Source organism: Nipponia nippon, unplaced genomic scaffold, assembly GCF_047370975.1.
Source record: "Nipponia nippon isolate SJK-2023a ecotype South Korea unplaced genomic scaffold, ASM4737097v1 scaffold_2, whole genome shotgun sequence".
Taxonomy (NCBI): domain Eukaryota; kingdom Metazoa; phylum Chordata; class Aves; order Pelecaniformes; family Threskiornithidae; genus Nipponia; species Nipponia nippon.
The window spans coordinates 96,166,685-96,238,773 of record NW_028262336.1 but is presented as its reverse complement, the minus strand read 5'-3'; positions in this window follow the sequence as shown (position 1 = coordinate 96,238,773).

The window sequence follows — 72,089 nt, the reverse complement described above, 5'->3', positions numbered from 1 at the left end:
CATTTGCTACATTTCTATGAACACTGAAGGTGAAGTGTAAATTAGACCTAAGTTGGTTTGTTTGTTTTTTTTTTTTCTTCTGAGTTTTCTTCTTTATTTTTTAATGGGTGTCTGCACAGTTGCCTTCAGGTTCTGAGACTTCTGCTTAGGGAAAGCCAATACAGAAGAGTTGATCTTTGGCTGAGCAAATTTCAAAAGGTTTAGAGGATTATGACAAAAACCAAAACAAGCAATCCTCTACAGACAAGGAGAAGGAGCAGCTAAAAAAATAGTATTACTCCTATATAAAATTCATTACTTCTTTTTTAACTGTCCTTCATTACTGTCTGAGTTCTGCTTACATCTCTAGGCAGAATGGCAGAAGAGCATAGGTTGTATGTCTTACCTAAGTAAGATATTCTTAGTCTGTGAGTGGGTCTCTATCAAATGGATGAATTCCTCTTGTCATGTAGTTATTTTACATCCCTCCTTTCTACCATATGGAGTCCCATATCAAGTATTTTATTCATATCTAAACTGCTTAACTATCATGTGAAAAGTTTCCAGTAATGCCTATGCCTATGCTGCCATGATGCTCGCAGATCCTACAAAGAGCCCAGAACCAGATGCAGCAGAGGTATAACACTGAGGCTAGGGTGAGATCTTGGATCAAGCAAAATAGTAATTCTATTCTACCTGCAGGAATATGACAATATCTTTGAACAGCATGACACTGTCCCATGAGCAGCAGTGGCTTAGATCAGCATAAAGTTGAGCATTTTTGCAATAAGGTCAGATATATAGGCTTGTGAACGTAACATTAATGTAAAGTCACTGAGGACACTTTCACTTCAGTAACTGCTGACAATCTCATTTTTCTGCTCTTTTTCACTGAGGTTAAGGTCTAGAGTTGTCCCACCTAAGAACTACTCTCTCATGCTGTCTTTTTCTCTCCATTTACTATAGAGGGAGTTAACTACTTTTCTAACTTAGAAACCTCAGGTGAGTCCTTATCAGTGGAAGTCTTATTGCTTTTTAGCAAATTTCAACTTTTTTAGGAAAGTTTTAGTAGAATTGTGCACATATGCACTTGTCTGTGTGTGTATGCACAATGGAGTTTAGAAGTGCAGTATCATACAAAACAATATGGGATAATCATCAACAAGAAAATATTAGAAAGATGAGAGTGTTTACATCTTACATGTTGAAGAAATGGCCATCCTTGTAAAGCTTCTTTTAACTCTATCCTACATGTCCCCTTTCATGTTCAGCTCAAATTACCATTTGCTCAGTGCTGGGACCTTGGTAGTATTCAGGGAAATCCTGCCACCGTGCAGATGCAATATGCTTCCTCTTCATTCCTGCTGGGACTGGTTTAAAAAAGTAAGGAAATAAGACTCAGAAAGATTTTAGAGAGGGTTGTAAATTTCTGGTGGGAATGGATCCCACTTACCCCTAAGTGAAAGTCCCACAGACCCCTTACCCTTTTATCCCTTTTATGTAATTACAGTCCATGTAATACACAGAGTTAAAAGGGAGGGGAAACTTAGTTCGTAGGGCATGAAGCCAGATGTAGACAAATTCAGTCTTCTGCTAGCTACAGTGTCAGATAAAATACACTTCCCAGATCTCTATGCATGCCTAGTATAAAGAAAACAAAAGGCTATTTAGCTGCTTCCCAGACTGCAGAGCTGTCCAATCTGCTGCTAAAAAACATAACCACATCTAAAACAATTAATATTTTTGTTTCCAGTGTGAAAAATTATTTGTTCTGGATGTTAAATGGTTGTCAACAATAACAAGCATTTTTGCAGTTCAGCCAGAAAGCATGCATCTTCTCAAAAGCGATGGCTGATGCAGCTATTGTGCTACAGTCATGACAATGACTGAAGAAGGGCCTTGTGATTCTGGAAGGCAAACAAAAGAGTCTGAAAAATTTCCCAAAAGACCTAATCTCAGAACAAAAATACCTGAGTCAGTCAAGTCTATCCTCAGACTTTTCTGATCCTAGAATATATTTATATTGATATTGATTCTTTGGATCACTTAAACTTCCAAAACTTCAGTTGGAAATGTATAAAAATAATAGTTATCAAAATCTCAGCTGCTTTTGGAACTCCTGTCAGTTGAAGTCCTAGTTCCCCATCTGACTATACAGCAGCAGATGTTTTAGTCTCCATGAAATTCCCGGACCTCATCTGGGATTTCCTGTGTTGCACAGATTCATGTCCTTAGGGTCATTTGTAGAGATTTTCAGAGGAGCATCACAACCAAATCAAGGCCTTTCTCCTCTCTCCCTTCCTCCCTCCCTCCTTTTTCCTTTTCTTTTTCATTTTTTCCTTTTCTTTTACTTCGTTTTTTCCCCTACTTCTTTTTTCTTTTTTTTTTTTTAATTCATTTATTTCTTTATTCTTTCTTTTTCTTTTTCTTTTTTTCTTTTTTTCTTTCTTTCTCCCTCCCTCACACACCACTAGGAAAAAAGGATGCACTCAGGTAAGTGACTGCAGTGTCACTTAGATTCATGTTTATTTTGTCAACTAAATCAACTCACATCAAACCTCAGAAATACTCTTTAAAGCACGCAAAATATTCACCTGTAATGCAGTGTAAGTACTATGCTTACATGATACATCTGGAGCTCATATTGTGGTCATATCACAGATCTATTCTGGTCTATTAATGCCTATAAAACCAGTGTAATGGTACCTTGGAGCTGTTTAGCTGCCAGGGATCCCTCAATGTGCAGCTGCTGCAGTGTGAATCTGAAAAAGCTTCTCTGTTCGCTCTGAGTTTCCTAGTAGCCATATGCTCCTAACTGGGAAAACGTATTGCCCAAATTAATATCCCTGAGCTCCTAGTAGCGTACCTCTATGCTATACCTAGTAGCACATCTCTAGCTTGCTTTAAATACAGGTCATTATTGCTTTCCCCTACAATTCACATGAAGATAAAAATTGTCTTAAAGTCCTTGTAGCATTTGCCAATTGTAACTAAAGCAGTAAGTTTGAACAGAGCCAAGTCTCACCTACAGAAATGCACATTTCTCTTTTAATGCAGTTGATCTGTGACTGTTATTAGCTGAAGGAATAGGGCTTTTTCAGTACACGGAGGAAGCCTTTGTACTGTAACACCAAAGTGAGACTGATGGCCCATGAGAGATACCTTTGCACTTCTCCCAGCTTACCCTCATAAGAGAGAGAGACACACACACACACAAATTCAAAAGTGGGCATACAACATTTTTGATAGCCTATAATTCACTTGCTTTTTATTTTTGGTAGGATTATTTTGTTTGTTTTTTGCACATGACATTTTTCATTTGAAATATATAGTGGATTTTAGTTTATGAAAGCTTATTGAAAATTTAGTGCAATACAGTATTTTGGTACCTCTAATATTCTCAAACAGTCAGCAGGATGTCTGGCTGTCTGGAATATGAATGGTTGAACATTTCTTGTAAAGAATGGAATGCACTACATTGCTGGAATAGCATAAAAAAAGTCTTTAGTGATATGGAAAAAGGCTCTGGGACCTTGGATGTCAGTTCTAGGAGAGATGAATTTATAGGTAGAGCAATCTTTCTCTTAGAACTGACATCCAAGGTCCCAGAGGCTTTCTCTGTAACACTGAGGATTTTCTTTTTTTCATGCATTTCCAACAATATAATCTGTGGTGCATATAGTATTTTGAACAATTTCATACTCATAGCAATAATGACAAACTTGGGCTTAGAAACTGCTCACCCTCACCACCCAATATTACTGAATAACTTCTGATTTTAGCAGTAATTTGCTTAAGAAAGTGGGAAGCAGCTCTTTGCAAAGAAGGGCAAAGCAGATGAGAGTTCAGAATCAAATGGTCACATTTGCTTTTTATTGAAATCTCTTCGATGTGTTCAGAATGGGTAAATGAGCCAGTCTTGAAAACTAAGCTACAAAGTCTCCTTACATCTAAATTAGACCTTTTTTTTTTTTCCATTACATTACTGTTTTTATGTCTCCTTTCCATTTAACTTATTACAGTAGCTCTATTATCATTACCTACACTTCTTGAAGAAATTGACCAAACCTGCATGTTTTTCCTTAGAAAACACTATGAATTTGCTGAGTCCTCTTTCTCAAGCACAACAGTCAATATGAGTCTACAGGAGTTTGCCATTGATTTGAATGGAAACTTGGCTTGGTCTCACTGATTTGCAATAATCTTACTATGTCAGACCAACCAATGCTGATTGTTTCACTTAAACAAAGAGGAAAGTCCACACAACAATCTTTTCTCTTTCCTCCACAGATCCTATGGAACTCTAATATGTAGGGCGTTATACATTTTTCATTGCTGAAGTACATCCCTTAAGGAAGTTTATTATTAGACAATTAGATTCTGAACACATTTGGAGATGGAAAGGCAAAAGTTAATTTTATGTGGAAATTCTCTGAATTTGCAAATAAGTCCAGCCAAGGATCTCAGTTCTTCTAAAATCCTTAACTATGAAAAAGCACTGATGTTGTAAAGTCCTTCTTCAAATGCATACATCTCAAAGATACATATTTCAGTATTATAGCAGAATAATAAAACAGGCGACTCCACAGATTATTTAGAGAATTCACCCTGAGTGACCTCTATAGTAATTTGATTAGTTATTTGAAAATAGAGTTTAAATTATATGAACGTATTTGAACTCAATTAGTATAAACATCAATACATAGGCATCCTATATTTTTCAGATTAACAACAACAACAAAAAAATTCTATTGGCACTGATTTGCCATACATAAACTGGTGTTTTTAAAGGTGCTTTGGTGGTGGAATAAATAACATAAAAAACTCTGCCTTCCATTTGAAGAAAATAATTAACTAGTAAAAAGCTGAGAACAATGATGTGATAAGAAGAGGCCACCTTCCATAGTTTAATCAGCCTGTTTCTTTCTTTTCTTTTGGGTTTTCTTGCCAAGCTGGAATACTGTGTTTATAATATGTAATGTATCAGCCAATGCTTATGATGAATACAGAGACTTTAGAACATCACATGTGGATACATAAAAATGTATTATGAATATATATTAAAATATTCTATTCACCACCATCATTCTGTCTCTGTGCAAATGAATATGTGAATGAACTATTTCGGATCAGTGGTCAAATGAGTGCAAAGAATAATTTCAGGTCGTCATAAAACAGTGCTGCAAGTATTAGTCAAAATTGTATTTTTCTCAGGGAAGTAACTAAAATTAAAAGTTTGTTCCAGGTAGAGAGGCATATTTTTCTAGCCTGAAAATACAAAGATTTTTTTTTTAAATCTTTTTTAAAGCTTTTTGATGCTGTTCATATTGTTATTATTACTTACTTCATTAAAAACAAAAACTTAAATTGTCAAAACATTCAGGCTTTCTTAACATGTAGGGTTTTTTTTGTGGAAGTTGTTCAGAGAATTTTATATGATTTTGGAAATAATTTGAATCCTACATTCCACCCACCCTAATATATATTTATTTTGGGGAAAAAAAGTATTTAGTGAAAAAAACGCTAATAAAGACTTTCTTTCTAATAGTTGAAAGCTGATCACATCTGTCCCTAACAGAGTGGTAGACAGCAGTAAGAGTAAAGCCTCCTTTATATGCATAATGTTGCTGGAGTATCAGTGTAGTTTAAGTTCAAATGCTAAAGTCATCCTTCACATAATGCTTTTGAAGTCACTTAAACCATGATCAGGTTTTAGCCATGGTCGTTACAGAGGCAGTTGTGCTTTGATCTCACAGCTTTTCATTACTTGGAAGTTCACAGTGTTTAGTGTGTCCGTAGCACGGTACGAGATAGAAAGTACCACTCTCCCACATAGCGTACTCAAAAGTTTTGTCTCTTGTACTGGGGCAGCTCTGTTAACTTCAATGAGACTGTCGTAACTGAAGAGAGGAACTAGACTAGGAATCACCCTGTTGCTCATACCTATCCTAGTTGTGTATATTTATCTGTGTCCGTAAAACGCATCACATAAAAACGTACAGCCTGCCAAACAGTGATATATAGCGTCAGTTTAATGCAGTGCTTTGCACTTTGTATTCCTCCCTCTTGGATTCCTATTTAGGTGGCAATCACCAGGCTTGGATTCAAGATAAGAAAGAGATTTTACTGGCAGCGATGCCTGTTTTTCAGCAGACTCCATGAGTAATTGTGTGGGCAGCTTTTGAGTTGCCTGTGGGTCACTGTCATGATTAGACTACTGATGAGAAATCTGAGCTACCTTCTCCCCTTGCATGTCATTTCCTTTTAATTCACTTTGATTCAGGGAATGTATACATTTTTTTTTTAATCTAGCTACGAATAAAAATAAGCTCCTCTAAATTCAGTTACTGAAAATGTACAGAAAAAGGCCTGTTGTAAGACAATACAAGAATATGTGTATAGCACTACAAATGTACAGGTTTAAGGTATGCCCTACTTTTGTCACTCCCCACATTTTTATTTTGATGTGTACAGCAGCGGTAAAGTGGACACACTTTTTCCTTTGATCATACAAAGGCACACATTTATTTTAGATTAATAGAATTTAAATTATTTTCTTTTTGAAAAGGCCTTGCATTATTGTGTAAAAGCTGTAATTTGGAAAGGTCACAATCCTATATCTGGAATCACTGAAATGTTAGTGCATAAAACTCATTTTTCATCCCCGAAGTTTTCATTTGTTGCTCTCAATAATAGTATTCGCATTTCCATTCTGGTGGAAAAAAACTTGTCTCTTTCAGTAAAGCGGACAGAGATAGGAAGCCAGATAATTGCTATGTGCTTGTGCCTGACAAAGAGGGACAATAACAAAATGTAATCTTTTTGAACCAAAACTAAAATTATTTGTGAGGAATAATCTTGTCAGGAGGATAATGCTGGATGATTTCTGTATTTGCTTTTGACACCATCAGTTTTCAGGGCAGAACATGGTGGTGTTTGTAAAAAGGAGCTCACAGGGGTTGTGAGTGAGCTTAGTAGCCCTTGATGAGTGGTTTATAAACAGAAAACTTATTTAAAATAGTGCACCAGTGTCAACACTGCTTTCTGTGGTGTCTCGTGGCGCTGCCAAGGATTCACAGCACATGTTGCAAGGTCCTGATGATCAGGAGTGTAGAGTCTCTGAAGGAAGGCTTGCGTGAAGGCAGGGTAAGGATGGTATGGTTTCTGATTAATTATAAAGAAAATTAAAAGGAAAATGTACATATTCACATTCTACTGTAGAATGTATATGGATAGAGAGGAAGGCACAAACTGTATAGCCGTGAGTCAAACACAGCACCCGTGGGATGAGTAACAGTTTTGCAACTGGCTCCTGTTTGTAGGATTTCACCCCTAATTACAGCCTAAGTTAGAGAAGCGCCTAGGAACACAGAGGTCAGTGTTTCAGTTTTTCTTTTTGAGATTTAAGGTTGTTGCCACCCCCTCTTGGGTGAGCAGAGTCTAGTGTTTCCAAATGACGTAGCTTTTTGGCAGAAATGTTAAAATCTCCCACTTCCTGCATAAACGAGGAAGCCTGACAAAACAGTTGTTTCAGCTCTTTGCCATCAGCTCAGACTCCCTTCATGGTTTTGAACCTCTGCTAGTAATCTGAATTCTAATTTATCTCCAGCTCCCATTATCCTTTAAGCTCTAAATGTTATCAAACTCTAGGACTTTTCTTCAGAGAGCACTTAAAGGCATTCCCTCAAACATTTTTCTGTTGTCTCCTACACTCCTTTCTCACTATAGGGGATGGATTAGCTTCCTTCTGCAGGTGATACTTTTTTATATCTTGTTATATGATACTTGATGCTCAGCCTGAAGCCTAGCCTGATACCTGACAACTGAATGATTAGACATAGCTGAGATTTGAACCCTTAAAGATCCAGTTTGTGCAATTCCTTCTGGGATGAAGGTAGTCATGCAGCAAGGAAATATAAAATCTAAACTGTTCTTGGTTTCAGTTGATCTGGAATAGCAATTGGATTAAATCAGTAAACACCACTAAAAGCATGATCATTTTAGGTGACTGTTCTGTAATAACCCCACTGAGTGAACTGTATGCTTGATATCTGTCTGGTGTGTGCATCTTCAGTAATGAGGTTGTTTTTGTATTGTTTCAGTACTTAAAAATGTAATATTTTATTCATAGGAAATCTGCAATCTGGCAATTGCTCAGGACAGGAGGAACTATTGTTTTATAAGCTTTACAACGTTGCCCAACATATGTTTGAAAATCAGGAAGGGAAAACATATGTCAAGGGATTCTGCATTGCAAAAAGTTTTATGAAAGGGAAAAGATTACAAGGAGACAAGAATGAGAAAGTGTATTAAAATAAAAGGAATCCCATGAATATTCAGTCAATAACTCTTGTCACTACTGATGTGCACTAAGAGTTCCTGAGTACTGAGCAGTATGAGTTAGGTGAGACAAAGGCAGACCATACATCTCTACACCCTTGAGATACTTGGGCACAAAAAGAATACATTAAAACTTAAGAGGACATTGTCAAATACATAGCACATTGGGATCCATGCTTGCCTTCAACTTGTGTTGCATAGGATAGGCATAATGTTACTACAGATCTGAAAATTTAATCAAATAGTTAATTTTTTCAAAGCAGCTTTTAATACTTGCTTTAAAACTCTTTAACAGCTCCTGACAAGAAAGGGCACCATTCTACATCAAATCTACATCTCATGTCAGAGAGAAAAGATCAAAAATATAAGACAGTGTCCACTGACTGGAGTGAAGGTTAAATCGTAGGAGTCCTGGCTATCTGCATCTTAGTCCCTCTACTAAGACCCTGCATTTAAAGATAAGCAGAATTTAGTGGGATCTCTTATTTTCTTATTTTTAAAAAAATAAATATCTATAACACAGAGTTACATTTACTTTCAGTAATATTGTTATATCTTGCAACGTGGCTGTAAAATCGTACGTTACAGCTATTACACCGAATAAATTTTACCTAGCCTAGACAATTAAGTTATTTTAAAAACATTGTTCTTCATACATAAAAATAGAGTGTTAGCTATTTAATGAACCATGTGAGGACGTGAAATTTCTGTTTCTCTAACAATAATGCCTTGCAATTACCTATCTGAAAGACAGGGAAAAAGAGAGTCAAGAGAAAAAGTTAGTGCCTTTGATTGAAATATTCCTAAGAGTAGATACTTCTAAATTTAACTGAGAAGGAAAATAAAATTAAAAAATCAACTGGAGGACAGATAAAGCACATACAAGATACGACTGTGAAATGACAAGTCTTTCACAGATGTCTCTGAATACCAGGGAATACAAGTGCCTACAGTACACTCCAGTACCACAACATAAACACCAGTTTTGGAAGAGCGCAAGTTAACACTGTAGAGTTATTTCATCTTTCGAAAGGCATCTGTAGTAAATATTCCATGAACTTTAGTCTTGGGCTTAACATTTCTGCCCTCACCAATACTTTAACTGAAGGTGTTCCATCTTGTCTCAACATACAAGAGTCTGGTGGGGGCAGTAGGTCCACACACATACATGTTTTATATAATCTTTTTACCTGAAGCAACATGCAAGTGTATTATACAATAAACATACACCATTAGATGTCTCATAATAAAATAAAGTAAAATAAGCATGTAAGTGTAATTTTCAGACAAAAAAACCTCTTTTTTTTCTCTCTGTGATAAACCACTGAAAATGGGGAATGATTCAGTGTATATTCTGAAAAAATTCACAGTGTAATTTTGGATTTATGCAATATGTCTAAAAACATAATCTGAAGCTAAAGCCTTTGTAAAAGACTTAAATAGAATATGTTTGTCCTACGTAGCAATAAACTAAAAATTTGTAGTAAAATACCCCACTTTTTTTCAGAACAAGGTAAATATTCAAGGTGGTAGAATTTATTATGTCAACACACATATTAAACGCTACTTGATCTGAGCTAAACAAATAATACACAACAACACTTGTTTCTGTTCTCCATTATTTGCTGTAGCTTAGTCTGAGCAAAATCTTTAATGTAGTATGACTAGAAATAAATAAAAATGTCTTCTGTAACCTGAAGTTATCAAACACATGAAGTTACAAAGCAAATAAGAAACAAAGAACCCCATGAACTCAGTAAAGTATAGAAATATTACATCAATTATATGTTCATTTTTAACAATTTTGCATTTTCTGTAGACATTGAAAAGTGGAGTTATCATGCTTAATTTACATCTGCCAGGATATCAACGCTGGGTAAGATGCTGGTACTGAAGAGATGATGACTATAAGTGTATGAAATTCAATACTAAATACAATACCAAAAATTATTAATCCCTAATTTTGCTGTCACTTGCTATGCCCTGTATAGCCTCTGGCTTTCCAAACCCATTTGGCAGAGCTGTGTTTCTTTCTTCTCTAGTGCTGTTAAAAGAATGAATTGGGGAAAGCTTCCCGTTCTGTCCCTAGAGCTGTTTTCCTTTCTGCTTTCAAAGCAACAGACCAAAGCATAAGTGTTGTGCCTAAAGTACTAGTGGGATCTGTGCTGGGATATCTCCTTTTGTATCCCAAAAGTTGGCAGGAAAAGGAAAGGGAATTCCAGCACTGACAGGGCCAATGTGTGAGGCAGCCTCTATCATAGGCTGGAGGCCTCCAGCAAGAATGCCACCTTCCCTATAAGACCAGATAACCTGTATAGAAGGAAGTAGCCAGGAAATACAGACCTTCAATCATACTCCTTTCTCATCCGAAATTTTTAATAGTACCACAATATTTGCTAGTATTGAGATAGTTATTCTGATTTTAATAATGTGCAAGACGCAAATGGTGTTGCCCATCACTTATATGTATGTTTTTCCATTGTCAACTAAAAAGTTTACTTACTAATGGACAGATAAGTATATTTATGTATGTTAATTAGTATGTGCTTATGCCTTTGTCTTTTGTTCCACTCACCTAATTACAACAATAGTTGCAGACTCAATGGGTACAAACTATTGAAACACATGAAGATATTACCTATAATATTTACCAGTAATTTCTCAAATACATTCTTGTCTGACTCATCTATATGACATCACATAGCAGGGCATCAGTAATACCTCTGGCCTGAATCCTTAGAGTTGCATAGGTTTTGTACTAGTCAAATCATCACACCAAACCTTAGCTGACTGTTGAAGAAGGCACCACTCAAAATGAGGTAACCGGATTCCCACACAGAGCATGTTGTGTACAGACTACCTGAATCAGGAGTGAAATACGGATAAAAGGATTGTATTTACACACACAATTGCGTATATAAAAAGCTAAAGAGAAAAGCATATACCTGATTACACATTACGTGTCTTCCACATGAAGGATCCTTCAGTATGAACACTGTCTTGGAGCTAGCACATAAGCCCAGTCAATTTCACAGTTACATCATCTTGTGGATGAGTAGACAAAGAATGAAGCCACAACAGTTAAACAGGTTTCTTACTTATTTCTGTTGTTGCTGCTCACTGCAGCACCAGCAATTATACAGTGCTGATCAGTTTCAGCCACTAGGTTCAGCAAACCTCTCTGTCTTCTCAGGTCTGAGTGATTACTGAACACAGGAAAGCAACTCACATGTGTGAATAGGGAACCAGTTGTTTAGAGCCCAAGCAAAGAAATGTGGAGGACAAAGAGAGAAGACTTAATCACACCTTCACTCTGAATTTAGAATTAATGGTATAAGTCAAAAGAGGTCTATCTCAGAAAACTTACTTGCTGGAAGGGACCTATTTCAAATGCTTAGTTTTTTTATGCAGTTTTCCTTTGACTCAAATTATTTACTCAGACTCCCATGAATCCTTTAACTATCCTACAGAAATTTCAGAAGTATGCTACTTCAGACAAAAATGAAACCTGTAAATCACATATCTCTTTTAAAAAATAAGTTAAAAACAGAGAGTTTCACACATGCTCTACAAATGTGTAGCACAAATGCTAGGGAACTGAAGCTTTCTGAAAAATGTACAACTTGCTCTGGAACTAAGTGCTAGGTCTGACACTTCCCTGAAGCATCATTACCCTGTGAATGTGAACTGTGATCACCCAAGAAATCCACAAATCGCAAGTGATTGGTCTGGAATTGGCTACCCTGGTTAATATCAAGCTGGTTACAGGTGAACAAGAAAAGGTGCTGTCAGTGAGCCCCATGACAAATCACAAGTGATGAAGATGAATGAATATAACTCAATATACTAAGCTGTATCCTCAGAAGAACTGGATAAATTAGATATATGATGCATCTGAAAAGAGCAAGAGGGAAAAAAAAATATTCATCATGGAGTTAAAGCTGTTGCAAGTCCTTGGTCTTACTAAGAAGGTGTGCTACTCATTGAAGTAGGAGAGGACTTGAGGAAGCATGTGATGATGTCTCCAGGGGAAATAGAAGCTCTTAATAAAATACAGAAAAGAACAGAAAGTACCCAACAGACCTATGCTTCATGCCCCTGGGAAAGGTTTTCTCACATTTGGGAAGAAGATAAAAGAAAACCTAGATGGGTTCATTGTTTTGGGAGTCGTAGAATGAGCAAAAGGATAAATAGAATACATAAACCCACTAATCGTTGTGGGTAAAAGTAAAAAAAAAAAAAAAAAAAATACTTTATTTTGTATATAACCTCAAAGAATTTACATACCTATATACATATATATACACACTCACACGCACATACATATGAAAAGCAACATTTCTACTATCTTCAAGGATGGAAAACAGAAAAGACGTAGAGGCCAACTGTCCTCCTAAACTTCTTCCAACAAAGAGACTACATGTGCACGACCAGCACTTAAAGTGAATGCCTTAATGAGCAAAACCTGAAATTGTCCAAGTACTAGAAGCTGTGCTGTTTTTCCACCTAATGATGGCCTTTATCTAGCTTAGACAATCATGCAGGGCCACGCCTGCAGTCCCCACCAGAAAAACCTTGCCACCTAAACTCAATATAGGTATTTGTGTGTGTATTGCATGGGTGGGGGCAATGTATATGCATGCAGCAACAGGTTAATTCATGCAGAGCTGGCTTATTGAATGATGAGTAGCTTATATCCTTGAGAACCTGATCCTTCATATCTATTACACAGCTCTAAAAAGTTTTAGTCCTAAAATTCCATTTCCAGGAGGTCATACATGGTACTGTATTAGTAGAGATAACAGTAGTATAGAAATAGAAAACAAATCATACATGCCTCATCTCAACTTGAGGAAAAAATTATGTGGTTAGAGTAAACCAATCTTTTTGGTAAGGGCTTATCTCCCATTAGTATATTTTATGAATGTAAATTTACACACTAATTCCCAAAGCAGAAAATTCCCAAAGTAACATAAAAATTCATCAGAGCCCTCAGATATAGAGCAGAAGGTATAATATCCTGATAAATAAACATCATAAATAAAGTGAAATGAAAATGATAATACCAAGTCAAGGGAGCTTCAGATGATTTACAACAGCTGAAGGTCTTGTTCATACAATTGAAGCATTCACAGTCAGACCTAAGTATATTTTTCTCAGGTGGTATTCAAGCTATTTTTCCTCAAAATCTCTCAACTGCAACATGTCACCTCCAACCACAATTCTACAGAGGTTTTCACCTGAGGATGGCCTTTGTAAAGATATATATTCATACCTGGCAAGCAATTCCAGCTCCTTTCAGAAGGATTCTTAACTTCTGTTTAAATGTCAAAAGAAGCCTACAAAACCAAACTGTTGCCAAACGCAGACTGTCTGTGTGAATGTCACGGTGATGCATGCTATGTACATACTGTTTGCATACTTTTTATGTGTGTTAAATTATATCAGGTTCACCTTAAAGAAATGCTGTATTTTAGAAGCACCTACCTGCAACCTACAGTAAAATAATATTTATACTCTACATGGGTCAGTAGTTACCAGACTTTGCCACCATCAGGATGAATAAAGGCACTTTGCACATCTCTGTTTCCTAAGCTTTAACACATTCCAGTGTTTGCTATCACAAAATGGCCTTATTAACTGTATTTCAGCCACGTTTATCAAAATTACTATTTGCCTTACTTCTACATATGGTTAACATGTGCCTTTGGTATAACAGTAAATGTTTTTGTCATGGAAGGATCTCTTGGCTAGTTAGCCTCAGATCAAATTATTATATCCAATGGCATTGGAGGACTTGCCATACCACTGTTACGTATGAGGTTATAAAAATTGATATATTTCATTCTGTGCCAGCAAATTTTCAGACTGAAACCCATGGATATAACACATATGTCCAAATCTAACAGTCCTATGCCTACATGGAGCGCAATGGAACCACAGCTCCTCAGGGACAAAAAGAGTGTGGGTTGGTGCCCATTTATAATCAAATCACTCTCATGATAATTCAACACAGTGAAATAAAAACATTGTCATAGCTGTGTCTCTCTAGTCAAGATATATTTTTGAATGTGTGTGCCTTTGGCTTTTCCTCCTCTGTTGGGGTTTGTAAATTACTGTCTTAATTTACAGCTCAACTTCAGCTGGCATCAACAGAAAGACAAATCTTCAATCAGGGACATTTTAACTGATTTTTTTTCAACCATTCAGGTTCTTCCAAATTCAGGAAAACATGCTGACTTCAGGGTCAATGTTTGACATGCATCATTTCCAGTTGTACTTTCTCCTTTATTCTGCATATACGACTTCTGAAAATGCTGATTCATTGATGCTCAACTAACTACTGACAGAACTAAGAAATTCTCTTTACAAGAAGAGTTTTTTCATAGCCACAACCACTGAAATAACTGTTCATTTACTGCATTTAGGTTAGACCTAAAACTTAGGGACCATTAATACTCCATAGAACAGTTATAATTAAAAGGATTTTTATCTTTTGTATAAAATGTGTGTTCATGGTATCCACTGCCAACATTATGGAAAGATGACATAACACATGAGAAAATTGTAATGATGTACAATCATTTTATTTTAAGACATGGATGCTTCTGCCCATTGACTTCTAGCTAGTTGTATTTACCTTTATGAGGTGGTGGTTAGCTCTTAGATTTGTAGAAAAGGACCATTTTGTTTCCTCGTTGTGGAAAGTTGCTAAATAGTGCAGCACGAGATATGCTTTCTTTGAACCTTGCCAGACTTAAAAAAATGACTTTTTTTTTTTTGCCTTCCATCAATTATTTTTGAGTCCTAGGAATTAATCTACAAACATGTTACTGGAATGTTTGAGTTAAATGAAAGGTCTAAAATGAGCAACTGTGGCAGTTGTTCTTTTTAATATACATGGACATAAGGTAACCTGTAAGCAAAATCCACAGGAGATTTTATGAAGAAAGTACGTGGTCACCAACAGAACAGCATCTCTGTTATGTTCAAAATCTTGTTTATGGCCAAAAAGGAAGCACATGCTATACATAAGAGAGGCCAGGAATTTATTCTTAATATAGTGGAAATATTTACAGTCTAATTCAGGAATCATCATTAGTCTAGATCTAATTATTACAGGATAAAAAAACGTAGACAGGTACAATACAGAAAAAAGTAGAAAACCAGCAGCAATATAATTAAAATAGTAACACACATACTCCTTAGTTTCTACACTTTCCCTGGTGTTGTGCTCTCCCTTCTACTGTTGCTCTGGGTGCCAGGGTCAGTGGTTTCACCATGGTGTTCATAGTGGTGAGAGAGGTGTTACAGCAAGTTGTCAACATCTGGAGTCCCTTTGCTGGGAGGAATATGGTGCTCATGTTTATGATTTCCTCTTCCACAATGTTTTGTTTTGTTTTTTTTTCATGTAGGGTCTTTTAAAACTTTTTTGTTTCTTCATTGGTCAGCAGCTCCAGGTTACATCCAAGTTTACTCTGTATGGTGCCTTTTACATATGTCAGATACTGTTTCTTCGTTACCCCTAAAACCAGGTTTTTCCAGTTCTAGGTCTGTGTCATTTTTAACTTACAGTTACTGAGCTGTTTATAGCTGTTGAGTCTCCAGTGCCAGGGGAAACTCAGCTGGATCTGGCAGCTCAAAGGAGGTAAGGCTGTCACAGCTCCATGCCCCCAGCTCTACATCCCCAACTCCACCAGTAGTGAGGGTGAGTGGGATCAGCCTGGACATGGTGTTTGTTCCTCAGGAGACTGTAATTTGGGTTTCTGACTCCATTGTGCCCCTGTGCTCCTCTGAGCTTGTGGAGATGGGCTTCTGATGGACTGATGACTGGCATGATAGGTCTGGGAGGAGCTAGGGCAGAATTTGAGCTCTCTCATCTGCTCTTGTCTCTGTCCTCCTTCGTGGGGTGCAGATGAGCTTTCACTACATAACCTAACACCAGCTTATGCCCCCTTCCTTATCACATACTTGCACTGTCTGTGCTTCATCCTGTGTCTCTGACTCTGAAAGCCTCTGCTGCCCTTCCAGGCATGTATCTCTCTACATTCTTATGTTAGAGTCATATCTTTCTACCTAGAAAAACTGCTTGTTACTGTGTACTGTATAAAACTATAGTACCACACAAAGATAAACAAAACTAAACCAAATTGGATATGGACACTTGGTCAGTTAGAGAAACTGCTTCCACAGCGAAATCAAGTAAGACCTGGAGGCAGGTCAAGAAAAACACAGTCAGAGCAGGCCTGACAAGCCTTTCTCCCAAGCCCATGCAAATTCAGTACAAAACTTACAGCTTGTGACTAGCACTGGCAATACCATATTACAGGGCTACACGGTTACACTTCTTCACAATCAGGAGATCAGGAAGACGGAGTCTAGGCAGCCAGACCACGTCTTTCAGTCCACATCACACAATAACAGCCATTTGGATATGCACTCTGGAAAGACTTCTATCTGTGTAATCAACTATTAATGACTTTCCAACCCAGGGACTCTCAGAGCATTGTTTTGTGATATACAAAGAACTCCTGAAATCCCCTGGATGTTGTCTTTGTCCCCTATGTCATCATGACTTATAAACTTCTCCATGCACTGTAAATGCTGTATTCCCTGCTGCATTGTGGCCTTTGTAAAACAGAACTGCATGGAAGGGTGCAGACAAACACAAATTCTTCTACTTGTATCAAAATAGAAGAATATGATCAGAACCTACTGATTCAAAGTTTTGTGTCTTCATCAGTGTAGTGCTTTACTTAAGGTAAGAAAATCAGAATATATTAATACCAAAGAATCCCAAAGAATCTCACTAAAGAGGTGTAAGTCTCATACTAGAGCTGAATGATACACCTTTATCAGAGAGCTCATCTGTTCTTACTTATCCACATAGACAGATGCGGGTCTGTAGACACATAGGACTAGGATGTATCTTTCTGTCAAATTACGTCTCAAAATGAGCTGCTGAAGGACCATGACCATATCTGGGCAGTAGATAGAATAATTGTGGACTTTTAAATCACTATTTCATTCCAGTAGATCTCACAAAAGCCCCGCATTTTCATCAAGCTGCCTGCAGAAATAAAAAGAAATGCAGTTCTGATCTCTGGACAATCACAAGGGTAGCAACTACTATTTTAGAGATTCTCAATGGCCTAAATATTAAAAGAACAGGGCACAATACTGCTAATTGCTAGTAAGGAGTCATTGATTCCTTTCCCCATTTTTTCAGTATTTTTCTTCTCAAATAGTGCAGCTGGATGATTTAAAATGTTAGACAGAAAAGTAGATGGGTTGTAGGAATTTGTAAAACATCTTCCTACTTGCTAAAAACTTCTACAAGAAAAAAGATTTTAACAGCAGAATCATAACACAGTCTTCCAGAGCTGGAAGAAGGATTGCAATGCCAAGTTTGCACTTCTATAATATGGTGAAGAACTTTATATAGGAGCTGATACTGCCACTTGAACTCCAACTGGGAATTTGTATTTGCAAATTTTTTTGTCAGTCAATAAGTCTTCTCAAAATAAGCACTGATTATTAGCTTAGAAAATAGTCACACAAGTAGAAATACTGCAATATCTTATAGAATGTCTAAGAACTAAGTAGAAATTCAATGTTATATATAAAGTGATGGGGTTTTTTTTAATGTATAGATCTGAACCTTATAGTAGACTGTCATTACTTTGTCTGTCACAGGACTGTACAAAATTTACACACGTAAAAGGACCTGTTCAACTTTTCATAAATATTTGTCGAATAGATTTAAAAGTAAATTAAAGTATAGCCACTTTTCTTGCTTTAAATAAGTGATACAACATGATATTTTCATCTGGTTTGGTCAGGTCACATCAAATTATGTCACATCACAGAATGTTTAACCTAATGTAATGCAATATAAGTGCAATGTCTGCATCAAAAATTTAAAGGAATAATTTAAAACAAAATTTAAAAGAAGTGGAAGAAAGTAAGAAATATAATACTTGGATCTGCTTATTCCAAACATATATCTGCTTTCTTGTAATAGATGCTCCTATGTTCTCAGAGTCAGTAGCAGGTACTTCATCCCCAACTAGTTACAAATAATATAAAAAAGGGACAATTTCATTGAAATGCCACTTACTTTTTTCTTGTAATGGGTCTTGACAAGAAAATGTTCATGTTGTATGACTTTGAAAATGTCCTTTTCTGGCAGGCAGCCTTCCTGCCAGTGCTGCTGTTTGCTGGTTTTAAACAACAGGAACAAGGGCCAATTTAAAGTCCAGGAATCAACCAATTTGAGATGCACAGGCTCCCCATGAAGCAATTATTCCCTTGGATGGGCATACTGTCTTCATTATTCTATAAATTTTGCAGAACTTAAATATTCAGCCACTGATGTATGCTCTTTGCGCTGTTGATAACATATGTGGTGTGATTGTCCAAAAAAGAAAGCACATTTCTGTCTCAGAATGCATAGTGTGATATTCCAGCCCACAGGGATGGGAGTGGAGAAAACATACATATATACTAGAATTAAATTATGTCCTGTGGAGATGTGCAGGACAGGTTTAAAAGAAAGAAAGAGAAGCTTTCAATAGTCTTTGAACAGGATTGTTTAAAGATGTGAGTATATGCTTTATTCATCTCTTGTTCAAACTATGGAGATTTATTCTCTGCCTCCTTTGAAACATTTTCATATTTCCTACCCTTCCCACTAGCTGGTAGCTTATTTTTGTTCAAATTATTGGGTAACCTCAGTACTTCTTTCCCAAGCAGCGTGCTTAAGTGTGCTAGCAATTCTCGTTATCTTTCAAATAGATGACATATTTTTTATTTTAACAATGGTGGAGCAATAGAAGTCCAGGAAAAAAAAAGAAAGGAAAAGAAAAACAGAGCCAACCTCTTATGTTTTATAAAGTCTATGGAATTATTCTCTGAAATTCATTTTGAAAAAAGAAAAAATATTTTTAGTGTTCTTTACTGTAAATTTGTTGTACCGATCAATCATTGATTTTTTTTTTTTCCCTAGGTTTCTGCTAGTAATACACACTCATCCTATAAAGTGAGGATCTAGCAACAGGTATGTCAAATTTCTGAAACTGGAACCCTCCCCCAAATAAAGGCCAGTACTAAAACCAAAAAGCTTAATGAATATCATGATGTTCCGTCTTTAATACTTACTTAGAATGTAAATTTTCATAGGCTAAAACTGTAGCAATGGGAGTGTTTAAGTAGGAATGAACTCAGCCCCCTAAAATTTAAGCATTATATGTGTTAAATAAATTTGTGTCTGAACCTGTTTTCTAATCTAGCCTTGTCTGACATCCACTATGCTTCCTCATGTGCATGGAGTTAAACTGACCTGCAGTCAGTCCCCTGAGATGGGAGAGTTGTTGCCAGTTTAACATCTCTAATTTGTGCTGTCTGCTGAGCACAGGTAAAGTCATGGAAAGTACACCATCCGCCAGCATGTCCCAAGTCCAGCTCTTCCAAAAGATTGGAAGAAACCTTTGAGTTCCATCTGCATCCCTTCAAGAAAATATACGGAAACTTTCAGGAAGCTGAAGACCCTCTCTTCTTCTTACAGAGTAGAAATTTCTCAAATTTTAATATACTATTGGGATTACACTTTAATCTATTTTTTCAGGTATAGAAATAGGACGGACACTTGAGGCTAAATCAAATAGGGAATGCAAATGTGTATTACAATATAAAAATATTTTTGTTGGACAAAAGGCACAATTTCCTGTGACTATTATGCTAGACTCTACAGACATTTTAGTTAAACAGAAGGAAAGAAGGAGAAACAGACATGCAGACAGACGAACTGATAAGCCTGCCAACTGCTTCCTCACCTCTTTTAATAACACCTAAAAGTAACAATCTGCTGTCTAGCTAACAGTATCCAATTTAATTCTGTCATTTTCTCTATAGGTGTGTTGTATCATATTAAAATAATTAGATGTAAATCTGTGGTCTTGATGATCTGTGTTTGATTTAAAAAAAACAACAAAAAAACCCATTTTGTCGTGCTGACATGCTCAAGATAGCTCCTAGTAAATCATTTATGGAATCAGAGACCATAGAGCTGTATTACTGAAGCAGTAGAAATAAACTAGCTTTACAGAGAAGGTTTGAATCACATTATATTGGTTCAGCACATTATTACATTATATTGATTCTGATATCACAGAATGGTTGAGGTTGGAAGGGACCTCTGGAGGTCATCTGGTCTAACCACCCTGCTGAGGCAGGGCCACCTAGAGCAGGCTGCCCAGGACTCTATCCAGATAGCTTTTGAATATATCCAGAGATGGGGACTCCACGACCTCCCTGGGCAACTTGTGCCAGTGCTCGGTCACTCTGACCTCAGTTACTTTTTCACAATGAAAAAGTGTTTCCTGATGTTCAGATGGAGCCGTCTGTGTTTCAGTGTGTGCCCATTGCCTCCAATTCTCTCACTGGGCATCACTGAAAAGAGCCTGGCTCTGTCCTCTTCAGAGCATCCCTTCAAGTGTTTATGCACATTGATAAGATTCCCCCTGAACCTTCTCTTCTCCATGGTGAACAGTTCCAGCTCTCTCAGCCCTTCATATGTGAGATGCTCCAGTCCCTTTAACCATCTTTGTGGCCCTTTGCTGTACTCTCTCCAGTATGTCCATGTTTCTCTTGGACTGGGGAGCCCAGAACGGGACACAGGACTCCACACATGGCCTCAGCAATGCTGAGTAGAGGAGAATATGCACAAACAACATTGTGTTAAAATGTTTTGGACAAAGCAATGGACTTGAAGCTTATGTGGCAACTTCAACAGTTCAATAACTTCTGTTACATAGCATAAATGTGTTCAAATTTCCTTGGCAGTTTTTATCAGTGTTTTTTAGCCCTAGCAAGTATATCTAGACTGTCAAACAACATAATATTCCAGTTTATTCCCACATGCTTAAGCTTGGACTTGTTATTGTATAACTATTCATTTTTCCCGACTGTTTTTTTGGAGTGAACCATCCAGTTGCCTCTCCAGACAAGATCCAGGTGAATTTCTGGGGTTCAGAACAACTAATTTTCACATTCAGAACATCTTTTAAAATGTGATAAATGGGTTGCTCCACATTTGCTTCTTTCTGCTCTACAGAATCCTTCAGCAGTATCTTGGAGGAATTTGAAGTCTCAAAGATGTCTACATCTTACACCTTCAGGCATGAATTGCATACCTGAGCTTCATTAAAACACCAGTCTGGTGGGATAGAATACATCCTTGCATTATTTCAAGCACTTGGAACTAAGATAAAACTTTCGCGTGGGTGCCACTATGCATCCATGTGTTCCTGTAAGCATACACATGCGTTCATGTGATTGTATGTCTGTCTCCAGTAAACCACTTAATGACTGCCTGGACAATTTCAGCTAAGCTAAACAGTGAAGGGTTAACTTATGAAACTAATATGTTGCTTATGAAAATTGGCTCTCAATTATGAGGCAGAAGCTGTTAAATCTCCATCATGCCTCCATGGAGGCAAAGGTTGAAATCTGAGCTTTACCCTACTTAGAACTAAAGTAATCCACACAAAGTGAGACATTAGAATTGCCCTCACTGTAGGCAAATTAAAAAAAAACCAAAACAAAACAAAACAAAAACCACCCAAAACCACAAACACGAAAACACCAAAGGATTCAAGCATTAAATACATGAAATATAATGGTAAACAGCTTAAATAATTATACTGCTTATTGAATTCTCTAAAGAAAAAGAAGATTTTTTTTTTCTCTTCTCTTTATACATTGATCTCTTGCTGGTTGTCCCTACCAGCAGAATACACATGCAGAAGTGTTAATATTTGGCTTGTTCAAGGTTTCAAGGGTTTCAAGAGGGCTGAGGTAAACAAAGTCTAGCTGTTCAGAAGTCGGCAATTTGTATTAACTAGGTATCTAAACTTCATCTACAGTCAGTAGCAAGAGCCACCAGCCACAGGGGGATTAATCTAAAATAGGTGCGGAAGTTCTGTCATTTGCAACATTTTCTAGAGGTTCGCATTTTGTGTAGAAAGAGCCTTCATAAATTGCCAAGATGCTTAATTTTTAGAAGGTTGAAAGATTTTAAGATGATGATAAAAGTTAAGTAACATTAATCTCATTCTTATTTGCTGCTTGGATGTATCCTGCTTGCTACAAGTATCTAGGTAGAAAGACAGAACTGGGAGAGGTCGCAAAGGCTACAGTATCCCTTCTTTTTTTCAAACCACCATATCCTAGAATTTGTTTTGTTAGCAAACTCCAAGCAACCTGAAATAATTCAATGTATTTCATTACTTTAGGATCTGATCAAAAGCCTGAAGAAGTCAATGGAAGGTATTCTATCAATTCAATGGGCTTTAAATCCTATTAATATTTCTTCTACAAACCTCATTGCTTATTCTCTTGTTTGGGATATCAAAGACTGGAAAATGTTTGTTATCTAAAATTACAATTGCAGTTCCTGTCCAGCAAATAACTTTAAAAATGATAAAATTTATGGATTGCGTTTCTTTTTTTTTTTTCAGACTTTCATTTTAAGATGATCATAATATACCCACATTGACAGTGATAAAATAGAGTAGAATACTTTCTTTGTTATGATTAATAGTTAGGGACTCAAAAATAACCTTTTAGATCAGAAATTTTTCACTGACACTGGAAAATTTACTGATTTACTGATTAGAGGCATTATAAATTATCCATGTGTACTTTAAGTGGATAAAGGTCTGGCTGGTATGCTGTAGTTAAGATATTGTTATATCTGTTTAAAAATCTTTTTCATTAAAAATCCTCTTCCATTATCTACTGTTTTGTTTTCACATTTGAACCAACCATTTCTTAAATAAGCCAGTATTTTCAATATTGAAACAGACTCACAGTTACAGAGGAGAAATATGTTTGGACTCCATTACTTCTCCACATAAATTTGGAAGAGAAAATCCAAGACAATTTGGCTTGTTTTGAAACTTGGGTGTTCATCTGATAAAATGTTCATAGCACTCCTGCTGAAATCAAGTTATACTGGTGAGCCTTAATGGCAGATCTCTCTTTAATGTTATATTTCCCAAGCTATTGGTAGTACAGCACTTTTTTAATAGATGAAAAGGTGAATTGTTTTGCTTTGTTAAGTTTTTATTCATAAAAGTCTGTTAAGCTTGGGGAAAGCTTTCATCTTTCTTAAAGAAAGCGAATATGAGTCATGGATCACAAGATTAAAATACAGTGATAAAAAGTTGATAGTAGTTTCACTGAACAAAAAGAAAATACAGTATGAAATAAGATAAAATTTTCAAAATGCCTAAATTACTTTGGAACCTAAAGTCAGTGTCTAAATGTATGTAATTATCTTGGATTCTATATATCTGGAAAACAAGAATTCTCACTTTCTGCTGTTGGTCTCTTAATAGTCGTTTTGGATTCCCTGAATGGGATTAATCTCATCTTCCTTAAAGATCTACACTGAATCTGAATTAATCAACCAGGACTCCCTTTATAGTTGGTAGAGAATAATAGGCACTCTCAGGATGCAGTTTATCTGACCTACTTCAGATGCCTATTTTAGGATAAGAGGAACTGTGACCTAGAAGTGCCTGTTTCTCTCCTTTGACTACTAGGGAGCCTAAAGTGATTAGCTCAGGTGCAGGCATTCACACTCTCAATGTGTACATTTAGTCAAATGAATCCCTCCTTTTTTCTTTATGATTTATATCTCAGGGAATTTTACATACCAGAATATAGATCCATACTTTATCTGCTTTTTCTTCATGAAAAATATACATCTGTGCAAAACCATTTCTTATGTTAGCACTTGTATTAATGCTTAAGCTTTCACCTTATTACCAGAAATATACTTAACTTGCAAAGGGATAAAAATATAGCTATATACTTCCATATTTCTTCCAGTGAACAAAAACTCTTAAAATAAAATGTACGATATAGGACCTCAAAGACAACATGACATTATAAGTTAACATTAATACAAATAGACTAAGCACCCAGCTGCAGGTTTTCCTGGAGGGGATAATGAAGGATTAGCTCTCTTTCACCCAACTCCCCATTATCTTTCCTAGCTCTGGTTCTCAAAAGTCAGATACTAAAGGCTATATTAAAAGCAAATCCCATTAAAAAAACCCAAACAAACAAACAAACAAAAAAACCCCAAAACCACCACCAACAACAAAAAACCAGCAGGGGAGAACGTACCTATCTTTTGGGGAGCTCTACCTGCATATTTTTCACTCATCAAATGATGTGATGGAGTTGTGGTCTCCTCTCACTCTGACACATCAGGAAGGGGCACCTGTGGTGCCCTTTCACTTCAGGCTGCAGCTGTTCCTAGGAAGCTCTGGAAGAAAAAGCCAGAATAGGAAGGTGAACACTGTTTTAGTGAAGAATTAAAAGTAACTAGGTACTTTTTCTTGTGTCTCTCCTTATACACATACCAATGTTTATCTCTTACTTTTCACTGTTCCACCTGGTGTTTTAAAGCTATTTCATGTAAGATGAGAGAAGTAAGCCATAGAAGCAGACAGAGCAATGAACTTCTGAGGCAGGATGCACTACCTGTGTCAAGCAGCATGTTTTATCAATGAATTTGGCAGCTTTTACAACTGACTAACTATCCTGAGGAAGATCTCTGACAGAACTTTGCATATAGGGTTTTAAAGTTACTGAGCACCACTATTTTGTCAACACCTAAGTTCAAAGTAAGCTATTAATTAAAAAAAGCAAGCAGACCTAAAAGACTTGCATAATTCAGGAAGGTTATGTCAAAGGTTTCAAACAGTTATAGCCTGCTTTTCTAAGCCTCTCTCTTTCAAATGATTCTTATCTTCTTTTTTTTTTTTTTTCTTTTTAATAATTTCTATCTAATTTTCATGTGACTTTCTTCCTTTTCTCATTTCCAGTTTCTTTCCCTGTGCTCAGTTCCACCTGTTTGCTGGAAGGACATGCTTAGGCTTATCTGGGTTATTCTCATGGCTTACTGAGTCTTGATTATATATTGAATGAGATCTGGACACAAGACAATCTTTTCTGCCCTGCCCTGGTTTCCATGGAAAGGAAAGCATGGTATGTGGGCTGAGTGGGAGCCACTGCACTCTCCAAGAGTTCAGTCTACAACTCGGGATTTCCTATTCCAGCAATGTATGTGACCAGCTAACAAACAGAACAAGCAGAGAACAATCTGTACCTCCTTCCAAGAAAAATATTTTTTTGGCAATTTACTCTTTATTCACTGCTTGCAGCTAATGCTCAGACCCTTCAGGCCATTTAGCTGTGATACGAATCAGTACTCAATTTTTATTTTAAAAGAACTTGTTATACCAAATCTTTATTGGTTTGGGAAAGGTAAATACTGCAGCTTTTTTTGAAGACAACTAGATAATCATAGCGCTTTGTTATCTACCCCTGGAATGAAATAGAATAAGTGTTTACAAGCTTTCTTCTTTTCTAATACAAATATATGTATTGAAAAATGTTATACTATTTTAATAATGAATAAAATAGCATAACTCAAAATTCTCATTCATAAAATAATGTATGCATATGCATTCTTTCTGTAAATTTTTCTGAGAACAGAGGTTTTATGTATAAAAAGGCCAAGAGGCTCTACCTGTTAAAAGTAAATAACCTAAACCTGAGGTTGAAGATTTATTTTTCCCTGAAATCATGAATAATAACCTGTAAATATAGTACAGGATTCTTGTATGTACTTATAGAATAATTACCTGCAGGTTTTAATCAGAGTACTAGCAGGACATGTTCCTTTGGATCTTCATCCTTAGGAGCCTTCCTTTGCTCAGCACTGATTCCTATCAATGGCATCCTTAAGGAAATATATACATCTTCTCCTTGTTTCCTCTTTGAAGATTTGAGGTAGATTCCATATGAATGATCCCTTATTTTCCAGAAAATGCAGTAATCTTTATCCTTTTGAGACTATTAGTGCAATGTTGATTTCAGTTAAACAGAAAACTGCTTATTTGAGAAGTAGAAGAAAAATGTTATAATTTCCTTGTAGTATACTTATACATATTGCCTTGGGAAACAGCATTTTTGTGAATAATCAGGAAACAGGGGCCAATGGTCAAATGTGTCTGAGATGAGCCTCTGTCATTTTTTGCCTCCTGAGTTTGTGAGCCTCCTGCTCACATGAAGGTGCTGGTAGATGTTGTCAAGCCAATTTTTGACCAATCTCAAAGATAAGCCCAAATATGCACAAAAAAAAATGTTACTGCATTTCTTGGAGATGAGTTGGCAACCAAAATCTTAGTTGAAAAGGCATATCAAGCCTAGCCATTCAATTACATTAATCCTTAAGAAATTCTTTTAATGAGGTAATTATTGCTATTATTATTATTATTGCTGGGGAAAAAAATCTGTGTGCAAAGCTGGAGACAATGTGATCAATAATGAAACCTGCATCCTGCCTCCTTTTTTAATCAGTGTTGAAACTCAAGGGAAAGAATGAAGCAGTATCGGTAACCATATATCAAATGCACTGCTGAATATCATTATTCCTGGCCAAACTCATGCTGCTGTTTTTCTATTTATATATTTGTTCTATGACTAATTGGACAGCCAATTTAACGTCTTTATAAATGAGATAATTTAGGTTGTCTTCTTACTGCTTAGAATCAATAAAAAATAAAAACACTTTTCTTCTTTTAATTGAACTAATTTAATGCCCCACCATTTTACCTCAAATGCTAAACAAACGAAATATTTTAAGGGATAACTTCCTATATTTTCTCTTTTTTATGAAAAATTAATTACTAATTTGTATATTATTTCTTAGATTTTTCCATTTTATTTGTATTTTTTATTTCTTAACAGCTTCTTTGGAACTTCATCAGTCTATAAAAAAAGATACTGTATTTGCTGAAGATATTGCATTTATCCTCATTGAAGAGATGACATCCAGTTTCTGTACCATTACATAGAGTTATTCCATTCCAAATGCATGACTTTGTGTCTTCCTTTATTAAATTTCATAAGGTTCCTTTCAGTCCATTTTTCTAGCCTGTCCAGGTCCCTCTGAGTAACAGCCTTGCCTTCCCATATTGACTGCTTCCCCCAAATTTGGTCTTATGTCCTTGGATCATCCCATCCTACACAGCATTAATAAAAATAATTTGGCCCAATTATCAATCCCTGGGGGAAAACATTGTTAACTGGCTACCAGTTGGACTTTGTACCTGCTGGTTACTACCCCCTAAGTCTGATTGCCAGTCAGCTCTTATCCATGCCACCAGAAGTCTCATCACAGAAGGCTATGAGATTACTGAAGCACAATTTGTTCTTGGTAAAGCCATGCTGACTGTTCCCAGTCACCTTCTTGTCCTCCATGTGCCTAAAAATGGCTTTTAGAAAGATTTAACCCATCACCTTCCCAGGGACTGAGGTGAGGCTTACTGGCCCATAGGTAGGTAGCTATGATGTTTACCTATGTATTGGGTTTATGTGGCAAGGTTTTAGTAGTGGAGGGGCTGCAGGGGTGGATTCTGTGAGAAGATATCAGAAGCTGCCTTCATGTCAGAGAGAGCCAGTTCCAGCTAGCTCTAAGACGGAGCTGCCACTGGCCAAAGCTGAGCCAATCAATGACGGTGGTAGCGCCTCCATGAGGGTAAGAAATGCCCTGCAACAGCTGAAAGAAAGAGGAGTGAGAGTATGTGAGAGAAACAGCCTTACAGACACCAAAGTCAGTGAAGAAGGAGGGGAAGGAGGTGTTCCAGACACTGGAGCAGAGATTCTCCTGCAGCCTGTGGTGAAGACCATGATGACTCAGGTTGTCCCTCTGCAGCCTATGGAGGTCCACAGTGGAGCCATTATCCACCCTGCAGCCTGTGGAGGAGCCCATGCCAGAGCAGGTAAACATGACCTGAAGGAAACTGCACCCCGTGGAGAGCCCACACTGGGGCAGGCTCCTGACAGGAGCTGCAGCCCATGGAGAGGAGTCCATGCTGGAGCAGGTTTTCTGGCAGCACCTGTGGCCCCATGGGGGACCCACACTGGAGCAATTAGTTCCTGAAGGACTGCACTCCATGCAAAAGTCCCATGTTGAAGCAGTTCGTGAAGGACTGTATCCTGTGGGAGGGACCCCACGGTGAAGCAGGGGAAGAATGTGAGGAGGAAGGAGCAGCAAAAACAAAGCATTATGAACTGACCACAAGCCCCATTCCCCATCCCCCTGTGCTGCTCGGCAGGGGAGAATGTAGAAAAGCCAGGAGGGAAGTTGAGCCTGGGAAGAAGGGACAGGTGGGGGAACATGTTTTTATATTTGTTCTTATTTCTCACTATCCTACTCTGATTAATTGGCAATAAATTAAATTAATTTCCCCAAGTTGAGACTGTTTTGCCCATGATGGTAACTGGTAAGTGATCTCCCTCTCCTTATCTCAACCCATGAGCTTTTTTGTTATATTTTGTCCCTCTGTCCTGTTGAGGAAGGGGAGTGATAGAGCAGCTTGGTGGGCACCTGGTGATCAACCAAGGTTAACCCACCACAACATTTTTTAAATCAGCAGAAACTTCCCTGAGCAACACTGGCCTTTCAGAGATCATCATCATCTCTGAAAAGCAGTTGAAATGTCATCAGCCAGCTCCCTCATCAGCTTTGGATGCATTCCTTCTGGTCCCATGGACTTCTATACGTTCAACTGTTTTAAGCGCTCTTTGATTATATCTTGCTCTAAGACAATCAGTGCTGCATTCTCACAGACTCTGATTGCAGCCTTGGGAAACTGGAATGCCAAGTGGCATACCTTACCAATGAAAAACAAGGCAGGGAGGGAGGGAAACGCATTAGATACTTCATCCTTTTCCATGTCCTTGGTCACAAAGTCCCATGCCTTCACATTCATTGCTAATTTCACCTCTAGCTGAGCATTGGCTTTCCTAACTCCAGCTACACACATTCAAGCAATGTCTCCTGCTTACACCTTCTGTATATTTACTTTCTGTGTTAAAGCTCAGTTTGGTGATCTTTGTTCATCCAGGCTGGCTTTCTGCCATGCATGCTTGATTTTCTGTCCACTGAAAAAGACTGTTTTTCTGCTCTGAGGAGACTGTCCTTGATGATCAACAAGCTCTCTTTGTCCCTTTGCCTTCCAGGGAGGTCTCCCATGGAACTCTGCCAAGCAGATCCTTGACTAAGCCATAAACTGCTCTCCTGAAGTCCAGCCTTGTGATTCTACTATTTGTCTGGCTCACTTACCTCAAGATCTTAAACTCTGTTATCTCACAGTCACTGCAGTCAAGACTTTCTTCAACTTTCATGTCTCTGATCAGTTCTTCCCGCCCAGTCATGTTGCCCTCCCAGCAAATGTCAGAGTGGCTGAAGTCTCTTATTACGTCCCAGGGCTGGCAATTGTGGGGCTGCTTTGTGGCATCTAAAGAAGGCTTCATCTACTTCCTCTTCTTGATCAAGCAGCCTGTACCAGACATTTACCAAAGCAGCGGTAGTGTTGGTCTGTCCTCTGATCCTTACCATGAGCTCTCGACTGGCTCACCACCTATCCCATGCACTCTAGATGTTCCTTTGCATAGAGTATTAACCCTCTTCCTCACTTTCCTGTCTTTCCTGAAAGCCTGTGTAAGGAGATCTCTCCATCTGAGATCTCTAATGTTTCAAATTTGGTTTCCAGCTGCCAGTCCAAACAAATATTTCCAATATGCCAGATACACAAGACCACCTCAAATGACAGTATGGGTTTATCTGAAGATAACTGAAATAAGTGTTAGATGTATACTGCATTATTTTCTATGCTTATTAGTTATATTAAATTTTCCATTTACTGTTATGGGATCATGGTAGCCCAGTCATCATCTCATGCATAGACTTCTACATATAAAGACATAAAAGAAGGTATCGTGTTATGGAAATGAATCTTATCTGAGATCTCTACAGCGGATGTCTACCCACTTCTAAGCTGAACATCCCAACCTTAGCTAAAGGAGGGAAATAGGCACTTTTTCATCTGCCTATTTTAGTTATCTACATCATGATGAGATGAATCTCATCAGGATGAGAAACGCACCTCTCTCTTTTGATTACAAAAGTGATCTAGCTGATTATGTTTAGTTAGCTCAGCTATGTATGGCTATATTGCAGATATTTAACTATAGATAAGATTAATTAAACACTGATGTGTTCACAAACACTTGATTTTGTAACACATTCATAACCTGAGTCCTGAATATTTGATTATGCCAGTGGCTGGACTTGTTGGGATGATTTGCCCGCTTGAGATTTCTGACACCTTAATCTGGCAGTTTTCAGACTAAATCTCCATCAGTAGTGGCATTTTGTCTGAGTAAAGAATAAATCATTAAACACAGTTCTGTGCCTTAAAGCTGAAGTTTCAGTGACAAGTAAACAAACTAAGAAAGAATGAGCTATGCCATATGAAATGACAGTCACCTAAAGTTTCAGCATTGATGACAGTATCAACAGAGAAAAGTAACTAAACTACCAAAGTCTTTGGACAGAGAATAGATTAAGACGAAGACCAAAACCTTCAGAGCTTGCTTGTAACAAACCAACCACCTGCAAAATGAAAAAATAATCTGGAAAACTTATTTCTAATAGACAAAGAGTTGATATAATTCACAAAGGTTTGCCATAAAGGGTAGCCACCTTAGCATAGAAAAAGCAAACAAAACAAAAGTGAATTAGGGTTAAAATCTTTCATTATTAGGCTGTTTCCTCATGGGCAAGCTGTCCTGCAGTTGTCTAGTCATAAGGAACTTTCTTATCCTTATCTGAAACGTGGATTCTAGGCATTACTGAGATGGTATCTTCAGGTGATTCTAACAGGAAGTATGGTACCTGTAAAGTGTCAGTAACTTCATTGTGAATTAAAATTTTAAAAAAATAAAACCAACAAAACACCTCCCCCCCAATTTATTCTTGTAATAAACATGTGGGTATTATTAATAATAATTTAAAAATTGCATCAAGAATAAAAGAGAGAATACACGACAGATACATTTAAATTTCAGGTACTGCAGAAGCAGCCTAATGCCTTATATATCCAAGATAACTCTATCTAGAGGAATATTATGAGACCATATATGAAAGTAGTGAATTGCTAGAGAGATGATGATACCTGAAAGTTGCTGATCTAAATCAGTTAAGCAGTAGCAAATCTGATGAGTGACTATCGCCTAAGACAAAATCTCCATGGTGAGACTGAGACATCCAGTTTCTTGCTTAACCAATTCTATGGCACAGTCATTTATAGTTGCATGAGGACAAGCATAGATACAAAGCGAAAATTTATGTCTATGATAAAATTATTTGTACTCACATGAAAATCAAATAGCAGAAGACCTCTCTTTCAATGGTTTTAAATCAAAAGAGGGTAGATTTAGATTGGACATAAGGAAGACTCTTTTTTATGATGAGGGTGGTGAGACACTGGAACGGGTTGCCCAGAGAAATTGTGGCTGCCCCATCCCTGGAAGTGTTTAAGGTCAGGTTGGGCAGGGCTTTGAGCAACCTGATCTAGTGAAACATGTCCCTGCCCATGGCAGGGGGGTTGGATTAGATATCTTAAAAGTCCCTTCCAACCCAAACCATTCTATGATTCAATGAAAACAATTCAGGGTTTGGGTTTTTTTTGTATCAAGTCTCTAAAATGTTCCTTTATGTTGCAAATATTTGAGATTGTTATAACAAAATTGAGGCCTCATTTCCTTTAAAGCTCACCAGTTGTAAGAATACAACTCTGACACAGAGAGGTTAATTAGGTGTTTTTATATGTACCTACCAGCTGTATTATACTGCATGGGAAAAATGAGAAATAACAGAATAAATGATGAAATTATCTGCAAAATCAGATAGCAAAACAAAAATGCAGTTCTAACTGGTGGATCAAAGCTCTCTTTTGTGACAGATAACATTTAGAAAAGAAACATATAGAGAATAGAAGAATGAGATTTTTCTACAGCTGGAAGCATTCCAAACTGATATATTAGGTCATTTTCAATACCCAAGTTGGATTAGTGTTTGCCATAATCCTCAGAAGAAAAAGATACTTCAGAGATATGGTGAAGAAAAATGTCAGTGGAACTTTGAGGAACAAAAGAACAAAGCAAATCAAAATTACTAATAGGAAGCAGGTATTTAACAGCCCTTTTGTCTGAATACTAAAGTTTATCAAAACACGAGGCTAAGGAGATGAGGAAAGAATTACAGATGGGGGATCAAACTCTTCCTATGCCTGCTTTCTGTGCTGGATATAGCTCTAGTTATGGATTTAGCCTATAAAGTTTAGCACTGCATATAAGCAAAGAAAATGAATTTGGAACAGCTTGTAGATGCAGATAGAAAGTTTTTCTGGCATCTGAAATTTTAGTGAAAGAAGAACTTTATCAGTGAATGATTTAAAACGAACAGTAAAATACTTGGAAAAAATATTTGGAGGAAGCAACGCCAGCAGGAAGAATAACACTGGAAGTCTTATTTTAGAATCTGCCACCATTTTTTTGACAAGTGATTTTTCATAAACTTATATTCTGATATATCAGCCCAGATGAGTAGCCTGAATAACTGACATTCTGCTTCTGACCATGACCAACACCAGTAGAAAAATATACAAGTGAACCTTGCAATTTAAAATACAATCATGAATAACAGAAAAAACATTCTTCTCTGTCCCCTTTTGAATTCCAGAATTACTGCAAAATTGGTTTGCTTAGCTAATATGTGATTTAAACTCAGAGCTAAATCTAATGAAAATAAAAAGAGGAAAAGTAGTTTAGTAAAACAAGTTAATAAAGATGGTCATGCTCATTGGAGAGTTTCAAGAAAAATGTTCAATTTCATAAAGAAAGCCCTGAAACTATTTTGTCTCTGTGTTTGGTAACTAGATTTTATGGAGCCGAGAACTGCCAATAACTTAAAAACTCTACTAGCTTTTCCAGGAGGAAGAATAAGAAAGACATGTTTCTTAGTTTTACTGTCATTCTATTCAGATCAGGAGGCAGAAACATATAAAAGATTTGGAAGAAACATTGTAAAAAGTAAGAATTTACCCTGGAAAAATGTGAAAGAAACAAGGAATTTAACACAGACATGACAAGACATGTAGACTCACAGGATGTAATAGAAGCTGCAGAAGTATAGGAGAACTCCTAAGTTTCATGTCCTACAGTCCATCAAAAGAAGAAAGCTGAAAAACAAAAAGCATGTTATTAAAAAAGGAAATATGCATTTTTATATTACTGTCCTAGAAGTAGACAATGAATATTCCAACTTCATAAGCATATTAGGAAAATAATCTTTGAAATGACCTAAATATTAAGTTTGTGATGTTTCGGATTTGTGTGGTTTTGTTTTGGTTTTTTTTTTTCCCATAAAAGGTTGTGGCTAAATCTACCAAACTGATGTAGTACACTAACAAAACTTTGGGACACTGCAGTAGGAGTATTGAGCAGCAAAGAAAGTACATGGTAATTGTTACACTGGCCTGGTTGTGTAGTAATTCTATCTGTGTGAAAATTATATGAGTTCTGTTTATATGCCAGAAAAGTTTTGATTTATGGTAATATTTTTTTTAAAGACAAGCCTGTGAGGAAAGGCAATATATATTCAACAAAGAACATATAATTAAAATATGACAATGTGTACCAGCTCACAAAAGCTTACGTGATTTACAAATAAACTTGGGCATTAGCTACATTTAGCCTGAAGTTCTGTGGGAAACAGAAGCCATACTATCACTGAAAATATCGGGTTTATGTTAGTTGAGTTTCTAGATGATCAAATGCCAGATTTAACATTACTGTTATCCACCATTAATTCAATAAAATGAGTCTATTGCCTCTCTCATCAGAGAAACATATTTCATAAATATTGTGTCTGGTACCTCTTTTCTACCTAGTACAAAACTGTCGGATATTTGGATTCAAATATTGCCACTTTCATGAGTTTTGTGCACTCACTGTTCCTCCATCATCTTGTAGTTATCAGGAATGGAATTCTGTTTCAAGTGTCAGAGGGATGCTTTTGGCATATGCAAGGCACAAGCTGCAGCAACAGCAACAGTGAAGTGGCTTTTCTATGTGGTTTGCTCTTCAGTAGTTCTGCTTTCAATATAGGTTGTTTTGCAAGATGGCAGCTGAAAAAAACTAAAGTACCTTTCAATACTATTTAAAAATAAAAGTTGATACAGGTTTGGTTTTGTTGTGGTTGGTGGTGGTTTTTTATGTCACATGAAATAGAATTGAAACTTACACACAGTTCCAGTAAAGAGTGACATTACTCTCTGAGTTAAAAATCTGTATGTTCAAACAAAATCTACCCTTAAACTCTCTTATTCTTGAAGAGAGTTGTTCAAGTGAAGTCCCAGATATAGACACTGTTTACATTATTGTAGACTTAAACTTTACTTAAGGCTGTAGCACCACTTCATTATTTGAAGGTTTCAAATGCAATGCTAGGTGCTTCTGCTTCCCATCTCCCACTGCAGAGCTTGTTTCATACAGTGCCTGAAGCTGCTCCCCACCGACAATACACTTGGTAAAGTAGAGAAGTCTTCTGTGAAGTTACCTGTCTTGCTCTACAGTTGAGCCTTATGACTGAGAAACACAGATTAAATGAGAAGAAGTAAAGAGAGACCCTGGGAAGAGGTGAAAAGAACAAGGAATTTGGTATAGACAGAAGACATAGACTCACAGGGATGTGTTGGAAGTTGGAGAAGGATAAAGAAAAATTAGAGTGGCCTGTAGAAGTTCAGTGAAGTGATGTGTGAAGATGAAGGAAAGGTAGGGAAAGAGGAAGATGCTAGTTCACAGGAGTTAATGAAATGAAGAAGAGGTCTACTACTGGGTAGAAGTAGAGGGTAATAATCAAAGGCAGAACTGACAACTGGATACAGAGATCCATGATGCTATAGGAAAGTTTCACCTATGTTGTTGCAATATGGGCTTTAATTTGATTGATAACAAACATGTTTGGTATTCATTCATTGTGAAATGCATTGTTTTGATACTATACATGCTATTCATCTTGCCTAGTTTCAGAAATCTAAAAGTTAGACAGCAAAGTGTCACTAAGTCATCCAATGTCCACTTACAGTCAATGAAGAAAAATAATCATGACGGAAGTATGATTCATATGTTTTATTTTGGATACCTGTCTTAGGGTGATCCAAGTCACTGTCATGGTTTAAACCCAGTCAGCAACTAAGCACCACACAGCTGCTCACTCACCCTCCCCACCCCCGCAGTGGGATGGGGGAGAGAATTTAAAAAAAAAAAGGTAAAACCGTGAGTTGAGATAACACAGTTTAATAGGACAGCAGATGAAGAGAAAAAAAAACAAAAACCAAAACAATATACAAAACAAATTATGCACATTACAATTTCTCACCACTCACTGACTGGTGCCCAGCCCAGCCCCGAGTGGCAATCGCTGCTGCTCGGTCAACTCCCCTCAGTTTATATACTGAGTATGATGTCATACGATGTCTGATTGACACATAGAAAGACATCTGCTTTTTTAAATTTTTTATTTAAGATACTTATTCGACTCTCATTGCCCCCATTTAAACTTCCCTTTTAATGCAGTTACTGTCACAACACATCTGTGGAATATGGGGCATTGCAATCACAAACTTACAAATGGGAAATTTATACACAGTGATTACATCTATATAAACAGATCCTTGGGAAAACAGCAGAGACTAGGTACTTCCTGATCATCTTTTGACTCAGCATCACTTAGTGAAAGAGATGCAAATACACCATTTTTTTCCCTTCCTTCAGCTATGTGAGCATAAGGTTTCCATTAAATCCTTAAAACAATTTAAACTTACATTCCTAATCAACCAGAAATATACGTTAAGAAGGTGGAAGGTGAATGTGCATTGACTCTTCCAGTCAAAGCTGGCTACAGCGTGATGAATAGATGGAACAGCGTTAAAAACAAAGGGTAAAGAGCATGGCAATTGTACAACAATTTGTATAGCAATATTGGGGGAATTCATCTAAGGGAGGGCACGTAAGTTGCTGTTTGCACATCCATGACAATTTTAGTTTTGTCAGATAATTTTAGTGAAAATAAGTTTTCAAGAAACAAAATCTGACAGAGACTTCTACTTTCTTTAGGTTCGTTGGCCTGCGTTTAGCCAAATAGGTCAGTGAGCCTTCCATTCAGTGATAAAAAGAACTCCTATGATGAGTAGCAGCTCCTACTGTACTTCATGAAGGGCTCCCTGACCATAAAGTTTATTACCATTTTTTGAACAAAGCCTGGTACAATTACACATGGCATGGTTCCAGTCCCTGTGTTCATCTTTGACACAAAGCACACCTAGCCCACTGCATCATAATTGTGGTGTGTCCTGGGGAGAAAAGAGAGAAAATTGGAGAACCTGTAGAAAGAGACATGGTTGAAGGACTGTTCATTATGTTTTTTTCCAGGCATCTAGTCTTACTGGGTAGTACTATCATCATACTGTGAACAATAATGTGCTCTGAAATTTTCTAGGTCTGTCTTAGGATAACTATTCATAACGTAGTTGTAGATGCTGACATGATTAGTAACCTGTTCACAGTGTCTGGCTTCATAAATCTTTCCTCTTGTGTTGTACTTTTTTTTCACCAAAATAGTTTGCTATAGGTACATCTCCTTCACTTTAAAATTCTGTCTTTTTCCCAGAACAAGGTGAAACAAACTTTTAAAGCAGTTTTTAAGCCCACAGTGTTTCTAAAAGGCTGGGAAAGACTTGCTACCACATTTCTCCTTCCACTTCATAGTTAGTTTTTTTCTGTAAATTACAGCTCTGTGAAGAAAGATGAGTAGATTTAGTGCATATTTCTTGCTGGGTTATTCACAGACCTCCTTTCAACCTTCCTTTCACCATTCCTCTCCACCCTGTAACAAAGTGTATAATTATTTATGCTTACTTTTGTTTCTTGTATATCTTGGATTGATTTAACTATGTCTTAAGTGTAACCTAAGCTCTCACTATGAACATACTGCCCAGCAGTCACTTCCTTTGAAATAGACTTTGTTCTTCTTCTGTGTCTGCTAAGAATGAACATCAACAGTGTGGTGGCGGTCAACATACTAAAATTGTCACGATGCCAGCACAGATACATTTTTTCTCATCTGCGAACACAGTCCATTTTTATTTTCCTCCAGCCTGTGCATAAAGACACACATAGCCTCTTTTAAAGAGATCCAGAGATCCTGACTTTGTGCACTGTTAGGAAGATGCCGCTATAGGAAAAGAAACTAGGGTGGCAATCTAGTTGGAGGTAGGACAGCCATGGCTGTCCCACTGCCCCAGCCAGGAGCAGGCCAGCCAGGGGACACCCATGAGGGACAGCCCCAGCCCCAGTCTTGGGGCACCTCCCTGGGGATGGCAACAGGACAGAGATACTCTGGGTCGTGGGCCCATGGGTAGACCCAGCCTGGGGGGTCCCATGGCCAGGCAGGGCAGGGCTGTGAGGAGCTGGAGACTGCCCCTGCGGTGGCATCACTGGGGCAGGGGTTGATGGTCCCAGGGGGTCCTGGGCCATGAGCAGGGTTGGGGAAGCTCCTGGGAAGTTGGGCAAGGACAGCCAGGGCCGTCAGTGCCCTCAGGGCCATGGCAACTTATTCTATGTTGAAAAAAAAAAAAAAAATTCAACACATCTCATGATAATGATGCTCCTGTCTTCTCTGACAGGGCTCTAGGTGTCCCTGCCTGAGCAGAGGGGTTGGACCAGGTGATCTTCAGAGATCCCTTCAATTCTCAGACACTCTGTGCTTCTGTGATGCTGTTGTTGCTGCTGTCATAATGAAACCCAGGTTAATAGTCTAAAAAATTGTGACTCTATCTGGTTATTCTAATGACCTAAGGAACAGACATCCTATTCTTTATAGCCAAATAACAATTCCTCCCCCCAAAATAATCTGTATTAGTAGCACTTCCAATCTTCAGGCCCAACAGCAACCAGTTACAGTGCTATTTATGGAAAAAACAATTTATGTCATAACATTTCTTTGTCATTTGGCATCTTTGGCTAATCTGACTTTTTGCTGGGCCACCGGTAACTGATTTCATGAATTTCAAAGTTGTCTGAGTTAATGGAGGGCAGTGCACTCAGAGAAGTTTCTAAACCAGGAAAGTCCTTGTGTATACAAGTTTTATATAGAATAGCTGGTCAGACCCTAGCAGAGTGAAAGGGCAGATTTATGATGCCTAAAATGAAATATCACTGGGCCTGAAAGACCATTCAGGATGTATAATTTATTTAGTGAAATTGTCCTCTTTTTGTGCATAAGAAGTTATGCACCATTTATTTGTTGGTTGAAGTTACCTGTACAGTTTTGTCAGCTAATCACTCCTTGACTGCCATTAAGAAACTTCTAATTGTACGTATTTGAGGTGCAGGTTAGAAACAACCAAAATGGAAGTTATAAATGACACATTCTTTTTTCCTCACCCCTGGAAGATGAACTGCAATTTTTGCAGTTTATCACCAGTAACTTAAAACTGAAACTGTGATTGCTGCATGTAAAATTCAGATTTTATATTCAAACTTAATTTGTTAGTTTTGTAATTTAATATTTTATTTTGGTGGCAGGCCAGTTACTTTGGTTTTTTATTGTTATACGAATTTTTGAACTAACATGATTTCTTCAGTAAAGGAAAGTAAAATATTTTAACATGGACAAAGTATAATTAAAAAGTGGAAAAGCATCTGCAGAATCATATTTCCAGAATGCAGGTGATGGAGGGCTACCTATTAGAGATTTGGTTAAAAAACAGAACTATTATGTATGCCAGCAACCTTTTTCATTGAATTGAATGACATGAAATTAGAGAGCACGTTCTCACAGACAGCAATATCTGAGTCATTGACAAAATATTGTTGACTACTACTATGTCATGTTTTCTCTCAGGAGATGATAGAAAAAATCATGAAGTATAATTCTGAAAGGAGTTAGTTAGGATACCTCTTTGAGAAAGGGAACTGGGTCGAGAAGAGTCTGAAGTAAAAGGTCAGGGGACAGAATAAGGAAGGTAGAACCTGAAGGAACCATCAAAAAAATAAAGTTATTTGGCAAGACAGTATACAATAATGGGAATGGGAAAAAAATAAAAGCATGTACATACTGAGAGAAAAAATGCAAAGTTAAACCCAGTGTATTTTAGATTTTTTTTAACTTTAATAATGTGCGATGTTAAATTACATTTAAGAATGCTTTCTTCCAGCAGAAGACAGGCCTTGGATAACTGTATTTGCTGATCACCCACAGGGAATGTTGAAGACTATATATTTTTTTTTTCCCCTAGATCAACTTGACTAGCCACATATGTGCAGTCATTTTATGCAAATTCATCTGAAAACATTTTTAGGCCATAAAATGCAATGCTTAATGAAGAGAATTTAAGTATGAGAGCCCTCGGTTATGAGTTTGTGGATTTTATTGAATAAATAATTTCAGTAGGGAAACCATGCAAATGTATTCAGCTTTGATCATTACAGATAAGGATAATTTGCTATATTTGCAAGAAAGTTTTTTTTGTAATATTTGATGGCAGGTTTCACTTTGGAATCTATGGAAACTGAAAAATGCTGAGATCTAGAGATGAGTTTAATGTTTCTGTGTGATGAAATACATTAACCACAATCATAAATGTCACCATTTATGTAGCTTAAATTTTATAATCTGCCTGCTTTTCATGTTGTCTGTGGGTCATATCTAGCCTCTCTAAAGCAAAAGGATTCTTGATAATATAGCAAATTAACCCGGTAGCACTTTCTGCAGATGGTTCCTCTGTGGAATTAGGGAAGATACCTAGCCCAAGGGTTAGGGGAAATACTGGGACCCAAAAGGCAGAGTGTTTCTATGAGAACGCGTCCTCTTGCTAGACCTCATGATTCTTTTGATAGGGTGACTTCTATAAGATCTGTTACATAATGAATGATAAAATTTAGTTTGAGTGTCAGGAACATTATTCCCATGTATGTTCTTTTTAGCAGCATTTGTTTCTACTGAAATTTTTGAAGTGGAAGAAAATCATCATCCCCTTTGTCATCAGTTTATCCTTCTGAATCCAAAGTCATTCAATATCCAGGGTTGCAAAACAAATTCTAGAGAACCAAGGGCAATACAGTTGCATTGTAAACCTCATTACATAAAAACAAACAAACAAACAAACAAAAAAACCAACTCATAGTCTGAGAGTGTTGAAAGGCTGAATCAAATGTAGTTCACCAACTGCTCTATTCTGTTGTACACCACTTAAAGGAAAAGTCAGTTTTCATGGGCAGCCTTCTTCATATCTCAGCTTACAAAACCTTGAGTTCAAATTACAGATTCTCCCAGACTTATAAAATTAAGAAATGCTTACATATAGAAATGAAAAATAACTACCATCTCTTTTAATCCTTGGAAAATCAGGGAAACAAAAATCATTTTTATTTGTAATGATTCCAAAGTATTCTTATGCATGATATAACAAGATAAAATGAATTAGATAAGTATAAATAGATCTAAATTTATGTGTGATAAATCTAAGGCAATAAGCCATAACTTTCAGATTACATTGCACATGTTACATACAGAAGATGATAGTTAGGGGTAGGTAAAATAAATAATCAAGTCTGAATGTGAGAAACAATGCATGACTACTTTAGAACACATAGGAGTTTATACCTTTGCCTAGTGTTGTGCCCATGGGCTATAGCCAGTCCTTGATGACTTTTGCTGGCATGATGTATAACTTCAGATGCCGATGTACACCACAAATGTTAGAGCATAACACAGAAACTAAATTCACTTTTACTAACCCTTCTCTGCTTCATCGTTTTTGAAACTCAAGGTAAGAGCCATACATAAGTACCTATTCAGTGGGCATCTAACAGGGCATGAACTAGAGGAGACATAGCAGTCTGGTTTCCACCCTAGAAACTGACTAACTTCCCAAATAGAGTTTATGACAGCCAAGACAAATTAAAATTACATAGTGTAGGAGTAGGGAGAAGTAGAGAAAAAGCTTCTGACTTTGTGAGTCCAGTTGGTTTTGTTAAACAGTGACCTTATAACTTGTACAGTACACTGCTAACCACGTGTCTGTCATAATGCCTATTCTGAAGCCAGCAAAATCTTTCCAGAGAAAATAAATCAAATCAAGCATGATTTGAATAAAACAACAGTAACAACAAAAGAAGTTTATAGCTGCTTTGAGAAGAGGAAGATTACCAATTATGTGACAAACTACCTTAATGAAACATTTCAAAAATAGACATGTAAAAGCCAGGAAATGAAGAAGTCAAGTCAGTCATATGAGCATAAAGCATGGTTACATATATTAACAGGAAAAAAAAAGTTGCTTATTAGTTAGAATGTCAAAAAAAATATGCTCATCAGTTATACTAGATTTAAAATGTATAATGGTATAGCTTTTAAAGAATAGACTTCTTTAAGAGAAGCCATATATCTTAAATCTTCAAAAAGATTGTTTCCAGGACTTTCACAATGATATTTACTTATATGTTTTTATTGGAATGATTTTTATGTTCCTCATCTAACTAACAGTTCTTGCCAACCAGAAAAGATCCAAATTACATTTTAAAAGTAGATGATTTTGTTCATTAATTAAATATTCTGCAATAAAATTAGTAAACAATGTGGCTATTCTGTATAAGCCATGGACATATCATTTGTGACATAAAAAAATAAAAAAGCAAAGTACAAGTCAATAAATTTTCTGGAATTAAAGTTTTCAAATTTATTTTCCTTTCAAAATAAGAAATTTTGTAGACATGAGTAAGTAATTCCTTGCTTCCCTGTTTTCTTTTTTTCTTGCTTTGTCTTGCTTGCTTGTTTTCTTGCATATTTGCTTTCTTGCTTTCTTGCTTTCTCCTCTGTATAGCTTTGTTAGGAAAGAAGTAGTACTTTAGGAAAATAAAATCAGAAAAATTCTGGCTTTACATTCTGTTTCACTAAAAAAGCGTATTTTCTGTCATATTTCTTTCCAACATATATGACCTAGTTTTCAATGGCATATTTCAGGTGTCTAGTTTACTTACTTCTGCAGTAGTGATGCTCTTCCTTCTTCTTAAACCTTTTTAGAGTAAGGAATGTTAATTTTCAGATGTTGGTGCATAAATCTATTTTCTGTCTTATATTAGATGGCTACATTTGGTTTCATATCTAAGTATCCTAGCCGGAAGCAGCAGAATACTTTTAAAAATAAAAGCACTGTTACTGTGGTGGACTAGGTCTGGTCAATACTACTTCTATATTCAGTCAATTAAATGCAGAATATTTTAGAATTGAGAATATTTAGCATAATACATTTAGAATGTATTTGGTATTTTCAAGCCATTTTTTTAAAAATATTTGATATATGTATATGTCTAATTATGTATTTAACATATATTTATATATGTAATATGTATGTATTTGTACCTATAAAGAAACGTAGACATAAAATTCATCTTTTAAGAACCTTGAATTCTAAGGGAGGTGGAATAGTGCTGATCTATATATCCATCTGAATCACACAATGGTATTGGTTGTGCTTATAATTTTAGTACTTTAAAAAAATTTGTAGAACCTCTATATTTTCTCTAAATTCAGAAGAAACACAAATATTAAGATATTTAAAATGCTCTTCCAAATAGTGCTTAACAGGTGAGCTAAGGACACAAAGGACAAATTTGCAGGGACTATTTCATTTTAAAGACAAAAATGATACGTTAATCAATAAGATATTATAATAATGAGCAACTGCATTGAACAATTCCACTCTGCTTATAGGCAAGGAAATATAGCTTTTCATTAATTGTTGAATGAACTTCAGTCTGAGTACTGAGCACTATTTTTATGTGGGCACTTACAGAACCTTCATCATCACAGCAGCTTGACATTAATACCTTTACCCTTACAATACCTCTGTAAGGTAGACCTGTTTCATTTAAAGAGAAGAACTGACTGAAACAGAGAGTAAGTAAATTATCCAACATCATAGTGAAGCTTGTGGCAAAACTCCCATGTTTACTAATCTTCTGAGTCACAGCCTCATGCCTTAATCACAATGTGATTTTTCACGTACTTCAGAAAATGCCCCTTCACACACTACAGAGGTGTAGACTAGCAGTGCTTTTGGAAATCAGATCGGAAAATTTATCATGTTTTTGAAAGAAGCTTCCCATCCTCCCTCTTCCTATATATATTCACTTATTGAAATTGAAACTATTTATGAGGAAAAGACTGTTTAAAAGAATTTTCCATTTCAAAAGCCTTTTTAAAGGAAGTTTCAAAATTGTTGAAGCACCACATTTTAATATCTTGCAAATGGGAAAAAAAATTGTTCATATGAAGAAAGTCACCTTTTAAAACATTAATTATAATTAACAAGTAAAAAAAAAGAGAAAAAAGAAATTAAATATTTTCAAAACATTAGATGAAACCATTTGATTAATTCTATCTTTTTAAGAGAGAGAACCCCTTTAAATTTTCAAAGTTCTTATCATTTTAATGGGAAGCCTAAATGTTTACATCTCCATATTTCTTGTGGAATAGGAAAACTATTTCTTATTAACCTCTAATTAAAAATTAAAATCCTCCCCACCCTGTTCCCTGCCCTGTTGCCACCCCCACCAAGAAAACCATGTATTTGAAGCAAAATAGTCTATAATGTCTACCCTTCCCTTGCCCCAGATTATTTGAATCTCTTGGCTGGTTATTGACTACAAATAAGCCAAGAAAGAGATGTGCTTAGGAACATGGTATATGTTGCAAACAAATAAGTTACTACTTGATATATATTTCTCTACTGAAGTATATTTTATTTATATATGCTTTTATGTATCACTGAAATGGCTTATTTCCTTTTACACTAGACTGTCACATTTTCTCTACTGATGTAAGATATGCACTGACATATGTAATTGCTACTACATCACTGTTGGAGACATTAGGATTAGGATCTAAGGTGCTTCTCCAGAGATGCCAACATGTCCTGAAGACCTATTAGCTGTGATGGGCTGCTCACATACAGTTTTAAATTGCTGAAGTTTCACTTGCTCAAGGAAATTAAAAAGAAAAGACAGTGATTGCAGAGTTGTCAGCATGTGTTCCTACAAAGCTCCTAGATCAATATTGATTTAAAAACTACAGGGAAGCAAACTGTGATAGCACAGCCACTTGGAAATGAAGGGTCATTGCAGAAAAAAAGTTTTCCAAACTTATTTTCTGGTTCTCTAGCCCATATATTTCTTATACTGCTAGATATGGAAAAAATACTTTTTTCTTAAGTTAGCCATATTGGATAACATACCACCTCCTGTATTTATGCTCCTACCTTAGAGAAATCATCGTAAGAATGAAGTAAAAGTCTGACAAGAGGACATAGCAATTAGGTCTGCCTCTTAAAAAAGAGGAAATATTTTATTACGAAAAGATTAAAGTGCAGTAGATATGCAACCTTATTTTTTTTCTATTATTTTTCTGAATTGTAGAGGAGACAAGAAATGATAGTCAGAAAACAAACAAAATAAAAACTTGCAATAAACCCATTTTACCAAGATTTTTAATCTATACATTTTAATCAAGTGATCATTTTCTTACTTCAATGACAATTTAAAGACATGACACTTTTTAAGGTGACTCTGTATCAATCTGTGTAATGGACCTAATTTGAAAGACCACCATTCTTATTACTGTATAGAGATGGCATATTTGGTACAGTGTGTAGGCAAAGTTGATTAACAAGATATTCAGGCACAGTCATAGAACTTGGTGCATACATAAAGTGTGTTCTATCCTATTGCAATGTGAGCAAGTATTGGGATTTAGTCAGACTTAGAATTGGTTAAAATTTGGTCATTGAACTTCTAAGTAATGCAGACTACCATAATGAAACAGCTGGAAAAATAAGAAACAAAGCTGTAGATGGCTCCACCATGCAAAGGATCTGGATCCTTTTTGTCACTCAGATAGCATATAACTTGTTAATGCCCTAGTTTTCTTTAATTGATACCATACATTATAGTTACTGTTGCAGTGGCACAGGTATGGAACTGTATTCTTTTTAGGGTATGTAAGAAGTCCAAAGTAAAAAACCTTACTATATCTTATTTCCTTTCATTAGACATAAAAGTTTCTGATATATTTTCAATATGAGTAAGCAATGGGCCAACTTTAAACCTGAGGTAAGCATACATTCTACATTGTATTTGACATGTTTTGTCTTAATGGTACTTGCTTTCCTGCCTTACATGATCTATTTAAGGTGTACGTGCAGTATATGTACTGATATATATATAGCACAGAAATACAGTCAGAGTTTAATAGCTTGAAGGATCAACAACACACAGAATCAACATTTCATGGAAAAGAGAGCATTCAAAATACAAGGTGCATTCAGAACAGGCAAGATGTCCATTAAATGTTTATTTGTTTTTTGTTCTCTGCTGTAGAGAAACAAATGTTTCCTTATTAACAAGAGCAGGGCTAATTTTATAATTAAGGCATTCACATAAAATCACTAAGTCTGTACAAGCACATTGCTGTTTAAAGGTGCAACTACAGCTTATGCAGGCAAATATGAGGTCTCTTGAAAGCAGTCAGTTTAGACACTAATAGCGGTACACAAGAATAGCTGCCTTCTTAATTTCCTTGAACAAGTAACTTCTGCACTTTAGGACTACAACACATCAGACACTATCCTCTGAATACTTATCCAGTATTTCATAGTGCGCTCACTTGGGCATCTGTGTTGTCATGGCTAGACTACCAGAAGTACCAGAGTTAGCTGGTTTGGCTTTTTTCTCACACGTTTACATGAACCTCAGTTGCACTTTTGAAGTGCTATATAGACACACCTTTAGAAATTAAGTCAAAAACTCTAGCCTGGAATAGTACCAGCCTTTCTCTGAAGTAGTGTTGGAACCATCTTAATCTCAGAGGCTGTGAAATTCTCTTGCCATATAATTAGTTTTTGAAAATGTAATTAGTTTTCATAACAGTATGGGATTAAACACTAAATGCTGCATTAATATATCAAAGGTCATTGTGTTTTGCATAGTAAGTCAGGGTATTTGAGTATTCCTACACCACACAATGCAGTACCATGTAAGGAATGTCCAAACAACCTAGTATATATATAAAGAACTGTGCAGAATTATATAGATATATACACTTGGGTCTTGGCACCAGAGTAGCCTCCTAACAGGTTTAATTGGCTCTGGCACAGCACAATGTTGGCACAACAGTACTGCTTCTAGTTTCAGATCCAGCTTGTGGTGGGGTAGCTTGAATATCTCTGTATGGGACTGAGTGATGCAGTGTAGATCTTTACAGGTCATGAACACACTCTCAATTTCTGTATGTGAAGGCAGAGTTTTTTAAGTGGTGTAAAACAGCTATGCTATTATACTCTACCCGATTATAACATATTTATGTATACATAATGAAATTATTTATCATGTGGTGGCTGATAATGACTTTCCAGCAGAAACCTCTCGGAGAGGATGTTTCACCCAAACATTAACTTCATTAGAAAGATTCAGCAGAGTGAATCAGCGCATATTTTTCTGGGAGTAGTTTAAGTGAAGATGAGTTGATTTACTGTAAAAAACTAACAAAACCACATGCAGACTATTTTACTGCAGTGGTAAAGAAAACACCAACCAAGGCCGTATATTGTGAATAAAACTATGGGCATATAAACAAGATACCTTAAAGCTGTCTGTGTAGTCGATCAGAATAGATAAGATAACACGTTAGATAACTAACTACTCTTTAACAACCTCCAGATACATTTCTTATCCTCTTTAAATATGAGGCAGTTGATATGTAAGCATAGATGAATAAGCTATATCACATTTACTGTATAGTTGGATTTGCCTATAGCTTCCTATATTTGCGATTAGATATAACACATAGCTAATACAATATTGATTCAGACTTTTGCTTGCCTCATGTTATTATAGTAGCTGCATGCTAAAAGTCAGACCTTGACTAGACCTTCAAATAAGAACTTGCAATCTATTCCTGGTTATCTTATTGACTGGCCATTATGTTTGGATCAATCATCATAAACCTGATTAAATGGCATCATACCTAATTTACAAAACTGACTATAAAGTATTCAAAACTTTCCCTAGTTCACAGTGTTGGACATAGGAACAGAACTGAGTAACTTTTCCCTGTTCTTCATTACTGAGTTCCACTAAGGTCTAGTAACTAGACCACTCCTCAGCGGATTTGCAGCTGGTGAAATTAAGTCTTCTTACACTTAAGATTTCTGGCAATTCTTGACGATAATGAGACACAAGCCTTGCTTTAATTGATAGCTTCTAAAGTAACTTTTTTGTACTTGCATATGTTCATCATCAAATAAATAGCAATGTGACTGAGTCCTTAGTGTGTATGTGTGGGGCAGTTGAATTTGGAAGTGTATGTTTTACATGTGTCGTTGAACCTATCTGAACCAATAGTTCTGCTTGTCCTTTGCCATTTTTGGAGGAAGCAGACTGAATGTAGAAATGCAATGTGCACTTAGTGCTGTTAACAACTAAGACCTGCCCGACCATTGGTAATAAATTGTTTAATTCTTATCTCAAAGGAAGGCAGATCAAACAATGCTTTTTTATTAAAGAAATGATAGTGGCTGAGGTCTTCAGTTTATATTATTCTGAATATGAAAAGAAATTATATCTTCATTATTATATCTTCAACTGTTCACTCTCAACAAGGTCATCTGCTCTCCTGGTGACAATCTCACAATTCTTCAGTAGTAATTTTAGCAACAGAAAACTCCAGGTAGGTCCTGGAGGGGAGATTTATACTTGTGCAAATAGATTTGGAAAATACATGTCTTAATACATTTAAATTTAATACATGTTTTTAGACACTATTTAAATCCACAATGGGAGGCATATTTCTTTGTAATATTTGTTTCTTTGCTTGTTTGGCTGATTTTTGACTTTTAGTGATTTGTAGTAGACAGTAAAGACTGTGGAAAATAACAAACCAAAACAACCCCCCCAAACCAGCATGTGATGGAATAATCAAAGGAGGGAATAGCAAAACAAATCAATAATAACAGACCAGTATGAAAGCCCTGCAATTTTTAGACTTCTACCATTTTTCCTATCCTTCATTCCTTCATTCTTTTTATTGTTATTGAGATGCTAAAACTCTCACGGCAGAGGAAGTGTAACAACAAGCTTGTAAAAGTGGCTACTGTATTTTGGATCTTTGTTTTTTTAGACTATTACTGCCATTTAGCGTCAAGCCTCTTCTTTTTTTTTTTTTTTTACATTTTTCTTATGAAAACAATTAATTTCACTTCTGTTCAGCAACAAGATAGGCTTTTTTTCCTGTTTTGATTGTGTTGCATGTGTTATGAATTTACATGAGTGGCAAATATCTAGTAACTGGACTATAACATGAAGAAGCACCTGTTCTACCGTGGAATTATACAGTGATAATTTAAGACAAATAATCCTCCTGGTGTTAAGAAATCAAACAAGTCAAAATGGTGTTGCTATCTTGAAGGCTTCAACAAGCACTTTTTAACCTTTGTTAAATGTCTCGTGTTTACTATGCATCAGCTTTAAAGATCTAGATAAATTAATTAATTCACCTTTATCCCCTTGAGAAACACTATTGATTTTTATGAAAATGAATTAAACATTCACTATCAATTAAGTCCTGTGTTTGCTTTTTTAGAAGACCTATCTTCTCACTGAATGAGAAATTTACCTGCCAGCAAACACAATAGACTGTTGTACTGTCCACATATTGGCATACATATTGGATAAACAAAACCCAATTACACTCCTGCTTATACTGCATCAAGATTACACATTATGTTCAGACCTTTTTTTCAAGGAGCAATGCCCAGCTAAATTGCATCACTTATCCTAGGTTTCTTTATTGCCTAAACATGTAGAAAATTAATTTATTGAGAAGCTTGGTTTTGAGAAAAAATAATAAAACAAGAAAAAAACCCCTCTTTTTGGCTAGATATGGTCTACATTTTCTTTTTGCCCACCAACCACATCAGTTTCCCTTTTTTATTTTCTGTGATGATAAGTATCTTATTTGAACTTTGCATTATGAAAATATTTTTTTCCTACAGTTGCCTTAGCAGCAGTTCTGAAGGACTCTGGGACAATCTTGAGCACTTCTTCCTATTCTTTCTCTCCTTTGATTTGCACTGTTAAATTTGATCCTAGATACCTCTTTTGCTCATTACTGTGTTTGAAGTAATAGTATGTGGAAGTCTGGATGCAAACCAGAAAAACAGTATCGCTTTTGAGAGCAGATGATTAATACAAAAACATGGAGTGGAAAGAGACAACATCTTTTCAGAGCAGGAAATATATTAGAAAAATGACGCAACTCCTATAGCAGATTACATGGTAGTGTAACCTCAATGAGTGACACATGCAAAGAACAGCTGAAGCAAAAGCTCTTGGGATGAGTATGTACTGAACATGGACACTATTACCTAGGCTGTTTTCAGAACTACTAACCTTTACAAGTAAATCCTTTAGTAAGTAACATATATTTTACTCTTCTACTTTGACTTATCCCTAACAACCATATTGTCCCATCTATTATCAGCATTTAATCTCTTTGTATCTTACTTTATTCTACTTATAATTCTTATACTGTGTTCACTGTTCATTTAAACATTTCCATTAATGCACAAAACAATAGAATTAGTAGGATTCACATCTTATTTATTCACTTTTCAGTATTCAGAGACATATCCAGGTAGAGACATTTTACTTGTATTCTTGGGTTTTTTTCACTTGTTTTAAAAAGTCTGATGTTTGTCAAAGCAAAGGTGAAGAGATACTACGCAATAACAGCACAAGTAGGGAGGCTGATAGCAGTCATTATTTCCCTTCCCTATTGCCTTCCAATTACTGAAGAAAAAGAATTCTCTCTTACAAAACCAGTCTTCACTTTATTTTTGTGCAAGTCCATTGCCATACAGAGGTGTCATCATTGAACGTAGGCTTAAAGCTTTTTGTTGTCTTTCAGGGTACTTCAGTAATCACTGACATGACTCTACGCTCTTTTATGTCAATATCAAGGATCTTCTGCATGTTTAAGAAGAAAAGCTAATGAATTTTTGGCTTCTGAAAGATCTCTCCACATGAATTACGGAGTTCAATTAGTCTCCTAACTTATTTGTTACCAAATAGTACTTAAGTTACGTGAAATCTAACTTGGGTCATCCCGTTCTCACAATTAGTGCTTCATTCTTGATTTAATCTACAGGTTCTACCTGTAATCATGAATCAGAAACAACTAGTCCTCAGCTTTGCTCAGAATTAAAGTACATCAGCTCAAGAAGACACAGCAAAGATTCCTGCATGTTTATGTTTGTTCCAAGATTCTTTCAAATTCTTAGCATTTCATTCAGCTGAGTGTGTATCTCTTGGGGACAACTCTTCATGAACCTAACTATAATTAGAAAAAATGTAAGTTGCTCCCTATTCCTTTTTATACAGCAATGCACAGAGAAAGCATGTTTGTAAATATGCTTCAATAAAATAAGCAAGCTTTAACTAGAAGGTATTCTTTGGCCAGGTAAAGGTTAAAATAGTCTGTAAATTACTCAAAACACTAGTTTTGAGATGTTTAGAAGTATAATCACCAATTTATAGCTTTGTAAATTGAGATGTAATACTTTTGCAAGGGAAGGCAAGATCCACACTTATGAGAGAGTTAATAAAGTGCTTTATTTCATAGGCTATTAACTTAAGGAAGACAAACCTTTGTAAAGATATTTTTGGAGGTGATCTCCCTTCCTATGTGCATGCCACCTTTCACTCTAGAATTGGTTCAAAATCATTAGCTTCTGATTCTCTTATGCTTTGTGCTTACATATGACTGAAGAAGGAGGAAAAAAAGCCAACTAAATCAAAGATCATACTCATGTGTGATTGTCTCCATGATCCACAGTGGAGATCCTTCTAAAAGATGTGTTAAGAAAAGCAAAGAAAACAAAAAATCTGATTATGGAGAGTTAGAAAATTAAACATGTTATTTGGCATTGCTCTTTTCCTCACTTCATAGAATTACATAATAAAATCAAAGACGCCTCTCATATTTAGTCCTTCTCCATATGAATCATGCACATCACCTCTTAATCTTTAAAATACGATTCTATAAAGTAAAGCTTGTACTTTTTTTCTATAGCGTTGTCCAAAGAAGAACCAGGTTTCATGAATAGTGAGAGGACACAGGAATGTGAAGTCATAGAATCATAGAATTGTTAAGGTTGGAAAGGACCTCTGAGATCATCGAGCCCAACCTGGTGACCTAACTGCCTGGTCCACCTCTAAACCATGTCCTCAAGCACCACATCCACAAGTTTTTTGAATACTTCCAGGGACTGTGATTGTACCACATCCCTGGGCAGCCTGTTCCAATGCCCAACTACTGTCTCCATGAAGGAATTTTTCCTAATGTCTAATCTAAATCTCCCCTGACATAACTTGAGGCCATTTCCTCTCATCCTATTGCTTGTTACTTGGGAGACGAGATCGACCCCCACCTCACTACAACTTCCTTTCAGGTAGTTGTACAGACCAATAAGGTCTCCCCTCAGCCTCCTCTTCTCCAGACTAAAGAACCCCAGCTCCCTCAGCCGCTCCTCATAAGACTTGTTCTCTAGACCCTTCACCAGCTTCGTTGCCCTTCTCTGGACATGCTCCAGCACCTCTATGTCCTTCTTGTAGTGAGGGGCCCAAAAGTGAACACAGTATTCAAGGTGTGGCCTCAGCAGTGCCAAGTACAGGGGCACTATCACCTCCCTGGTCCTGCTGGCCACACTATTCCTGATACAAGCCAGGATGCCAATGGCCCTCTTGGCCACCTGAGCACACTGTTCGGGTTCTCCCACCTGAGCTCATGTTCAGGTGGCTGTCAACCAACACCCCCAGGTCCTTTTCTGCCAGACAGCTCTCCAGCCACTCCTCCCCTAGCCTGTAGCGTTGCATGGGGTTGTTGTGACCCAAGTGCAGGACCCGGCACTTAGCCTTGTTGAATCTCATGCAGTTGGCCCCGGCCCAACAATCCAGCCTGTCCAGGTCCCTCTGTAGGGCCTTCCTACCCTCCAGCAGATCAACAGTTCCACCCAACTTGGTGTCATCTGCAAACTTACTGAGGGTGCTCTCGATCCCCTCCTCCAGATCATCAATGAAGATATTGAACAGGACCGGCCCCAGTACTGAGCCCTGGGGAACACCACTCGTGACCAGCCGCCAACTGGATTTGACTCCATTCACCAGCACTCTCTGGGCTCGGCAGTCCAGCCAGTTTTTAACCCAGTGTAGAGTGCACCCATCCAAGCCATGAGCAGCCAGCTTCTCCAGGAGAATGCTGTGGGAGACAGTGTGAAAGGCCTTACTAAAGTCCAAGTAGACAACATCCGCAGCCTTCCCCTCATCCACCTTGTCATAGAAGGAGACCAGGTTAGTGAAACAGGATCTCCCTTTCATAAACCCATGCTGGCTGGGCCCGATCCCTCAGTTGTCCCCCATTTGCTGCATAATGGCACTCAAGATGATCTGCTCCATGACCTTCCCCGGCACGGAGGTCAGACTGACAGGCCTGTAGTTCCCCAGATCCTCCTTCCGACCCTTCTTCTACATGAGTGTCACATTAGCTAACTTCCAGTCATCTGGGACCTTTCTGGTTGACCAGGACTGCTGGTAAATGATGGAAAGTGTCTTGGCGAGCTCCTCTGCCAGCTCCCTCATTATCCTTGGGTGGATCCCATCTGTCCCCATAGACTTGTGGGCATCTAGGTGGAGCAGCAGGTCACTAACTGTTGCCTCTTGGATTATTGGGGCTTCATTCTGCTTCCCATCTCCATCTCCCAGCTCAGGGGCCTGAAAACCCAGAGGATGACCAGTCTGACTATTAAAGTCTCAGGCAAAGAAGGCATTAAGTACCTCAGCTTTCTCTTGATCCTTTGTGGCAATGTTTCCCTCTGCATCCAACAAAGGATGGAGATTCTCCTTGGCTCTCCTTTTGTCGCTGATATATTTGTAAGAACATGTTTTGTTATCCTTAACTGCAGTAGCCAGTTTAAGTTCTAGCTGGGTCTTTGCCCTTCTAATTTTCTCCCTGCATAACCTAACAATATCCTTGTAATCTTCCTGAGTTTCCTGCCCCTTCTTTCAAAGATAGTAAACTCTTTTTTTTCTTGAGTTCCAGCCAAAGCGCTCTGGTTTCTATAGAAGAGAATTTTCAGCTTTTTGCTACATCTGTGTAAAATTCATTTTAGCAAGCTGCAGGAATCAGAGCTCCCAGATAGATGTGGTTGAAATTAGTATGATAGTAAACAAGGAAAGATGACTGACAGACCACACAGAGAATATTGTTTTTTTGTTTTTCTTTTCACTCTTGGAATATCTTTTATGTATTGAGGGGGTTCAAGCTACAGGATTTTTCCTAAAGTCGTACTACATATTTTCGTTATTCTCCAACCCACTGAAACTGCAAAAATAATTTCTACATGATTTATTTTTTCATATTCAGCAGAATAAGACATTAATCTGTTTTGTGTTCTGTGGTGTGCTGACCCTGGCTGGATGCCAGGTGCCCCCCAAAGCCGCTCTATCACTCCTCCTCCTCAGCTGAACAGGGGAGAGAAAATATAATGAAAGGCATGTGGGTCGAGATAAGGACAGGGAGATCACTCAGCAATTACCGTCATGGGCAAAATGGACTCGCCTTGGGGGAATTAGTTTAATTTATTGCCAATCAAAATCAGAGTAGGGTAATGAGAAATAAAACCTAAATGTTAAAACACCTTCCCTCCACCTCTGCCTTCTTCCCAGGCTTAACTTCACTTCTGATTTCTCTATCTCCTCCCATCCAGTGGCACAGGGGCACAGGGAATGGGGGTTGCCGTCAGTTCATCACACATCTCTGCCGCTCCTTCCTCAGGGGGCGGATGCCTCACACTCTTCCTCTGCTTCAGCGTGGGGTCCCTCCCATGGGAGACAGTCCTCCACAAACTTCTCCAGTGTGAGTCCCTTCCACGGGCTGCAGTTCTTCATGAACCGCTCCAGTGTGGGTCCCCTGCAGGGTCACAAGTCCTGCCAACAAACCTGTTCCAGCATGGGGTCCCCTCTCCATGGGGCTACAGGTCCTGCCAGAATCCTGCACAGGCTTGCCACGGGGTCACAGCCTCCTTTGGGCATCCACCTGCTCCAGCATACTGTCCTCCACAGCCTGCAGGTGGATATCTGCTCCACTGTTAACCTCCATGGGCTGCAGGGGGACAGCCTGCCTCACCATGGGCTTCACCATGGGCTGCAGGGGAATCTCTGCTCTGATACCTGGAACACCTCCTCCCCCTCCTTCTTCACTGACCCTGGTGTCTGCCGCGTTGTTTCTCTTCCATATTCTCACTCCTCTCTGGCTGCAGTTGCACAGTTTTTTCCCCCCCTTCTTAAATATGTTATCCCAGGGGCGCTACCATCATCACTGATGGGCTCGGCCTCAGCTAGCAGCAGTTCTGTCTTGGAGCCATCTGGCATTGGCTGTATCGGACATCGGAGCAGTTTCTCATAGAAGCCACGCCTGTAGTTCCCCCCATTACTAAAACCTTGCCACGCAGATCCACACAATTTTATTCTTCCCATTTTCAGGTAACCTATTAAAAATGTTACTTCTGCCAAAAGAAAAATAAACATTAGTTTCCAGTGGTTCCCCTATTTCAAATTTCATGTAAGTTGTTAAGCAAATTCAAGTCACTTATATCTCTAACAAAAGAATACAATGTATTTTGTGAAGATTGTTTGCATTGTAAAATTCAATATATTTGATTAAAATATTACCTGCATATCTGGTCAGTTACATTCAAAAATCTCAGTAGGAAAAAAGCCCACATACTATTATTAATTTCATATATGATGTTAACAATTCTAATACAAGACTAAGAAGGCATGAAGGGATATGCATAAATTAATCCCTATTTAACAGATGCTCAAACACATCATATAGGGCATCTATCTCAGTGTGAATAAGAATGTATTCCTGAATCATAGACTGAAGCAGAATGTGCAAGAGTGAGCAAGTCTGATGACAAACTTTGGGAAAAAATAGGTAGATGAATTCCTTCTTATTTTACCAATTGGACATAACTAACTGCCCTCATAACATTTAGTGATGTGGTTTTTCTTAAATTCATACAGTTTGATGAACTTGTCCTACATTCTTGTAATTTTCTTAGTATTTAAACTCTAAAGCAGTCTTGGCCAATTATATAACATTCTAATTCAAGAGAATTAAAAAAAAATCCATCAACTTTATGAAGGTAACATGCTCTTCGGATCTAAAAAGAGTAATTTTATTATTATTTTTATGATTTTCTATATTAAGGTCGTTAGGGACATTAAGAGAATTGCCTTGCTCCAGGAAGAGCTACTGACTGAAGCAAAAACTATCCATTCTTGTAGACAGAATAGAAAATGTTGACTTTCCCATCCAGTCAATGACTCCTGTCTCTGAATAGCTCTGCAGGATAGTACAGCAGTAATAAGCCTGACTGCTCCTCCTTCTCCAGTTACCATGTATGAGATGATGGTGAAGAATTAGAGTATGAACTAGTGAGGTCAGAGTAATAAACCTCATGGTAATCTGCTTGCTTTTAGCCTTTCAGCCCATGGATAGAAAACTTACACTATGTTTTAGCTTCATGTGAGAAAATTGCTGCAAATCTGTGTACTGGAAAAGAATCACATCAATGGCAGTTGGTAGCAAATATATATCACCATGTTTCAGGCTACGAATGGTTGGATCTTGGTCATTATGCATAACTATTTATGTTAATAATCTTATTACATGACATTCTGGGTGGAATACTAGGCCTGATCCTCCATTCTATTTGAACAGTTTAAGGTGACTTGGCTTATTGAGGTTGGATCAGATGACCTCCTGAGGTCCCTTGAGACTTAAATTATCCTATGATTTGTAATTAGTGCTTAACAGGAGGAGAAAAAAGTAGCAATAGATTTTAATTCCGATTCATATAAGCTTTCCAAATCATGCTGTTGATTACCAGAACAAAAAAAATGGTACAGCCAAGGAAAGAGTTGAGTCTAGTTTGTTTTTTATGTTGTTTGCATTCATAGTCAAGTCTTTAAAGAAGCTGTAACCTACCTTCAACTGGATGTTGATCAATTTGCCACTGTATCTCAGAATGGCTTTTCAAATAGCAACTTGAAAACAGTGTGAAGGTGTAATTTATTCTTCACAGAATTTGATATTGTATTTTTGTCAAATTTACTTTTAGTAAAAAATTCACCCCCAGAGTTAGTTATTTTTCTCAGATTTTTGGGAGCACATAAATACAAGCTCATCAGGAACTACTCTTTTTACAGCAGTAATTATGATTGGAACTGTTAGATCAATCCTACAAAAATACAAAATATTGTGTTCTTCTCTGTTTCTGTAAAGCCAAAAAATTAACACCTTGCAATCTATGATATAAATACTTTGATAAGAAATTGAGGTAGTTCGTCATTATAGCAAATATTTTCAGGAAGAAAGAAAAACTTAATTTTTGAATCAGAGCACATAAACTTTAATTAATGACCCAAGAGAACAAGCCAAGCTGAATAAAACCAAACTAAAATTAGTAACAGGCTAACAGCTTGCCCATTTCCTTGGGCAACATGTGGCTGACAGATGATGTGATGTTTGGTGACAGACAAATTCTGATCCTCTTTCCTCTTTTCAAATTCTATCCTCTGAGAAAAATTAACATTTTCATCAATATCACCAACAGCATAATCACTCAAATACAGAAGCTCTTCCTAATTTAAAAGAAGTGAGAATAAGAAATGTTTGTGATTCGATATTCCTAATCTGATTCCAGTGATATACAGGTGGTAGCAGAGTAATAGTCAATGCTGATTTCGTGACTTAATTGCTTATTATCACCTATCCTGTTTTGCATTCTGGATCACAAACCCATTCTTTATGATATACCCTACTGGAAAATAAATCAATTGTTCTTCAAATATTACATCATAAAAAATCCATTATTTCATTCATTTTCTTCAGTAAAAGTTAGACAATATATTTATTTCAACATATTTATAACAAGAACATGTGCAACTCAGAGAACTAGTACCAAATGAACATCTTAGACTTTATGCAATTGTTTGGTTTGTTCCTTTCTGATGCTTCTCTACCTACGCCTGATTGTATTCTTCTTTCTGAGGTCTGCATACTGAAAAAATTTCCACTTATTATAAGTATGGTATTTTAAGTGAATGCAGCTAACACGATGCTCTTTGACTTTTATGTCTCCTGTACTTCAACACACAGCTGTCTTTTTCATCATAGGAAAACTCATAAGTGGGAAAGAATTCTTTGTATTTTATGTTACAAGTATTATCTATTATTCCTATTTATGTAATGGGAGTGGTTCAAGGGCAGGGTCTGTTCTGCAAAGAACTTATATGCACAATAGAGTTAATGAACCCTGGGTTTCTACACATCTGTGTCCTTCACTTCCATCTTCCACTGTAAATATCTCTCAGCCTTGCTCCTACTAACATTTCACATATGTCACTTTCAACAATAAAATATGGCATGTTTGTATCATGTCTAAAATGGTATGCATGCCTGCTGGTTATTTGGCCTCTGCCAAATGGACTCCATGATAGCTTAGCTCTGCTAGTCTCTCCTTCAGTGTAGATATGTAAGGAATGAGATTTACTAATTTAGATTGTTCTTCTCTATTCAACTAAAAATGCCTAGCACAATTGTTTCTAGTATTTTTCTTCCTGTCAGATTTGGTACTTAACTGATCAATAGTTAAAAGTAGTTATGTATATACACATATAATTTTAGTTTTGCAGGTATATATATGAAGGCAGGAAGAAGGCCACATAGATGGACAAAAAATGATTGGAGGAACACACAGAGAGCATTATAAGGGATTTTTATTCTCTTTGGAAATTGACATTAAGACATTTTCATATCTATAGACATATAGCCCTGATTTTGCAAATTCATACATCTGTGCTTAATATCCTTGTGAATAGTCCTATTTATGTATGAATTTCATAAGGGCCTCAGGGTCTTACTGATCCCTGCTTTCCTCTTACTTTTAGAATGTTGGTGTTACACAGCTAACAGATTTTTTAAATTCTACTGGCTCTTTAGCTTAATCCTTTGCTCCCAAAACAGAAATTTGTTGAAAGGAAGCAAGGATCTAGATGCTCAACTATTCTTGAAGTCAAGGAAGCTTAGATAATAAACCACCTGTTTCTCCAATATTGTATACTTCAGAAAATGGCTCTGAAGTGCCCAGGTTGTATTTGACACTCTGGCCAAACGACTTCAACATAATTTTTAAAGTTAAGCTCGCGGATATAAAACAATTCAGAATAAATTTCTTTTCTGATCTTAGGTTCTGTGACTACAGTTTTTACATAAAAATAGAAAATGAAATAACAGTGTAACCCCATCTAGAAATAATACATGTTTTTTAATACTCAGGTTAGTGACTTATGAAATGTCAATGAAAGCTTTACCTATCCATGGCTATAGTGAATTTTATATCAGTAGCAATTTCTCAACTAAAATTAGATGCCTCTTCTTTAAAAATACATATTTTAGCTTAAGTAGGAACTGATTAAGAGTACGCTTATACTTTTTATTACACAATAGAATAAAATGAATTACTCGGTACTTTCTTCTTTCTTCATAGAGAATCATTATTCCTACATTCCCCATACCAGGCTAAAACACACAAAAATCACATGTCTGGCCAAGACTATACCATAAGTCTGTGGCAGAGCAAGACTAGTAGGCTAAATATAGTGAGTTATGGTATAGTGCTTTAACCTCAATTTGTATTATAAATATATTTGTAGATTTAAGCTTCACCTTTCAAATAGGATATAAAGTTATATCTGGTTTCCTGAGAATCAGGGTTTAAAGTTGTTTCCTCCTAAATACTGTTCAGTGCAAGCCCACCTCTCCCCTTTCAGGAAATCAAATTGTCGTGCTCTTTTGCATCTTTAAAGAAATAAATTTCCTTTTACTTTTCTTCTTGTAATTGAATTCCTAATCTTTTCTGAAAATGCAATTGAATGTAGGTTTAACTGCAAGTCAGGTATTTGCTCTTCAGGTCTTTCAGTAATTAATGACAGTTACAATCATTCAGTGCTAGAGCTACTGGCAGATTGGCAAGTAATCCCACTGGGTTTTTTCCCAGTCTCCAACTAAATTTTGTGAATCTCAACATTTTTTAATTGCTTCCAAGATTTTGGTTTTAATGACATTCATGCAAGACAACTTTATGAAGAACAAGAATGTTCAAACTCAACTGCAGATACTTGATTTGTCCAAAAGACTTTAGGAACTGTTCACCTAAAAGTCTCTGTTGTCAGTAGTGAGGGAGAGGCACGCCCTTGAGAAGAAGCCTTAAATCACATAGTTTGGAGTTCTGCCCTGAGCGACTCTGCGGAGGCTGAATGTAAAGCAAACACATTGAGAGTAAAAGTCCGATTTAGACGGAAATTAGACATTTTGAATGTCGTCCATTCTTTCACTATCCTCCCAGCCGTCTCAAGTGCATGCAAATGTTTGCTCATTGCTATCCATCCTCAGAACTGACAACTTTTCTCTTCTTTTTTTTCAACTGAACAGAAGACTCTCAACCTATGCATTACATGTCAATAAATTCCTCAGTAAATACAAAACTTATGTGAAAAGAGAGCTTGAAGAGTGCTTTGTGTTCATTCAAGATATTTCTTTTACATAATTTTTTATTATGATCTAATGGCACGGCATGTAGAATATGAAGCATTCTTGAAGAATCTGTTAATGACTCCGCCTAGCAAATGCTATGCATACATCCGTATTTTTATTTAATGTTATCCTCCCTGAGACATAATCAGATCTGCAGAATGCAGTCTATATTTTTTTAGGCAGAATAGACAGCCTAATAAAACTTATTGATGACAATAAATTTTGAAACAGATCAAGAATTTATCTTTGAGGCCAAATCTAAAACCTGATGACAATGCAGAAGTCAGAATATATTTATCCATCTGTACTATTGAGATATAAGAGAAAGAACAATATATTTTAAGCAGAATATAGACTAGAAAAATGTCCACAATCAAGAAATATTTTTAAAATTAACACGCTGAGTTGCATTAATTACATTAACTAGTAAGCTAATTATTTTTTTTGTGAAAAACTGGTAGCTGTTTCTTTGAAAAGAGGGGGGGGAAGCAAGCATCACATAATTTTTTAGCTGTGCCTAGAGGTACATGTTTAGTAAATAAATGACAATTTTCAGGTGGGCTGAAGACAGACAAGTATGGAAAATTAGAGGCAAAAAGGTGTAAAAGGAGGCTGATCAAGTGTAAACAGGTTGCTATTGACTGTTTTTACTGAGTCCTGTGTTTGATCACCACACTCATAGAATCAGAGAATCAGAGAATCGCTTAGGTTGGAAAAGACCCTTAAGATCATCAAGTTCAACCGTTAACCTAGCACTGCCAAGTCCACAACTAAACCATGTCTCTAAGCGCCTCCAGGAATGGGGATACAACCACTTCCCTGGGTAGCCTGTCCCAATGCCTGACAACCCTTTCAGTGAAGAAGTTTTTCCTAATATCCAATCTAAACGTCCCCTGGTGCAACTTGAGGCCTTTTCCTCTAGTCCTATTGCTTGTTACTTGGGAGAAGAGACCAACACCCACCTCGCTACAACCTCCTTTCAGGTAGTTGTAGAGAGCAATAAGGTCTTCCCTCAGCCTCCTCTTCTCCAGGCTAAACAACCCCTGTTCCCTCAGCTGCTCCTCATAAGACTTGTGCTCTAGACCCTTCACCAGCTTCGCTGCCTTTCTTTGGACATGCTCCAGCACCTCAATGTCTTTCCTGTAGTGAGGGGCCCAAAACTGAACACACTCAGTCCTATATTCTCATGAAACCCTATTTTGCTGTTTGGGTATCCTTTCTATCCCGAGTGTATGTGTGCGTGTGTGCGTGTGTGTGTGTGAATATATTACACCAATGGCCTTCAGTTCTTATCAGCTGGAGTGGAGGAATAGCTCAGACCACCCATGCTTACATTTCATTGTTCTTTGTGCGAGTAGTGTGGGTATTTATGCAAATTTTGGAAAAGGTGTTGTTTTCTGTATGTGTCAGTCTGTGTGGCCATCCGTGTTAGCAGTGTGTGTCTATATGTGTGTGTACCCCTGCTGGAAATGTGCTCATCTTCACTGTTGGCTAGACTGGGGACACAGAGCTACAGCAGCCTCATATCTCTTGGGCTGGAACAGAAGGAATTCCCATGGATCCTGAAGCCCACCACCATTTGGCTACCTCTAACATACACCTATCACGTATTTTCCAGAAACCAAAGAATCCACTCAGCATTTGGAAGGCATGAATTAATTTTCCTCCCCTGCCTGTAAGTAATGTGAGACAACAACTTTTAGAGGAAGGTCCCAACCAAACAGTTCTCTGAGGATTACTCTTTCTCTCCCAATGCCAGCCCAATACTGAAGCTATTCTGCTTTGCATAGAATATTTTTCTCCTCAGTGACTGAGAGAAGAAGACGTCTTCATGAAAGAATAGCCTACTGAGAAGACTCAGGCTATAAACGGAAAGAGAGAGAAAAAGGTGTTTTCTTTTAAAACATGATTTGGTAGGAGACACTCCATCTTTCTGATACTGTGTTAATGACATATAAAAGTATCTGGATAGCAATGCCTCTCTGCCCTCCTGCATTCCTTTTAGGGTTTGAATCATCACACCTTATTCATGTTAATGAACACTTAGCCCCCTAAGTCACACTGTGGGGGTGTTCTGGCCCTGGCTCTTTGTTTTTCTGTAGTTAGTTATTTATTTAAACATAGAACATTTTCATCTCTTTCTCTGTTTATTGTATTTATCCAAACTTCTAAAACATAGCTTTTGTGGGCTATCATGATTTCTAGTGTTCCTTAATGGCAAAAAAATTATTTTAGCTCTTTCATTTTTTTTTCGATTCTACCCATGGTTTTATTGTTTCTTCCAGGGATCCAAACTGCTGTGATTACTCTTTGCCTATCGACAGATGATCTGACCTCCTTTTTTGAATGCTAGATTGGCCAGAAGAACTGCAGTGGAGCAGTGGGACATGGTATTTTCCTCAGTACCACAACTCTGCATTCACCGGCCTTTCAGTGAATTTGACAAGGTGTTATATTACATTTAGACCACTCACTGAAATGTGCTGAATGTACCCATAAAAATGGGATAGTGTTTCACACTCAGGGCGTAACTTCACATATGTTTTTTCTAGAATAGTGCCTTTTTAGAGAGAAAAAGAGATAAATCATAAGTAAATCACAGAGTAAGAGATGGTGAAAGCCTTAATGAGAAAATAACTGAGGCATTAGAACCTGTATGAACCACAGCAGAAGTGTCAAGTAACAGTTAAAGATGGGTTACTGTGATTCTGGAGAGTTGTCCTCTGTCAAAGTAGATGAGGCATCCTTACATTTTTGGGGAGTAAATGTAAGTACAATTTGTTTGTAGATTTTGTAGTGCAGTAAGTATCCTGTAGTCCTTCATTATTTTTTTCTGTTATGTTGGGTTATATTGCTTAAGTAGCATCTTGTATACTGATGTGACACAGCATAATATGATTTAATTCAATATGACAGTTACAACTTAGAAGAAAACCTACTTTGAATCAGATACCATCAATTTCAGCCATGAGTATCTGAACTGATTTACTGAGTATGATGAAACTGGATGTTTGTGAATTGCAGGTCCTTGTGGGTAGCCATGACAATCCATAAACAGTAATGCATTCCTGTCTTCCCATCCTTTGAGGCCACTCATGGTGCACTGAATGACATTTGTACCATACCTATTAGCTTGGATAACTCTGGGGTTTATGAGGCAGAGATAATAAATAAACTAACACCAGTAATCAGCATCAGATCTGTGAGATGAAATGAAGCTTTCCCTGCACCATCAGAAGAGACATGAAAAAATATAATGGTGCTGAGACTAATTGTCCTGGAGGTCTTTAGAAATAAGTGTAAGATCCCAGTACTGTAGACTGATTACCTTTTTAACATCTATAATGGACCCTGGAAGTAGTATTATCATTAAAGAAATTACAGTTTTTCTCATGTTAAAACATGAAAGTGAAGGGAAGCTAAAGATCCCCATAGTGTTTTTTTTCTGAAAGGGAAGGAGAAAGAAGAAGGATTAGTTTTTCTTTTTTTGCAAAGACCTTGAAACAGCACTACATCCTGTAACACCATTTTCTGCAAAAGCTGGATCTTCTCCAAGGACAGCTGGTACTGACCTAAGCCAAATGTGCTTAATGTGCAAAATGGTAGTGTTGGTTCCCCCTGCCCCCCCCCGCCCCCGAATTCTGTTGACTGAACAGTACCATTGACTTGTATACTACAAAAATAACTTTGCAAATCTCTAATTTAAGAGTAAAAGATAATCCAAGTTATGGGCAATCCAAATCTGGAAGCAGTACCAAGGAAGAAATAGGGGATGATATTTTACTTTGCCAAATAGCCCATCCTCTAAAATTAAAAATAAATGTAAGCTTTATAAAACCAGATTTAAAAAAAAAAAATCCAACATCATTAAATATTACCTTTCTTAGTTTAGTTATTTAATTCAGTGTTACTTTCTACCCAGAGATATTCACTGTATGCAAGGAATATGTGTCTAATGGACAGCTATGCAGACCTGTGGTCTCCAAAGGTCTTCCATATGGACATACACTGGCATCTTAGTAGCTCTACCAAGGAAAAAGAAAGAGGCCAAATCAAGTGAACTAATAAGTTCACATAGCCAGGACTTCCTGTGATAAGAGTCCTGGAAATTATAAAAGACTTCTCTCACTAGCTGTTTTTAGAGAGACAGAATGGAAGGAATAGTGCTACAGATAAGGGGGGAGGGGAGAAAAATTCTATTCTGTGGTACAAATCACATACAGAAAAAGAAGAAAATATAAAGCATCCAGAAATACCTAGATGACTTGCTATTATACAAAAGAGTTGTTCAATAGTAGACAGAAATTAATTTAAGTGTTGTGACATGCATAGGTGTTGTATATTTAATACACATAATTGGGTTTTTTTGTCCTGTATGAAATAAGATGCAAATTTTTTTTTTTTAAGACAGCCTTACAAAGTCTCTATGTCCCTTTACTTTTGTTGTTATTTTCCCCAAAAGAACAAATAAATCTAGAATTTAGTTGGCACAATATAAAAATCTAAAGTGCAGTACATTTGGGAGTTCTAGAAAAAGATAGGATTAGGATTGCTAGGAAAAGGCAGTAGAGCTTCCACAGTTATGAAGTTACAGTCTGGAGTGTCTGCATCCAGAAACCTGGGATGAACTCTCTCAAATCTACGTAAGTACTTGGCCGAGATATTCAACAAACAAGTTAAGCAGACCATATGCATGAGAAGAAAAAGAAAAATGTTAATGTAGGGAGTTATGCTACAATCCATCTCTAGTATTTGTTCCTTGGACTATTATGTTCTGGAAGAACACAGCCAGCAGAGTAGACCCTTTTAGAAGGTGCTGACAAAGTTCCAAGCTGAGAAAGACCCCAGGTAAGTGCAGGCTGCATTATTTCTAAAATAACTTTCCCCACTGCATGGAGAGGGAGTTCATACACAAATGCCACAGATTCATATTTCATGGTCCAGATTGTTTATGTACTGGGCCTTAGGTTTACTGAAAGTTTGTCAAGCCTGAGATGATTTGAACAAAACATTTTGGCCTGAATGAACTAACAGATGTAGTGCAAGTAGCAGGAGAGGGTGAACTTTGCAGTTTAGGTCCATCTCTTTTTTTACTCTATTCTGAAGAAATCTAGAGAAATAAGGCAGGAAACTCTTCAAGCTTTAATTATAAAGCCAATGACAAAATTGGCAGGGAGAAGAGTAAAACTCAGTTGTGCTGTCATTGCCCTGGACTCAATTTTTTTTCCCCTCCTGATTAGTTTCACTCCCTGATAATAAAACAATTCAATCTCCGCATACAAAAATACAATTATTGGCAGCTTTCAGGCTTACTTCCTAGCACAAGTCTTGAAGGTAAGTGAAATAGCAGTGAGATCACACACTTTTCTATGCAATCCTATTTTACATCTTCATTTACAGCTCACCAACAGCTATTCCTTCATTGCCTTCAATATTCCTCTCCTGAGTATGATACTGCCTATGTATGTTTGTTTACGTAGGAACTCCTTTTCTTTAGGTGGTTCACTGCACCTATCACTGAGGGTCATGATCTGGAGAGGACTTTTCCCCACTTTGAATACAGGTCTTTAATAGTTGAACAGGAGTCTGGGAGGCACACTGGCTTGAGCTGTTCCTCTGCCCTCCATTTTCATCCCCACCCTCTCTGAGGTTTAAAGGAGGCTGGTTTGCTGCATCTTACCCAGAACTTGAGTTCCACTCCAAACTTTGTTGAATAATAATAGCAATAAAATCACTAGGGGTTTAAAATTGCTATTGTATTTTATGGATTATGGCAATTACATTTTGCTTTCGTATTCTAAAGGGAGCAAAGACATGGTAATATTTTATCAGTTATCCCATATTACATTAGTCTCAAAACCAGAAAACTTGATTTACAGAGCCAAAAGCTTTTAGAAACCAGTATATCCTAGTAAATTCCCTTTGTCTATCATATTAAATATGTAATTTGTTGTGATGGACAAATCCCTTTTGGTTTAATCTTTCAGGAATTTAGGAGCTCAGAAGAAAATGTATTTGAGCTCAACATTGTGAGTCAAAAGATTGTCCACATTAACATAAGGAATATAAAATCAAATGCTGCAGGATTTGTATTAAACATTGAAAACCTCTATTCGTCTGTAAAGAAAAGATGTACTGTACCTGCCAGACATTTGGCATTGATGAAAGCTGAATCTCAAGTCATGTCACAGGTTAATGTTTGGACAGCAGTAGGGGGAGGGATTAGTAGACCCACTGGAGATTACAGATATGTCAACTTTGTTCTGTTCAACCTCTCAGCAACCTTATAAACATGATAAAAGCAAGGTTCATGTTTTTTAATGGTCAGCAGGGCACACATTATTTTATAAATCTCCAAGAGTTGTTTTCTTGGTTAATGTTCTTAATGCACTGACTTTTATGACCTGAATCAATTCTCTTTGTATTTTCTAAAAGTAGAAAGTGCAGGAAGTCCTTATATTTCTTAGATGAGGTTGTTAGAGTAGATAAAAAAAAAAAAAAAAAAAACAAAACAAAACAGAAAAAAGAAATTTACATGTCTAGCATATAATATTGTGCCACAATCTTAAATTAATATTTTATTCCTGGTAGATAGAAACTACTTGTTATATGCTATGACTACCTAATAGGTTGGACTGTAGAAAAGATATAGCTTTGCCAGGGGAACAGAAAGCAGAAAATATCTTTAAGAACTGTTAAGCCATAAAAAGGATGCACACAGTCAAGTAGATCTCAGTTGAGGTAGATGCTGAATCAATATGTAGAACTCAAAATTTATTTCTCTGTTCTGTGGCTTCCTGGGAACCCACTTGGTGAAAATTTTCATACCATGTGTTGCCCACGTACTAATATAGAAAACATTTAGAAAAATTTAATTTTTCTCTGAATTTTGAATGAAGTCAACAAGTCTTGGAACACGCTTTTTAGTATTGTTTATTTGCATCTTGTATTTCATTGGTGATGGTAATGGATTTCCTTCTAGAGTACAAACAACTGTTATTGATGTGTCACTGGGACAAGAGGCTTTGACTGTCTGGAAGTTGTCCTTTATTTATCCATTTGTCAGTAAAAAAAAAAGTAACTGGACTACCTTTTACTTAATTTGATTTATGGGATATGTTATTTTGAATTTCCAGGTGGTTTCCCTACAAGGGTGCAAGGCAATCCTAGGTTTCTTAATGTATCTTGAAAGCCAACATAAACTTTATTCATCTTAATATGATGAAGACTGAGTATAAGTACTGCTGATACACTGTCAGAGAAGATGATCCAAGCGTCAAGGGGGAAATCCCAGGGCCAGGAGGCCCTGTCCCACAGTACCCAGTGAGGTGAGCAGGGCAGACTCAGAGAAGGTGGCCAGGGCCAATTCAGAGTCCAGATCATAAGGACATATCATAGTGATGAGGCACGTCTGAGGTCAAGTTGGAAAGCCAGTCCATAGGTCAGAGCTAGGATCAAGTCTGATGGTGGTCAGGCAGGTCCATAGTGAGAGTGGGGGCTGAGATCAGACCAGGAACTCAGCTCATGGGTTGGAATCCGGGTCAAGGGATTCCGTGAACAGGCAGGGCAAGGCTGTGGCAGAGCTGGAGACCAGCACTCCTGTAGCATTGCTGATGCATGGCCCGATGGCCCTGGCCTGAGCTGAAATGGGGCTCCTGCGTCCATGGGTAGGGTGTGGGGAGGTCCTTGGTGAGGCTGGGCAGAGGCAATAAGGCCTGTGGTGCCTTTAAGGCCCTGACATACACAAAGAGAACAAGAGTCAGGAGAACTAATTTGGGAATGGACTGTATTCCATAAGAAAGAAAATAACAATTATGTTTAAAGTTTCTCTTTTTTCAGGAAACAGTGACAATTTTCATAGTTTGGGTGAGGAAAATTATGATGGAGTGGGGACCCTTTATATTTAAATTTGGTACTAGTCTTCCATAAACTGGATGAATTTCAAAATATCTGAAAAAGCTCAGTAAAGCACTTGCTTGTGTTTTCTAGGGAATGGTATTATCATACATTTTTAATTTACATCCACACAAGGAAAATATTCAATATGCTTTCTTTTCATGCAGTGGGCACATGGGCAATCCTCTGATATATTATATGCAACATGGTGACCTCTAGTAATACCCTTTATGGTCAGCAAATCAGAATCTTGCATTTTAAAAGGGAATTATACCTGCTTCTTGTAGAAGTCTTTATAGCGGTGATCTCAAACTATTAATAATATACAATACATTTTGCTCATTGAGGTGCCTTGAATATTAAATAATTTCTTCTAATCAGGCTGAGAGATAAAATAAAAAATAAATGCACGGGTAAGCAAAGTCTCTTGGCATCTTATTCACCAGGCATCTTATTTGAATAGTATATATTAAACTGTTATTTAAATTTGCAGCGAGTCATTAGAAACAAAGTCACAGGTTCACCAGTGCTCTCTATCCATTCTGAATTTATTAACTGCTCCCTTTTATTTTAAAATTACTTCTTTATTTCCATCCTATAGTCATCTCCTTAAAATTCTCAGATCAAGAGGAGCAACTGTCTAACTAAGGTGAATTAAACAGAGTGAGAGTTGTACATTGCTCTTACCAGCTCAGGTCAGAGCTGCAACTCAGCAATTTTATGCCTCTGTTGCTAAGGCAGTTCTAATAGATGGTGCACTGTGGAGAGGCGTGGGGATAAATCTTCGTAGTTTGCTACTCTTATTCCTTTCTCCTTCAATAATTTTAATCATCCGCTCTCACTTAATAAATAGCGTAGACATCATCTAAAAATCAGTGTCAGAAAAAGCATAGATTGTTGTCACCATGTTGAGGCTGTGTTTGTTGTCCCATGCTTTGGAATGACATGGGAAGCATACAGAACACTAGGTACTAAAAGTAGGATTAATCTTAGCTAACTTTAACCATCTAGCCAGCTAATCTAAGACAACTTTCCAGTTTCCCTTTATAGCCACAGGACTGTATAACGGAGCAGTCCCATGAATCCTTAAAGGTGATCCATCTGACCTACTGTAGTTTTCTTTCTCAGAATTAGATGAATTGCTCTCTAAAAGTAACTACTTTCTACTGACTATAAAGGAAGTTAAAAGAGACCAACTCAGACTTAGAAATCATATTTTTGGTTTTAAGGAGGAAGTGAAATTAATCTTACCTTAAGTTTTCAAAAAGGTTGCACAACTTTTGCTAAGGCATAGGTTATCACAGCTTGGAGGATCAGATGACTTAGATTTTACTTTGTTTCTGTGCAGTAAGTAAGTGAGCCAGACAGCAGTTAGAAGAGAACATTCATTGTCATTTTTGATTAAGTAATAGACAGACTAGTTATCTTGAAGTTAACATTAACATTATTAGATGCTAATGATAATCTTTTGTGAAGGGAGATTCAAACTACCTGATTGTCATATACTTCTTACATTTTCAATATTCAGTGTAATTGCTGTCTTGAAGTCAATCAAGAGGGCAAATGATGTCTTAAATGCACAATAACAAATATGTATCAGAAGTGTTTTAATACTTCCATGGTTTGAGGCACTACCAACTATGCCCTTTTTAACAAGATCTTCAACTGAAATAGTACTTTGTTGACAATAACCAAAGTCATGCCAAAATGTAGAATTCAGTTATGCGTTAATGCAAGAACACATCTCTCTCTAACTTACTTTTACAGTTAAATACCCTACACAAATTACTGTGGGCAACAGAATGACGCATTCTAGTAATTTCTGCTACAGCTACCTTACAGGGGCTATTTTTATTAATCCATATGAAATCATTTCTCATTCCAGACACTGAAAAGACTATCCTGAGATTTAATGGACAGATCTTCATTTGATGATGGACTGTTACCAGACTAGTTGCTGTCACAGTCATGATCAATTTGTGGATTGTAATTTAAGAAATTAGAAAAGCACAAATGACTCCAACTTGACTTTCTATTGCTGTTCCTCTGTACATACTTCACTATCTAGTCCATAGTTATTGTACAGAAGTTCTGCTTATTACAAAGATATGTGTATATAAGGTAATTCTACCTGTACCCATCAGGCAAATTAAAGCTATTTACAAAATATTTGTCAGCTTTGTCTTTTTTCACTTTTTCCTAGTAGTTGATATGTTTTCTACACATAGCTTTCCAAAATATTAATACTTTCTTGCTTCTAAAGCTTTGCATATATTGTAAAACTGTTGTTTGAAAGCACATGGGTCTCTTTGTTGAGTTTTGTTGAAGATGATTGGTTAGATTTACTTCCTCAGGGTTTGTTGGAGTGTGATCACTCATACTACTTTCCTTAGAGTCATTCCTATATATTTCCTTCATCCCAGTATCCGCACAATAATCTCATAGCTCAATATGAGAAAATATCTGTGCCAATTTATTTATTGGAAGCGTGTCAACTCTGTTTCCAAAGCCATTTTTAAGCTCAGAAGGTAGCCATTTCTCTTTCAAGTTTCACCATATGATTCTATAGCCCTTCTTCTGAAATCTTCTTTGCAACTCAAAGAACAATATCCAAAGGATTATGTTGTTCATTTTTGCAAGGGTCTAGTAAAGATAAAAGTGCTCAGATCATGCCTGACAGTTCTCCCTTGCCTCCATGATGTAAAATTTTATGTTGTGTGTTTTGTTCACCAAACTTTAGTTATAATGCACAATGAGCTGAGATTCAAATGCCCATTCCATTACCTGCAATGCAGATAAGCCAAGTGGCCGAGATTCCATTTCGGGTAGTGCAGTTTATAGAGTGAGTTATCTGACCAAAGTCGGGATGTATTAAGTTGCCTAGACATAGGTGTGCAGTGCGAGAGTACACTGTCTTGGACTCCATTTGTGACAGTTGAAAATGCTACAGGTTTTTATTTATACCTTCTTCATAGGCACTCTACCTCTATCTCTGTGCAGATAAGCTAAGGTATCATGTTGCATTAGATGTTGAAGTTTAAGTAACTGCTTTGAGTACTGGGTATCAATCTTCAGGTGAATCTCACCTCAAATATACAAAGTCTTTAAGAAGCACAAAATATCTTTTTAGAAGCATTCAAAACTAAGGGAACTGTCCTCATCAAAAAAAACCCTAACCCATGATTATTGGGGATTGGGCACAAAGCTTTCACCCCCCACAGAATACACTAGCCCATTCCCATTTAGGAGCAACCTTCATTTACTGTGGGGATGTAACACACCAGTTTTAGGCAGACTGGTTTAAGGAGGTCACAAAATGTAATCACTGGTTAGGTGTTTATATTAGGTGGACTGGATCCCAGTTCTGCTTTTTCATGTCAAATTCTAATTGGAAGTGGGATTTAGTAAAAAACTGTATAGTTCAATGTTGCTCTGGAAAAGTTTTATTGGTGTTCAGCTCCCATCTCCTTTTGGACTTGTGAGACAAAGAAATGAATTAAGGGACATTCACTTATAGCGATAAAGAAAGGTCACCTCTGTCTGATGGTAGCCAACAGACCACGTGAAAAACAACCTTTTAAACTGAAGGCAAGCTGGTGGTGCACATGACTAGACTATAGTTTGTTATATAACTGATACAGTTATAGGTTTAAGGATTGGATTCTGGTTATGATGATGGGCTTCATATGTAGGGAGAAAGAAGGGAAATATATTTTTCTAGTAAACTGTTTTCTTTTAAATTTGGGCTGATTAGATCTGCTCAAAGGTTTGAAATAGGAGTTGTGCCAGTGGACATGAATATACATTATGGAGGGGTATGATAGCACTTTTGAAGCGAATCCCCATAATTGCACTCAAGAATGTGTAATCAAATACAACAACACTCATTTGTACATCAGTCTCTGTACTTCTATTAATTAAAGCTCTTTCTGAAATGTTTGTACAGAGCAAAATCTGTCTTCTAAATGTTTGTAACAAGCAAGCAAGCAAACAAATAAACAGAACAAGAGGTACTGAATTGGACAAGCAGTTTTGCAAGCAAGATTTGCCAAATAACAGAATTGTAGAATCATGGACTTGCTGAGGCTGGAAGGCACTTCTGCAG